This window comes from Suncus etruscus, chromosome X (genome assembly GCF_024139225.1).
Source record: "Suncus etruscus isolate mSunEtr1 chromosome X, mSunEtr1.pri.cur, whole genome shotgun sequence".
NCBI classification, from domain to species: Eukaryota; Metazoa; Chordata; class Mammalia; order Eulipotyphla; family Soricidae; genus Suncus; species Suncus etruscus.
Genome location: NC_064868.1, coordinates 64191093 through 64263181, shown reverse-complemented (window position 1 = coordinate 64263181; position 72089 = coordinate 64191093). Strand labels below are relative to the sequence as shown.

Sequence of the window (72089 nt, the reverse complement as noted above, 5' to 3'; positions counted from 1 at the left end):
GAGATCCTTAATCATCCTTAAAACAATGCCTGATAATCTAGACTGCTTCCTTATGTCTGCGAATTCCCCTTCCCCTACAAGTACTTCATAACTCAATTAGAACCCTGCAACCAACTTTCTAGAGTGATCTAGTTTTTTAAGTCTATCTCTAGCAAGCTTATGATACCACGTTTTCCATTGTAAATATTGAGATGGTTCCAAACATATTTTGGCTACACATTTATAGACCTAATGAGTCTAATTTGCCCCATCACTCCAGGTGCTACCAATGTACTGAATACAATACAGAGCAAAAGGACAATATCGGGTGTGTTCCTTCTTAAACTGATCAAGATAGTGGATACTTATAACTTCATAGGTTGGGGCCATTTCATCATTTTGGTTGAGAAAATTTTGTTCCTAAGTCTGTCTCATTACCAAATCCTTTAAGAACTGGGTCCAATAATTGGATATTTTTCTGATGGGTTTCTTTTGTTCCTGAATTTGTATTAATTCCAACCTCTCTAAGAACTAGTCGCTTTGGTGAATTGTTTCCCTATAAGAAAAACTTATTTCAGATTTTGTAGTTATGCCAATCTCTCTTATGACTAACTGTTGTGGGAGAAAGAGTGGGTCTGCACCACTCCCCCTGGAAATTTGTGAAGAAGGCATAGGATCTGTACCACAATCTCGATAGATGCATGCGGTGGGGGTGGGGAATAGGCTCTTTACCACACCAGCTATAAGTTTATAGTGGAGAATGGAGAAATAGAGTCTGTACCCCTTAGCAGTTTGCGGTAGAGGAATTTTGGGTAATATGCTTACAGATCCGCTTTCTGCCTCAGCTGATTGGGCTACATTAGTTTCTTGTATAAGATCAAAATCTTTGAGCAAAATATTTGGAAGTTTCTCTACATTTTCCATAGATCTTGCCTGAACCATGTTGGCTGTTGCAAGTAAGGGGTCTTGTGGCCCATCACCAGTAGGTGGCGGTGTAGAACCAACCTCAAGTTTCTGACTGAGCACGTGTGGTAACTGGAAAAATTCGTAAATTATGCCTTTTCTGACTTTCAGAAAAAAAAAACTGAAACCATCTCAGACATCCTCTGAGATAATTTAGTGTATTTTAAAAGTATATCAGACATTTTTTGTGGTAAGTCAGTTTTCCACTTGCTATTTCTTTGTCTCATAATTCTTTCTTTTTTTTTTTTTTTTTTTTTTTTGGTTTTTGGGCCACACCCGGTGATGTTCAGGGGTTACTCCCGGCTGTATGCTCGGAAATAGCTCCTGGCAGGCACGGGGGACGATATGGGACACCGGGATTTGAACCAACCACCTTTGGTCCTGGATTGGCTGCTTGCAAGGCAAATGCCGCTGTGCTATCTCTCCGGGCCCTGCCTCATAATTCTTATAATTTAATATAACAAAGAAAACCAATATAAAAATTCCCATCAAATAAATTATTATATCTTTATTTTCCATATTCCTAGTCCTATCTCCAAACCAACTAGAGACAAGCTCACAAACCCAAAATGATAAAACCATCCAAAAATCCACAGAATCAATTCACTATATTTCAGAAGAGTCAGTGTTACGGGCTCTATTATATTGAGTTAAGTTCAAATACCAGAACACTAGGAAGATGCAGTCTGGAAGTAAATGTTGATGCAAGAAATAATCCACACAGTGAAAAACTACAAGAAGAGGTTTAGGAAATCCAGCACTCAAGCAATAAATCCAGTACACAAGCTTTCTTCTCCTAAGAATGTAGCTTAGTGGAAGAAGACTGAAGAATAAGCACCTGCCTTCCTCAGACCCTTGCTTTTATTGACAAGAACCAGGCTGAGAATGGGAGAGGAATACCAAGTAGGGAATAATCTAATAATAATAATAATCCAATAATCCCAACACTAGATCACACCCTGTGGTGGAGTATTAATATTGATTAGGGTAGGACACGTAATCCAACAGTGTTCAAGAATTATTTCTGGCTCTGTGTTCAGAAATCATTTCTATCTGGCTCAGGGAAACATATGGGAAGCTAGGAATAAAACTTGATGCAAAACAAATGCCCTACCTGTTGTACTCTGAGCCCATAAAATTGTTTATAATTGAGTTTCAGATATATAGTATTTCAACACAAATCCCTTCACTTTGACTACCATTGCCCTAGCCCCCAATCCCCAATGCCATCCATTTACCTTCCATCTACCAGTCTGTCTCTCTCTCTCTCTTTCTCTCTCTCTCTTTCTCTCTCTCTCTCACTCTCTCTTTTTATTTCTTTTTTGTTTTTTGGGTCACACCTTGCAGCGCTCAGGGGTTACTTCTGGCTCTATGCTCAGAAATCGCCCCTGGTGGGTACAGGGGACCATATGGGATGCCGGGATTTGAACCACCGACCTTCTTCACGAAAGGCAAACACCTTACCTCCATGCTATCTCTCCGGCCCCTTACCAATCTCTTTTGAGAAACACACCTGAAACTGTTGCCAGTTTCTTCTCCTTAAAGGAGAAAACCTGGAATGCAAAACTATGAAGGAAAACAGCTCTTTTACTTACTTTCTGCTTTTGTGGGCCACATACATTGGTGCTCAGGGATTTCTTTTGACTTTGTGCTAAAGAATCACTCAGATTTGAGTGGGGGAGGGGCGCTCTGCCACTGGGGCTAGACCTGGGAGCTGAACCAGGTAGTGAGGGAGGGGCGATTGACCCAGGCCACAACCTCCGCCACACCTTCTGGCAGATAAAGAAAGAGAGAGGAGAAACCTTATTGCTATTGGACAAGGAGGAGGGGACCTATGCTTTCTGGAAGGTAGTAAGGGAGGAGTCTTATGGACAGAACCAATCAAGGGACCAATGAGGAAGTTCCCAGCCTAGGCTTCAGCCTGGGATTTGTACAAAAACCAAGATCTCTAATTTCAGGGGTCTAACTTTGACAACCTTGACTGAATAGAACTTCTGGAACTACACTGAAAGACTATACCCTAGACTCTGTCCTAGGTTCTGAACAAAACCCAAGACTACTAATTACAGAAGACTGAATACAATAACAATGATGGAACAGAACCCCTAGAACCACAAAGAAAAACTCTCTCCTAGTATTCACCCTGTGACATATGCAAATAACAAGATCTCTAGGTTCAGAGGTGGTACATCATCACCTACATCTTAGTGGAAAGTTTCCTGGCACCATAAAAAAAACCTTGGGGTGTGCAAATGAGTGACATGGAGCCTGTAGTTGTTCCCATGGCAGTATGCTTCAAGGGTGAAGAAGCCCTGTATCTCTTAGGCCAAGAGAATTCCTACAGTAATTTTCCTGATATTTACCGTGCCTACACAAGAGGAAGAAGAAGAAGAAGAAGAAGAAGAAGAAGAAGAAGAAGAAGAAGAAGAAGAAGAAGAAGAAGAAGAAGAAGAAGAAGAAGAAGAAGAAGAAGAAGAAGAAGAAGAAGAAGAAGAAGAAGAAGAAGAAGAAGAAGAAGAAGAAGAAGAAGAAGAAGAAGAAGAAGAAGAAGAAGAAGAAGAAGAAGAAGAAGAAGAAGAAGAAGAAGAAGAAGAAGAAGAAGAAAAGGAAGAAGAGGAGGAGGAGGAAGAAACACGCCCCTTTTTTAAGAAGTTGCTGGTCTGTTTTTCTTTTTCTCTCTTTTTTCCGTAGCTGATGGTTTTAGGTTTTGGTTTATTCTTTGTTTATTCTTTTTGTAATTTTGTTGTTACCCCCTTATTGTTTTTTGTTTTTGTTTTGTTTTGCTACTTTTTCTTTTTACCTTCCCTTCTTCTAAATGGATATTTATAACACCTACACGAACTACTCCTAGTTTCTCTCTCTTTTTTTGCCTTCCCCCACCCCCATGGTACCAAGTCGAATGTTCATTTAGTGGAAATAAAAACTGTTCATACATGAATACTAAATCCAAAGTCAATGACAACAGAGTCGATACCCAATCTTCAACAAGCTATACAAGGGGGGAACAGTTGCACTAGCATTATGGGAGCAAAGGAGGGCGATGTGGGATGCATGCTGGGAACGGGGTGGAGGGAGGACAACACTGGTGGTGGGAATGCTCCTCATTCATTGTCACTATGTGCCTCAAATATTACTGTGAAAGAATTGTAATTCACTTTGACCACAATAAAAAAAGTTCTCTCTCATCCTGTCACAGTGTCTCTCATTTGATTTACCCTTGAGTGAAATATAAATTCAGTCATAAGCTACAAATTATACATCCTTCATGCCTTTGGCAGAGGTCAGAGAAGTACTTTATATAGGTGTAGTGTATCATTTGTGTTATGTGTTATACTGTGATTTGAAATTCATCTACGAAATCCAAAGGTCTGTATAGGTTTTCTTTGCAGTTGATTGCATTGTACCATGTAGACATGTTGTTATCTGAAGTCTTAAAAACCAAAAGCAGCAGAAATATTAGTAGATAGTTGTCACTAGAAACTCTTGAATTTCAAAAACCATGCTAAATTTTAAGTGTTTTTATTTAAATAAATGTAATGAGAATCACAGAGGGAGGAAAAAAGTACAGATTGCTGATTGTAATGCAGGCAGCAGAGATTGTGCCAAAAAACAATCTAAATTTAAAACCACAGATTTAAAGGGCAAAAAATGTAACAAACTAATTGAATTTAGGAATTAGAGTAAAATAAGCACTCTTTGTATACCATGTCAACCTTTGCCTGAGAGTTGTCTTTTGTGCCCTTCACAAAGGGAATTATGATATTGGAACAAGTATTTTCCCCTGTGACTGAAAAAATAACTAGGCTTAATATCTTTATCTTAAAAGTGACTGAACAGCTGTAGGTTTTATTTTAAAATGTCAACACATCTTACAAAGGAAGGTGTCATTTGACAAACATTAGAAATTTCTTGAAGAGTTGAACTATTTGGGGGTTTTGATTTTTCTTTCTTTTTTTATTTTTAAATACTTTTTTTAAGCACCATGGTTACAAACATGTCCATAATTGGGTTTCAGTATTACAATGCACAAAATCCCCTTCACCGGTGCAACATTCCAGCTACCAATGTACCCTTTTCCCTCCTCCCCACTTTGTCTGCCTGTTGACTTCTTTCATTTTCTTTCTCTCTTTCTTCTTTCTTATTCTTTCTTCCTTTCTTTCATTGTTTCTTTCTTTCCTTTCTTTCTTCTTTCTTTTTCTTTCTTTCTTCTCTCTTTCTCTCTCTCTCTTTCTTTCTTCCTCTTCCCCTTTCTCTTTCTCTCTTCCTTTATTTATTTATATATTTATTTACTTTAGTGTGTTTTCTGGCTATATTCAACTGTGCACAGAGCATACTCCTGACTTTGCGCTCAAAGATTAATCCTGGCAGTTTTAAGGAACCACATAAGGTGCCAGGGATTCAGGTTTGCTGCATGGAAAGCAGGTCCTTTACCTTCTGCACTATTTTTCTGTCCCCAAGAACTATATTGATATTAAATCAAAGTAAGTTATTTGAGGTAGATTATAATATTATTATTAATTATTATTATTTATTATTATTATTATTCTGGTTTGGTTTAGTTTGATTTGAGGATCACATCAACAGTGTTCAGGGACTACTCCTATCCCTGTGCTCAAGGATTGCTTCCAGCAGTGATTGGATAGACCACGGTGGTGTTAAGAATCAAAGACAAGGGGCCGGGCGGTGGCACTAGAGGTAAGGTGCCTGCCTTGCCTGCGCTATCCTTGGACGGACTGCGGTTCGATCCCGCGGCATCCCATATGGTCCTCCAAGCCAGGAGCGACTTCTGAGCGCATAGCCAAAAGTAACCCCTGAGCGTCACCGGGTGTGGCCCAAAAACCAAAAAGAAAAAAAAAGAATCAAAGACAGACTTTTCACATATAAAACATCTTCACAGCTGATTGAGCGATCTGTGGTCTTTGAAACTTTTTGTGTTTTTACAAATATTAGCTGTTCAAATATTTTCTTTTAAATTAGTACAAGTATTTAAAATGTTAATGAAAACTATGAGATTACATTTTGTGTCTAAATGTCTCTTTGCATGTCTTGCCCACCTTCATTTTGCTTCGAGATAGAGTTGGTATCAAAATTATTATAATTATTATAATTATTATAATTTTCCAAAATAGAAACTGGTTTGAAATGTAAAGGTCATTTGAAATCATACAAATCTATAAAGTACTAAAAGTGTTTATAAAATTTTTATCTTCTCGATGTTTATTAACAAAATTAGCTTATGTTATCTTTTTTTTTTTTTTTTTTTTTTGGTTTTTGCGTCATGCCTTTCAGCGCTCAGGGGTTACTCCTGGCTCTATGCTAAGAAATCGCTCCTGGCAGGTTCGGGGGACATTATGGGATGCCAGGGTTCGAACCACTGTCCTTCTGCATGCAAAACAAACACCCTGCCTCCATGCTATCTCTCCAGCCCCAGCTTATATTATCTTAATGTGAAAAGTAACTGACTTTAATGTTTAAATTAGAAAGTAAATGGAATTGAAACAAAATGTAGTCACTTGTCAGGTAAAATTACCTTTAGAGGTAAAAAATAAATTAAACCAAATGAGAAAAAAATAGTAGTGAGTATTCTGTGGGATTTTTGATGTCATAAAATACTAGGTTACTTAAAACTAGAGAAGTAGTATTTAAAGCAAGCTAGTAATTATAAGTTGACTAAAAACTACACCTTTGGTAAAACTGAGGCCAAACTTCTATTTTTTAATAAAGTTTAAATGATTATGTAGATGGTGTGTCTTAATTTTTTAATTTTAGAAAAATCAGTTTACTAAGATTAATAATGAAATTTATTGACTATATAGACCATTTCACTAAAATATTCATTATTAAATGAATTTTTTTATTAAAAGATGTTTTGTTTGTTTTAAGCAACACCCAGCTATGGTCAGGTATTATTCTTGATTCTGTATTTAGGAATCACCCCTGGCAGTGCTCATACATGAGACCATAAGAGGCTTCCAGTGATCAAACCAGGTTGGCAAAACAAGGGCCTACCCACTATATTATTGCTCTAGCCACTGGTCTTCATTTATTTTTAAAATTAAGAGTGTAAACTTATAAAGAGTGCATGTATGTGTATTTTAAGTAAGAAAGATAATGAATATTTTCTGTTGAAGGAAAAGAAGTGGGTTTTTTGCTGTTGTTTTTTCAGGTGAGAGTGACTGCGTACCCAGCTGTGCTCAAAGCTAACTCCTTAAGTTAGACTTAAAGATCACTCCTGGCACACAGCCCGAATCATGTTCAGGTTTAAAGGAAGGATACATAGCTTCACGGATAAGCAACAGCCTTAAAGGAAAAACTGAAATGTCTACTTTAAGACAAGGCAGACCAACAGACACACCAAACTTATACACAAAGATGACATAAAATCCCATGACAATCAACTCCCTCAATGTCAATGGACTAAATGCACCAGTTAAGAGACACAGAGTGGATAAATGGATCAAAAAAGATGAATCCAACCTTCTGCTACCTACAAGAAACACACCTGAATAGTCAGAACAAACATAGACTCAAAATCAAAGGCTGGAGGAAAATCATTCAAGCAAACAACACCCTTTAAAATGATGGTGTGGCTTTACTAATATCAGACGACACAAACTTTAGACTCAGAAAAGTTGTAAGGGACAAAGATGGACACTTCGTTCTAATCAAGGGATATGTGCAACAGGAAGAAATCAAACTACTAAACATATATGCACCCTATAAGAGACTAGCAAATTATCTAATACAATTACTGACAAATTTGAAAGAGGACATCAGTAATAACACAATAATTGTGGGAGACCTCAACGCGGCCCTGTCAACACTTGGTAGGTCAACCAAACTGAAATCCAACAAAAATATACTATCTCTGAAAAAAGAAATGGAAGAAAGAGGCCTAGTATATATATACTATATATAGTATACATATAGTGTATATATACATATATATATATACACTAGTATATCCCATAAACTCCATATCCCATAAACCTGGATAAACATTCTTCTCCAATGTACATGGGTCATTCTCCGGGATAGACCACATGCTGGCACATAAAACATATCTTCATAAAATTAAGAGAATAGAATTTTTTTTAACCATTGCAATTCATTTTTTTTAAATAATTTCTATTGAAACCAATGTGAATTAAAGTCTCTTACAGTTATATTTCAGGTACATAGTGATAGTAAATTAGAGCCATTCCCACCACCAGTGTTGACCTCCCTCTGCCATAGTTCCCAGCATACCTCCCATATCTCTACCCTTAGCTCTCTAAACTGCTAGTATAACAGGTTCCTTTTGTGTATAACTTGTAGTAGTTTGGGTCTCTTGATTCTATTGTCTTCGACTTTGGTTTGGGCATTTATGCCTGACCATTTTTTATTTCCACTCAATGCTCCTGAGATTGCTTGGCCCCTGAGTTCCATCCACATTTTTTTCTCAGTTTGTAGGAAGACATAGAAATATGAAGCAGAACAAGATGATTCATGTTCTATGATTCTGTAAAAAAAAAAGTGGTGAGGAGCCCCTGTCTAGAACCTATAAATATAAATAAAATTAAAAGAAGAAAGAAAATAAAAGAAGAAAAATAAAATAAAAAATAAATAAAAAATTTAAGAAATGTGAGGGGCAGATGTGGCAATCTTTCTGTTTTGTTTTGTTTTTTTTACATAGGCACAGTAAATATTGGGGAAATTAGAAGGACAATTCCATTGGCCTAAGATATACAGGCTGTGTCCACCCTTGAAACATACTGTCCTGACACTGATTACAAGGCTTCAGACATGTTCGTTGTCAAACCCCAAGGTCTTTCTTTATGGTGTAAGGAAACCTTCTGCTCAGTCTCAGTTGTCAAAGTCAGTCAGATCTTGATTTCAGCACAGATCCTAAGATGAAGCCTAGAATAATTTTTCTTTATTTTTATTGTAAGAATATATTCAAGAGGCAAAATTGATTAACATATTGAGGTGAACTAGCATAACATAATATAGTAACATAACATAACATAATATAATTAATATAATATAATAATACATGTAAGTCAAAGAACATTTCTGATTAAAACACAGTATTTTTTTGTTGTTTTTGGGCCACACCCGTTTGACGCTCAGGGGTTACTCCTGGCTATGCGCTCAGAAATTGCCCCTGGCTTGGGGGGACCATATGGGACACCGGGGGATCGAACCGCGGTCCTTCCTTGGCTAGCGCTTGCAAGGCAGACACCTTATCTCTAGCGCCACCTTCCCGGCCCCAAAACACAGTATTTTTATCATAATGGCTTACATATCTTTCACAGTAGTAGATTAGGTACATATTAACATTGAATCAGGGGAATACCTATCACCAAATATGTCCTCCCCCCATCCCAGTTCCCTTTCTGCAACCCATATCCCCCACCATCACCCCCCCGGGCTGCTAGAGTAGGTGGTCCCCTCTTTGTCTAGCTTACTATTATTGATCATATATCTGTTTGGTCCTGTTACCCTCCCTTGTTTCCCCCTCTATTTAAGAGGCGGAGCTAGATAAATCGAGTTATGTGGTTTTGTTTGAAGAAAAGAAAAGCAATAGATTAGGGTACAAAATAAGAAAAAAAGAAGTCAAATACGCTGAAAATGGGCAGTGTCCTTCTAGAGGCTTTCAACCTCAGTTTGAGAGAGGATGTAAAAAAGATAATTGAAACACCACAACAATACAGAAAGAAATATCAAATTAAATATCCAGTGAGCACTACAGCAATAAAGACAAGCACCACTCAGTAGTCTCGGTTCTGAAATCAAATCATGCTGGAGTGCAAAAAGAAAGAGAAAGATAAGATAAAATAAAATAAAATAATATTTGAGACATCAACTTCAATCTCTACACCAAAATAAAGAGGTCAAAAAATAGATCAATCGATAAATATGTGGAAAATTATTGTTTTGTGCTTTTTTTTCCCTTTTCTTTTTCCCCCTGCATAGGCACAGTAACTATTGGGGATATTGTAGAGGGAATTCCCTTGGCCTAGGAGATACAGGGTTTCTCCACCCCTGAAGTAAACTGTCATGGGATTAACTATAGACTCCTTGCATGATCATTTACTCTCCCCTTGGTGTTTTCGTGGTGTATGGAAGCCTTCTACTTCGTCTTGGATGGTAACATCACACCTCTATATCTAGAGATCTTGGTGACTGTACAGTTCAAGTAATGGAGCTTATGATGAAGTCTTTCTTTGTGGTTCTAGCAGTTATGCTTCTTCAGTGTTGTTTTAATCCATCTTCTGTAGTTGGTGGTGAGAATAGAAATTTTGCAGACTACCTTTGCTGGCCACAAGGCTCTGAAATTAGATGTGAACTAAAAAAGGACTCAGAAGAAGAACTTAACAACTGGAAATTAAACAGCCTGCTACTGAACAACCAGTGGGTCCGAGATGAAATCAAAGAGGAAATCAAAACTTTCCTGGAAACAAATGACAATGAAGACACAAACTATCAGATTCTATGGGACATGGCAAAAGCAGTACTGAGAGGACAATTTATAGCTTTGCAAGAATTTTCCTATACATGAATGTGCATGGAATTTATTCTGCTGAGTGAAATAAGTCAGAGGGAGAGAGATAGACACAGAATAGTCTCACTCATCTATGACTTTTAAGAAAAATAAATGACATTTTTGCAATAATCCTCAAAGACAAAGAGAGGAGGGCTGGAAGGTCCAGCTCATGACATGAAGCTCACCACAAAGAGTGGTGAGTGCAGTTAGAGAAATAACTACACTGATAACTATCATAACAATGTGAATGAATGAGGGAAGTGGAAAGCTTGTCTAGAGTACAGGTGAGGGTGGAATGGGGAGGAGGGAGATTTGGGACATTGGTGGTAGGAATGTTGCATCGATGAAGGGGGGCTGCTCTTTACATGACTGAAACCCAAGTATAATCATATTTGTAATCAAGGTGTTTAAATAAAGATATTAATAAAAATAGTTCACTCCTGGTAGGGTTCAGGGGAATTTAATATTTTAATATGATGCCAGTATTGGAACCAGTGTTAGTCATATATAAGGCAAGCTGTGAGTACTCACTATCCTACCTATCTGGTTCCAGAAATAAACTTTTTTATGATATATTTAATGCTTCTCTAGAAGCATGTCTTATCAAGAGAAAACTGGAATTTCGGGCCCGGAGAGATAGCACAGCGGTGTTTGCTTTGCAAACAGCCGATCCAGGACCAAAGGTGGTTGGTTCGAATCCCGGTGTCCCATATGGTCCCCCGTGCCTGCCAGGAGCTATTTCTGAGCAGACAGCCAGGAGTAACTCCTGCGCAATGCCGGGTGTGACCCCCCCCCCCCAAAAAAAAAAGAAAACTGGAATTTCTTAGTAAGGACAGCATTTAATGGAAGCTGTCCTGCTGATTTAGTTACTGTTTGGAATGTGGGGCAAATTGCATTCTTGGATCTGAGATAAAGGAATTAAGATAACCAAATAAACAACTGATAGCTGCAGTTCTTACAATCCACACTTTTTTAATTTAAATTTCAATGCTTTATTTAAAAGGTTCCATTTCACTAGATCCTTGTAAGGATCAGAGACCACAGGATACTTTGGGAATTCATGGATTGAGTAATTAAACCCAGAATATGTCTTGCAGGAGGAAAATGATTGTGATAACATTTTCTTATAAATCCTTCTAGCTTCAGCTTAATTTATACCTCAGTCGACATAAGATTAACCTTAATTCCTAACACCAAAAATATGAATTCAGAGCCAGAGCTCAATGGAGTGAGAGCCTAATTTGCAAGCTGGAAGCAAGGGTTTGATCTCTGATATTCCATGGTCTCTTGAGCAATGTTCAGAACTGGAAGTAGCCCTTAACCACTGCTGGCTGTAGCAAAAAAAAAAAAAAAAAAGGAAAAATGAGCAAAGCAAAATATGGGTCCGTTTGAGATCCTTGATAGACCTGGAGTAAATTATCAAGTCACTGCAGCTTTGACACAGGAAAATCTAGAATCCACAAGTAATCAAGAAGTTATGAGCCAAACGGAGATATATCCAAGCTTTTTGCAACCTGTCTCTTCTCCTTTAGCCAGAAAACTTAGAAGGGTTGGAAAAAACATAAACATGTCTACCTAAAAATCATACTTTGGAAACTATAACAACTGCCCCCTTGTGGAAGCCAACATTGTGCTATTTTGATTCCTTGGTCTCAAACTAAAGTTCCAGGCATATACGTGAAAGGGTCAATATATTGATATCTGGTCTTTACTTATGCAAAATAACCGGCCATGTTTATGAAAACAAAACTGTTACTATAATTGGTAGTTTGGAGTTAATGTAGAGAAATAAATGTTTTAGTAAAAATCCTATTGCAGAGATTAATTTCAAATCTTCTTAATATTTTTTTCTGCTTGTTTGGGGGCCACAAGTGGCTCTACTAAGGATCTATTCCTGGCTTATGTGCTCAGAGATCACTCCTGGTAGTGCTTAGGATACCATATGTGGTATGAAGATAGACCCTAGATTAGTTACATGCAAGGGAAACACATTACTCACTGTCCTATCTCTCTGCTCTCTAACTTTTCTTTCCTTGGAAAGAGCATTCCCAGGCTTGCTGTTCAAATCAGTGTCTTCCTTGAACACTTATTTTGCATGTTAGTCTCAATTTCTTTGTTTGCTTATTTCCACTCTGGAAAGCTTGTGTGTGTTTTTTAAAATACATACTTCTCTTTTTCTCTCCCCTTACATCTATCTAAATTAGTTTCATTAAAAAATTACCTTGATTAAATGAAAGAGCAATCTCTCACCCTTGCCTAAAAATAGTGGGGACTACTTCCCATAATGTATCAAGTGCAGTTTCCTGACTGCCTTGTGGTTCTACTATCCATGCTCTGTAGGTGTTCACAGCATACCTATCCTCAATCTCCCATCCCAGTACTTTCCTAAGAGATCAAGGTAGGGGAAAATTGGAGGGCAATTGGACTCTATCAAATTATCAAGTTCACTACTTTCCATAATCCCTCAAATCTCCAATGATTTCACTTGCAGTGGTCACCAAAGAGATTGATCTGTTTTGAGAGATTCAGGAAAACTAGGGAAGTCTCTCATATAATGTGCTTTGACTGAGATGTAGAATTGACCAAAAAAAAAAAAGAACATGTAAGGACTCTGTAGTTATTCCCATGACAGCATACTTCAAGGGTGGAGAAATTCTGTAACTCTTAGGCCAAGGGAATTCTTTATAATCTCCCCAATATTTACTGTGCCTGTGCAGAAAAAAAAAAGCAGCACAAAATATTTTTTGGTTTTGTTATCGTTCTTTTTTTTCTTCTTTTTTTTGTGCTTTGTTTTGTTTTTATTTCAGGACCGTGTTTATTGTGTGGTGATTGTCTTTATTGCTGTGGTGCTTTTTTGGATTTTTTGTTTGATTTTTCTTTTTGTATTGTTGTTGTGTTTCTCTTCCTTTTTCCCTTCTCTCAAATTGATAGTTATAGCCTCTAGAAGGACTCCGCCCATTTTTGTTTGTTTGATTTTTGCCCCGTTTTATTTTTTCTTTGCTTCAAACAGAACCAGATAACTTGAACCATCTTGTTCCACCTCACAAATTGAGGGGAAAATAATGGAGGGTACCAAGACCAAACAGTTGTATGATCACTAAGTAGTAATAAAAAATGATCGGACTTAAACACCAAATCCAAAGCCAATGACAACAGAATTGATACCCAATCTACAACAAACAAGCTAGACACAGAGGGGACCACTTATACTAGCATCCCAGGGGGTTAGGGAGGTGGATATGGGATGCATGCTGGGAATGAGGGTGGAGGGAGGACAACTTTGGTGGTGAGAATTCCCCTGATTCAATGTCAATATGTACCTAAAATATTACTGTTTGTAAACCATTTTGGTTAAAACAGAAATTATTATTATAAAAAAAAGAATTAAATTATTTCTTTTTCCTTCTTTCTTCTGCATATTCTCCTCCTCCTTTACCTCCTTCTCCTTCTTTTTCTTCTTCACTTTTTCTTCCTAACTTGTTTTCTTTAGGCTTACTCCTTTTTTGTGCTCAGGGACTCTTGAAGGTTCTAGGGATGTCAGGGATAGAAGCCAGATCTGCCTCTTTCAAGGCAAGATCCATAACTACTGTACTATTTTTCTTATAAGTCTTTTGGAGAGGCTTGGGGGTTGAGCCAGACCTAGTGATGCTCTGGAATTACTCCTGGTGATACTCATGGTTGCCATATGACATGTCAAGGATCAAACCTAGGTCAGTTGTGTGTGTGTTTTTTTGTTTGTTTTTGTTTGTTTGCTTGTGTTTGGTTTTTGGGTCACAATCGGCGGTGCTCAGGGGTTACTCCTGGCTCTTGGCTCAGAAATTGATCCTGACAGGCACGAGGGACCATATGGGATGCTGGGATTCGAATCACCATTGGTCCTTGGTTGGCTGCTTGCAAGGCAAATGCCCTACTGCTGTGCTATCTCTCCAGCACCCCAGGTCAATTTTGTTCTGAGAAAATCAACTCCAGTTTCTGCAACACTTAACTGAATTTCCAGCTTACTTTGTTTCGTTAGATGCAACTTATTCTAAATTTTTTATTTTGTTTTCCATTTTGTTAGATGCAACTTACTTTTTTAGTTATTTATTGGTTTGGGGGACACACTAAGCAGTCCTCAGAGCTTAGTCCTGATCTTGCATTCAGCTGTAAAAAGTGGAGAGAGCGGGCCCGGAGAGATAGCACAGCGGCTTTTGCCTCGCAAGCAGCCGATCCAGGACCAAAGGAGGTTGGTTCGAATCCCGGTGTCCCATATGGTCCCCCGTGCCTGCCAGGAGCTATTTCTGAGCAGACAGCCAGGAGTAACCCCTGAGCACTGCCGGGTGTGGCCCAAAACAAAACAAAACAAAAAAAAAAGTGGAGAGGGCAGTTAGAGTAGAGAAGGGTTTACTATAAAAGGGACATGCATGGCATTACTTCATTAACAGTAGTGCAAACTATAATGACAAAAAGGCAAAAAGAGAGAGTGAAGTGGCAGGTGGGGGGAGAGTAGGGGGAGGGAAGAGGACATCAGGGAGGGTGAGAGGGTTGACATTGGTGACAGAAAAGGCATACTGGTGAAGGATTTTATACATTGTGTGACTGTATTTCAATCATGAGAAACATTATCTGTTGGGGGAAAAACTGTAGTATGAACAATCTTATAACCATGGTGTCTAAGAAAAACCATTAAAAATATAAAAAACAAAAACATCAAATATTAGCATATCTGATGGTAAGCTGCAAAGATCTAGGGCTTTATTAAAGCTGTTAATGTGAACTTTTCCCTTTAAAATTTACTGTCTTATGGTAAATAAACTATAGATTTGTTCAATATTTATGATAAATTGGATAATGACTAAGTTGGAGCATTTCTGACTACTTGACATATGAAAAAATAGAGGTTTTGGGGGCCGGGCGGTGGCGCTAGAGGTAAGGTGCCTGCCTTGACTGCGCTAGCCTAGGACGGACCGCGGTTCGATCCCCCGGTGTCCCATATGGTCCCCCAAGCCAGGAGCGACTTCTGAGCGCATAGCCAGGAGTAACCCCTGAGCGTCACCGGGTGTGGCCCCAAAAAACAAAAAAAAAAAAAGAAAAAATAGAGGTTTTAATCTACATTGTTTTGTTTTGAGGCCACACCCAGAGACACTCAGGCATTACTTCTGGCTCTGCAGACTTCTGACTCCTGACAGAGTAGGGGGACCATATGGGATACCACGGATTGAACCCAGGTTGGCCGTGTGCACAGCAAACACCCTACTCACTGTGCTCTGGCTCCTTAATCTAAATTTCTTATCGGGAAAGAGTAAACAGATTTAAAATTTTAAAAAATATGGTAACTAGAAAATAATTTTTAGTGTCTAAGTCATGTTAATTTTTGTTTTTGTGGCTGTAAAGAATTCTCTTGCATTTCAAAAACTGTGCTAAGTTTAAAATAGCAAACTAAAGGGGAAAAGGGAGAAAAGATAGTTATGATCTGTTGCACCTCCCCCAATTTTCTGCTTATCCCACCTGAATGATCAGACCCACACACACACTTGGGATGGGAGGGGGTATCTTGAAGAGAATAAAATAGGGCAGGCAGGAGTTAGGAGAGAGAACAGATTCAAGAAGGGTGCTTAGAGGGCAGCGAATAGAGACTGCATAAAAATCTTAGCTGAGAAGCCATATGGAGAAATGCATGTGATGGTTAGGGCCTTGAAATAAAGCTGGATATCTCCTGAAACTTCAACTGACTGCTTATGGATCATTTCTCCACCATTACCCTGCAACTTATAGGCCCATTAGCCAAAGGGGCTAAAGGCACCAGTCCAAGTCAAGGGAGGCCTCACTCCCAAACCGAGGACCTTATATTTTAACAATGATCTAGAAAGAAACTACAGAAAGTAAAGCAAGAGATATGTCCATCTTTTAATTTTGAAATATGTCTTTTGTGACTTTCATAAAAGGAAAATCATTAAATTGAATTTGACCAGAACTGGGTTTGATGTAAGACTTATATTACAAACCAGACCCAGGTTCAGTTGAGTGTTCTTTGTCTTACAAATCAGGAAAAACATTTCAGAAACTCTTAGGAGAAAACTTAAAGCAAAGGCACAGGACCATTGAACTTAAATCGAAGTTTTTGTGGTTATATAAACATATATATATACAGAAACATTGTCAGTTCCAATATTTTATTTTACGGATACCTGAATTTTTATTTATGTGCTTCTGTATGTGTTTATTTACTGGATGGGGAGTGGGATTTGAGGCCTCACTCTGGACTGACCAAGCACCAAACTGATGTGAACTGCATACACTGCAAACATTTAAACCCTACACTATTTTTTCCACCTAAAGATATGAGAGATTTTGTTTAATTAATTGTTTGTTTTCTGAGCCACTGTCGGTGATGATCAGGACTTCCTTCTGGCTCTGAGCTCAGAAACCACTCCTGGAAGGGCTCAGAAAAACCACATTGGATATTGGAGATTAAACCTGGTCAGCTGGACATATACAATGTAAGTGCCCTGCCTGCTATGCAACTGTCTCTTCAACCCAGTATGTGAAATTTTAATGAAAATTGTGAAAATTCTTTTTCTGTCTGAATGTATGTTTCACTCTCCTACTTTTATTTTGCATCTGGATGAAATTGTTAGAATATCTGGCCCCAAATGCCAGACAATTTTGTGACTAAAACCTGGTTAAAATATGATGGTTTAGTTTTAAACATACTGGCCCCGAGAGAAAGAAAATTGATTGCAAAATTTTTTTTTATTTTTTTTTATTGCAAAATTTTTATCCTACTTGTATTTATTAATTGGAATAACCTGCTGTTATCAAAATAGGAAAAGTAATTGACTTGGTCATGCAAGCTATTTTTTGGTACCAGTCTAATACCAAAGGAATTTGGTATTAGCACAATTGATAGGGAGTTTGTCTTGTACATGGCTGACCCAGGTTCAATCCTCAGTATCTGAATTACTCCTGCTAGGAATAACACCCTAACATGCCAAAACCAAATTATAAGCTCTGGAGCTGGAGCTACGGATAAGGCCTGTGAGCATCTGACCCAGGTTCCATCTCCAGCTTTGCATATGGTCCCTCTAGTCCCACCAAGAGTAACTCCTGATTGCAGAGTAAGGATTAACTCTGACCATTGCCAGATGTGGCCAAAACCTTTTTTTAATAAAAAAGGAAGCTTTCTTACCTGTGCCCTCTTTTACATTTTAATTTATCTGCGACCTTAGCTACTTCCTATATTTGACTGGCTATTTCTCATAAAGACAAAATTTCAAATATCTAATTAAATTATCTAATTTAAAATATATAATTAACATAATGCAAGGCATTGCTTTTTGGCTTCCCCCCTAGAAATATATGTTTTTAAATGAAAGGCCAAACACAATCCACTTAGAAGGATGAGTTACATAAAAGAATGGTAATATATATGGCCTGGAGCAGTGGAGCAAGTGGTAGGGTGTTTGGAACCACAGTTCGATCCCTCTGGTGGCACTCCATATGGTCCCCTAAGCCAGGAACAATTTCTGAGCTCAGGGCCAGGAAAAGCAAAAATAAAATAAAATTAAATAAAAAATAAAAAATTAAATAAAAAATAATGGTAATACACAACGCAAGTAAAAAAGAGGGTTAACAGTCAAATTCACAGTTTTACCTAAGGTGCAAGCATTGTAAACTTTTCTCTCCCACCCCCCAAAAGATATCTTTTTCAGCAACACACAAGTATGCAGAAAAAAAAACTCATTTCTTATTTGGTCAACTCTTTAAAAAAAAATAACTCAGGGACAAAAATTGAGATTTCAGGTCTCTGCATCCAAACCAACTGCACCAGCTCTGGTTTGTGTTGTTATTTGGTACAAAAATTACCTGTAGCACTTCACAAAAATGCCACGTTCCTTCTGTGCTTTCTCCTGTCGCTTTCTCAAGGGTTGAGCTGCTAACTGGTTGGAGTCTGCACGTCTGTCCTGCAACACCTTTGTGCTCCCAAAGAGGGAAATCAAGATTTTTTTGCCATTTGGTCCAAAGTGTGCATTCCTGAGAAAATTGTCATCATAGTTTCTCTTTTGCAAAATGCTGCTCAAGGGTCATCGACAGGACACTGGTCTTTTTCCTTCCAATTGGGGATCAGCTGCAAAAGTTCCCCAAAGGTCTACACGGAGGGGTACAGCAGCCTGGAGGCCCCGTAGGCCTTCTGGGTGCTCAGCAAGCTGGAGGTCTCGTCCTCTCTGGGACTCAAGAACTGAGCTTTGGGAGACCCAGGGGCCCCCAATCTTGGGGGAAGGAGGTTTGTGGCAATGTTGATGAGTGGAAGCTGGAGCCTGGCATCCAGGCAACTTGCAGAAATTTCTCTACAGTGTCAACCAGGCATGGGGTCTCCCTGTATCCCCGTATCTAGTAAAGGACTGTTTCAAGATTTTTTTTGAAAGTCCATCGTCGGGGCTGCCGTCCTGGCAGGGCTACTTCTTGGCCTTGGCCTAGGGGTACACGGCCACCACGCCTTTGGTGACCAGCTGCCAGGCCTGGTAGGTGGTGACAGGGTCCAGCTGCGGGATCCCCTTGGCGACAGGCTGCTGGGTGGCAGCCTCTTACTTCACAAAGCCCTTGCAGGGGTCTCAAACTCAATTTACCTGGGGGCCGTAGGAGGCAAAGTCGGGGTGATCCTTGAGTGCAAAGTCAGTAGTAAGCCTTGAACATTGGGGGATGTGACCCAAACAACTAAAACAAAACAAAACAAAAAAAGATTTATTTAGGGCAGGGCCACAAAATGTTGTATGGAGGGCCGCAAACGGCCTGCGGGCCGTGAGTTTGAGACCCCTGACTCCCCCCAAGGGAGAAGAGGTAGCATGTACTTGAGGACAGCCCTTTAGGTCTAGGGACGAGCTGGGGGGGGGGGTGTCTCAGTCTTCTTGTGGCATTTGTGCTGTGTATGTGTGTGTGCATGCAGAGAATCATTTTCTCTGTAGCCACCACCCCCTTAAAACCCCCAGACATATAGGCACCGCATCAGAATGTTCAGAGTTCCTTAAATTTGCTTTACCCCAAGCAATCTTTGAGACTTTTGTTTTTGTGTTGTTGTTGTTGTTGTTGGGTTTGGGGGGGAAGGGCTGGAAAACGTTTTCAGTGTTTCAGGCATTTGAAACCTGGGTGACTCTTCTAGAAATGTAAAATACTAAATGACACAGATACCTGACATAAACTGAAAGCAGTTTCAAAGGGTGGGTTGAATTTCGGGTTATTTTTGATGTCTGTGCCCTGAGCATGACGATCACCAGCTACTCTTTTACCGTATATTTTGAGGGGGATGTTTGCAGAGGTGATTTGGGAAAACTAGGGAGGGGAAGGAGTGTATATCTCCCTTTGAGATGTGCACTTTACAACCATTTACACTTTTGAGGGAACTGCCCCGCTTCCCTGAATCTCATGTATATTTTTCTTTATGACATATATGCTCCATCTTGGATATTTGCAACAGATCAACTGGGAATGTATATTCTGTGTTTTCCACACTGGAAAAGTCCATGTTCTCTCTGAGTACCTGACTTTCTCGTTCATTCCCTTCTCCCATTTTCCAAATAAACTTATATGTTTTACTATTAAAAAATTAAAATAATAAAGCACATGACTGCCTCTGAAAGAATCTAATTAAATTAAATTAACCTCTCCCTATTTACTTCACTGTCATCATAATATTAGTATTACCTCAAGTCACTCTCATGTACAATGTTTTTTCCTAAGCACGGTAGCCTGTTTCTGTTGTATGTTTCTGTTTCTGAAAGAAACAGAAAAGATTTTTGCTCCAAATGTATTGTGTTATTCTGTGACTATCTGGGGTATTCCAAAAGACTTGTGCATTTAACTTACCTTTCTTTCTTTTTTTTACAGTTGCTTATTAGATGTGAGCATACATAAGTATATCACATGTTTTATACATACAGATACAGTCAAAAAACTGGAAATTGAGCTCCCACTGGTAGGAATGCGGTCTAGTCCAGCTCTTATGGGAAACAATATGGAGATTGTCAAAAACTGATAATTGAGCTCCCATATGATCCAGCTATACCACTCCTAGGGATATACCCTAGAACATAAAAAATACAGTTCAAAAATCCCTTCCTCAAATCTATTTCATTTCAGCACTATTTATAACAGCCAGACTTTGGAAACAACCAAGATACCCTTCAACATATGAATGGCTAAAGAAACTGTGATATATATGTATATATATATACACACAATGGAATATTATGCAGCTGTCAGCAGAGATGAATTCATGAAATTTTTCTATATGTGGATGTACATGGAATCTATTATGCTGAGTGAAATAAGTCAAAGGGAGAGAGATAGACACAGAATAGTCTCACTGATCAATGGGTTTTAAGAAAAATTAAGGACATTATTGTTATAATGCTCAGAGACAAGAGAGATGAGTGCCAGAAGGACTTGCTCACAATATGAAGCACATCACAATGAGTAGTGAGTATGGTTAGGGAAATAACTACACTAACATCTATCATGACTATCTTAATGAGTGAGAGAAGTAAAATGCCTGTCTCAAATACAGGCAGGGGTTGGGGGGGGCATTGGTGGTGGGGATATTGCCCTGGTGAAGTGGGGTGTTCTGTTTATGACTGAAATCCAACTACAAGCATGTTTGTTTGTAATCATGGTGCTTAAATAAATTGTTTATAATAAAAATGAAATAGCAAGGGCAGAATGAAAAATAAAAACAATTAGCAACTAATAGATCAGTGGACCACCCTCAAATATACTAACAGAAATGAAACAGTAATATATATTATTTAAAATAATATAATATAATATAATAATATAACATAATATAATATAACATAACATAATATAATATAATATAATATAATATAATATAATATAATATAATATATAAAATATAATATAATATAAAATGTAATATAATATAATATAATAATATATATAATATAATATCCAATCAACAATTATGGCTGCCAAATCTTCCCAGGTAGTCTAGGTCAGGATGAAAACTTGGGAACTGTCTCAGAATGGGGATGGGAAGATTCCCCTTTCTGCCTGAAAGCACTGCAGCCCACAGTCAATCTTGACACTCTCCAACAGAAAAGGCTCACAAAAATTTAACCTTATCAAAATACCAAGTCATCAAATTTATTCAAGATCTGCAAATCTGATGGGAAAGTTGCATGGAAGACCACCAAGCTCAGTAACAGAAGGCTCAACCAACACGAACCAGTCCATCAATTCCTTAGACAATGACTTTAGTCACACAGTTGAGAGACAACAATCATTATAAATTGACCCTTTATTCATATTTTTTGTTACAACACAAAGGCAAATGGCATCCCATTTGCCTTTGTGTTGTAACAAAAAATATGAAGCAAATGTTTATGGCCCAAGTGGAAGGTGGGAAATTAGGACTTTTGTGGAGTAAATGTCACACTGGTGGTGGAACTGGTGTTTGATCATTTAATTCCTGTAACAACTGTTTATAAACAACTTGGTAAATCATGGTGTTACAATTAAAAATTTTTGATAATAATAATTATAAGGCCAGAGAGGTAGTACATTTAAAGTTAAATGTGGGACATTATAAGTTATAGTGTGGGACATGAAGACATCAAAGAAAAATAAACAATTTCAGCTAGAGGACAGGTAGTCCAAGAGAAGGTGCAGATAATGATCAGAGGATTCTTAATGCAAATTACTTGAACGCTGGAGCCCCAGGAATGCCCCATGGAAGACAGTCCTATTTACAGTTCATCTGCCACCCTTCCCTGGAGGAAGACAACCTTCAGAGATTATATACTGTAGCTCCCTCATTTCTCACATTCCTTTATGAAATTGTAAAGAGCCCTTTAGGCTTAGTTAACATAATTTAAGAATTTGCTAGATCTATATAAATGATATGGGTTGGAGTGATACATTGTATGGCACAGAGAGTGTTTTTCTTGCATGAAACTCACCCAGGTTTGATGGACCCAGGTTGATCTGGGAACCCCACAGAGTTCCCCCAAGCCCCATCAGGAGTGACTCCTGACTTCAGAACCAGAAAGAAACCCTTAGCAAATCCAGGAATGGACTAAAAACATCCAAACTTAAATTAAAAAAATATATATACATACTAATGACCAAAAAACATGTAAAGATACTAAACGTCAATAATCGTGATGGAAATAAAAAGCATAACCATAATAGCATGCCACAGCAATAAGAATATATATTCTGCCCTCTTCCCATGCCACTGCCCCTGTGTTATGTGTGACTTCTTTAGGTTCCCTGGTGCAAGAAACCCCAGCATTGCCACGTGCCTCTCGAACCCAAAACTACATGGGTACCCCTTCAAACTACATCTTTGTTTTTTGATACCTTGCTTCAAATAATTCCATGATTGCCAGCTATGCATACAGATTTATTAGATATTCACCTACATTATCACCTAAATAGCATATTTTTATGTTTTAATAATATATTTACACACCATAATTACATACATGATTGTAGTTGGGCTTCAGTCATAAAAAGAACACTTTCCTTCACCAGTGTAACATTCCTTCCACCAATCCCCCCCATCTTCCTCCTTTCCCACCTCTTGCCTGTATTCAAGACAGGCATTCTACTTCTCTCACTCATTAACATTGTCATGATAGTTGTTAGTGTAGTCTTCTCCCTAACTACACTCACCACTCTTTGTGGTAAGCTTCACATTTTGAGCCAGCCCTTCCAGCCCTCATCTCTATTGTCTCTGAGCATTATTACAATAATTTTGACACCATAAATATATTTCATTTTTCTTAAAACCCTTAGATGAGTAAGACTATTCTGTGTGTATGTCTTTCTCTCTGACTTATTTCACTCAGCATAATAGGTTCCATATTCATTCATGTATAGAAAAATTTCATTACTTCATCTCTCCTGGTGGCTGCATAATATTCCATTGTGTATATGTACCACTGTTTCTTTAGCTATTCATTTGCTGAAGGGCATCTTGGTTGTTTTCATAGTCTGGGTATTGTAAATAGTGCTGCAATGAATATAGGTGTGAGGAAGGCATTTTTGTATTGTGTTTTTGTGTGCATAGGTTATATCCCTAAGAGTGGTATGGCTGGATCATATGGGAGCTCAATTTCCAGTTTTTTGAGGAATCTCCATATTGTTTTCCATAACTTATGGATTAGATTGCATTCTCACCAGCAGTAAATGAGAGTTCCTTTCTTTCTACATCCCCACTAGCACTGATTGTTCTTGTTTTTTTGTGATGTGTTCTTAATATAGTCCCATTTGTTTATCTCCTCTTCCACTTGTTTCGGCAATGTTGTTTCCTCCTTGAAGTTGCCTTTAGTCTCACTGTCATGGATTGTTTTTCCTATATGTTCTTCTATATACTGGGTCTAAGATCAAGGTCTTTAATCCGTTTGGATTTGACCTTTGTGCATGGTGTAGATGGAGGTCTGTGTTCGCTTTTTTGCATGCGGCAGACCAGTTGTCCTAGCACCACTTGTTTAAGTGGCTTTATTATTTTTTATGATTTTGTTTTTGGGAGCAGACCCAGGAATGCTCAGGGTCTTCTTACTCTTACTTCAGGAATTACTCTTGGCAGGGCTTGGAGGATGATATGGGATTCGAGGGATTGAATGCAGATAGGTCCAATGATAGTGAGGGACACAGGCAGGAGTTGAGGTGGGGGATTAAATGGGAGAACATTGGTAGTGGGACGATCACACTGGTGAAAGGTGGTGTACAATCTATGACTGAAATGCCAGTAAAAATGTTTGTAAACATGGTAATTAAATAAAAATAAACTAAACCTACCCCTAAATCGAATCCTAAACCTAAATTAATTGTAATGATAATCTGAAATCCTAACCCTAAATTTAACCCTAACCTAAAACACTACATTAAACTTAACCTTAAAACTAAACCTAACCCTAACCCTAACTCAACCCTAACTCTAAACCCTAAACCCTAAACCTAACCCTTACATGTCCACTAACTCTAACATTTACACTAAACCCAACCTTAAACCTAACCCTAATCTCTGACCCTAACTTTAAGCCTTACAGAAATTCTAACCCAACACCTAACAGTAACACTAACCCTAAACCTAACTATAACTCTAACCTTACCCTAAACAAAAAAGAAAGTTGGTCATGAGCAAGACAAATACTCTACCCACTGCCTATCTTTCCAACCACAGAAAATTATTGTATTTTATTTATATATATTCTTTAAATTTTATTAAAGAACTATAATTTACAAAGCTAATGGTAGTTGGGTTTTAGACATATGAAGTTCTAGCACGAATTGCACCACCAGTGTCAGCCTGCTTCCCATCAATGGCAATTTAAATTGGATTAAAGACCTTGATAGAGTTTATAAATGAATGCTAAATTGGGGTGGGGAAGAGGATTTGGGTCGTACCCATTAGTTCTAAGGGCTTACTCCTGGCTCAATGTTCAGGTATCTCTCCTGAAACTCCTAAAGAGACAGTATGGTGTATCAGGGATCACAACCTTGTCATTTGTATGCAAGGTAAGAAATAGTCCTGCTTGCTATATTATCTCCACAGCCCATTCTTTTTTGTATATTCTTATGAGGAAAATGACCCTTTACAATAATATGTGCCATATTCAATAGTGTGAGATGATATTTGGGTACACAGTGTTGGACAAAGTTGCCTTTTCAACAAATGTAGACAGAAAAATTGGATAACTGCATATAAGAAGCTGGGGCCAGAGCAGTGGCACAAGTGGTAAGGCATCTGCCTTGCACTTGCTAACCTAGCACGGACCATGGTTCAATCCCTGGCATCCCATATGGTCCCCCAAGCCAGGAATGACCCTGAGCGTCCCTGGGTGTGGTCCAAAAACGAAGAAGAAGAAGAAGAAGAAGAAGAAGAAGAAGAAGAAGAAGAAGAAGAAGAAGAAGAAGAAGAAGAAGAAGAAGAAGAAGAAGAAGAAGAAGAAGAAGAAGAAGAAGGAGGAGGAGGAGGAGGAGGAGGAGGAGGAGGAGGAGGAGGAGGAGGAGGAGGAGAGGAGGAGGAAAAAGAAATAGGAAGAAGAAAGTAAAGAGAGGAAAGAGAAAAGAAAAGAAAAGAAAAGAAAAGAAAAGAAAAGAAAAGAAAAAAGGAGTAAAAATGAGATGGTAATTTGCCAAAACTTATTTGATGAGTGGAACCTGTAATGTAAATCTGTGGTATGCCATTGACTGTTTCATTGGTCTGAATGATTATATTGTTTAAGTCCTAATAGAAGACATAAACAAAAGGACATGAGTAAATTGGATATTTTATCGAGACATTGTCATAATGAGCACTTTATATGGTATCTAGTATGATTGAGCACTGAGGCATAGAAATAGGGTTTCCACCCTATGTTTCCAGGAACCACTGTGGATAAAGAAGCAGCAAGGTTATTTTATACTTGAAAAAATATTAAAGCATTATAACATGTTAGTAATCACTGCAATGGGATTTCCTAGCTTCCAGTCATATTCCGCATCTGATTCTGTAGCTAACTACCTTATGGTATTATTATTATTATAGGCCTTTGTAATTAGAGTTTGATTGCATACCTGTTCACTCTAAACCACTGTTTCAGTTTTTGCTGATTTCTTTATAGTATAATGGCTAGTCGAGGCTTTGTGTTACCCCTCTTCCACTTTATTTGAACACTTCTCGCTATAGGCTGACACCTATGGTACTTGGAGTTTCTGCCCTATTAGACCATTGTATTTGTTCATGGAGTATTATAAGTATATTGGTATATTCCAAATAAATCAGATAAGTGCTATCATTCTGTATTTATCCTTATTCTTCTGGCTTACTTCATTTAACATACTATTTTCTAGATCCATCCATGTTGCTGCAAAATCCATTATTGTATCATTTTTAACTGCTATGTAGTATGCCATTATGTATAAGTAACACATCTTCTTGATCCACTCATCTGTTGTTTGGGCATCGAGGTTGGTTTCAGTTCTTGGCTATCGTGCTGAGTGCTGTGATAAATAGTGGAGTACATACATACTTTGGGATGAATGCCCTTCGGTCTTGGCGATAGATACCCACGATTGCTGGGTCATGTGGCAGCTCAACTGAGTTTACTGAGCATCCATACTGTATTCCATAGAGGTTGGACAAAGCAGCATTCCTACCATCAGTGGATGAAAGTTCCTTTTTTACCACATATAGCCAACAGAGATTGGTCCCCTTAATTTTGATGTGTGCTATCCTCACTGATGTAAGGTGGGATCTCATTGTTGTCTTGATTTGAATTTCCCTAATGATGAGTGATGGTAAGCATATTTTTATGTGTCTATTGGCCATCTTTGAGTCTTCCTCAGAGAAGTGTCTATTCATTTCTTCTTCCCATTTTCTATGGCTTTGTTAGTTTTTTTTGGGGGGGGGCTTCCCTTTCTGCGTGCTTTGTATAACCTAGGTTAATATCCTACTGACCCTTTCTATGATGTGTTGAGTTCAAAAAATTTTCCCATTCCGTTAGCTGTCTTCTAGGGTTATTTTTGTTTTGTTTTTGTTTTTGTTTTTGTTTTTTTGGCCACACCCAGCGTTGCTCAGGGGTTACTCCTGGCTGTCTGCTCAGAAATAGCTCCTGGCAGGCACGGGGAACCATCAGGGACACCAGGATTCGAACCAACCACCTTTGATCCTGGTTTGGCTGCTTGCAGGGCAAACACTGCTGTGCTATCTTTCCGGGCCCTGTCTTCTAGTTTTAACCAGGGTTTCTTTCACCATACAGAAACTTTTTAGTTTCATGTAGTCCCATTTATAAAAGTTTGATGCTAAAGTTCTTGTCATGTGCATTCTATCATCAAAAACTTTTTTGATATATAGGTCTTAAAGTATTCTGCCTATTTTTCCTCAATGAACTTTATAGATTAGGGTCTGATTTCAAGGTCTTTAATACATTTTGAGTTTACTTTTTTATAAGGTGTGAAGTATGGACCAATCTTTAATTTCTTACAGGTGGTTATCCAGTTGTTCCAACACCATTTGTTAAAGAGACTGTCTTTGTTCATTTCAGATTCTTGGCTCCTTTGTCAAATATTAGATGACCATATATTTCAGGGTATGTCATTGAATATTCTACTCTGACTCCTTGGTCTGAGACTCTATCTTTATTCCAGTACCATGCTGTTTTGATCACTATGGCTTTATAGTAGAGCTTCAGGTTAGGTAAAGAAATCCCCCCAGTTACTTGTTTTTCAGTATGGATTTGGCTAACCTAGGTCTTTTGTGGTTCCATACAAACTTTATAATCGATTTTTCCAAGTCCTTAAAAAATGATGTCTGAATTTGGATAGGGATTGTATTGAATCTATAAAGTAATTTAGATAAGATATTAATTTTGATTATGTTGATTCTTCCTATCCATGAGCAGGGAATGTTCTTCCATTTCCTTAGGTCCTCTCCAATTTCTTTCTGAAGTGTTTTGAAGTTTACATGGTATAGGTCTTTCTATTCTCTTGTCAGGTTGATTCCTAGCTATTTGATATTTTAGGTACTATTTTAAATAGGATAGACTCCTTAATGTCTTTCTCCTCTGCTTCATTATTTGTATAGAGGAATGCTACTGTCTTTTGTTTATTGACTTTGTAGCTGGCCACTTTGCTGTATTGGCTTATTGTTTCTAGGAGTTTTGCTGTGGACTCTTTAGGGTTTTCGATGTATATCATCTGCAAAAAGAGATAGTTTGACTTTCTTTCCATATTTGGATTTCTTTGATTGCCTTTTCTTGTCTGATTGCTATTGCTAGGACATCTAAAAATATGTTGAATAAGAGTGGAGAGAGTGGACAGCCTTGGCTAGTTTCTGACATTAGTGGGAATGCTTTCAATTTTTTGCCATCAAGGATAATACTAGCTGTGGGCTTTTTATAAATAGCTGTAACTATCTTGCTGAATGTTTTTATCATGAATGAGTGTTGGATTTTGTTGAATGCCTTCTCTGTATCGATTGATATGATCATGTGGTTTTTGTCTTTCTTGTTGATGTGGTGTATGATGTTGATTGACTTTCGTATGTTGAACCATCTTTGCATACCTGGGATGAAACCCACTTGGTCATGGTGTATAATCTTTTTGATATATTGTTGGATTCGGTTTGCTAAGATTTTGTTGACAATTTTTGCATCCATGTTTATTAGTGAGATTTGTTTGTGGTTTTCTTTTTTTGGCAGTGTCTTTGCCAGCTTTGGGAATGAGTGTGATATGAGTTTCATAAAAGAAATTTGGGAGAATTCCTGTCTTTTTGATGTTTTGGAAGAGCCTATGGATCAATGCTAGTAATTCTTCTCTGAATGTTTGGTAGAATTCACCTGTACAAACTATCTGGTCCTGGAATTTTGTTCTTGGGGAGTTTTTTTTATTATCTTTATTTAAACACTGTGATTACAAATATAATTGTAGTTGTATGATTACAGTCATGTAAAGAACAACCCCCTTCACCAGTGCAGGATTCCCACCACCAATTTCCCAGATCTACCTACTCCCCACCCCACCCACACCTGTACTCGAGACAGGCTTTCTTTTTCCCTCATTTATTCACATTGTTATGATAGTTTTCAGTGTAGTTATTTCTCTAACTGCACTTATCATTCTATGTGGTGAGCTTCATGTCATTAGCTGCACCTACATGGGAGGATGGGGGGAAGTAAGGGTTGGGACTGAGGCAGTAAAATATTAGAAATGAGCTTTGTAGGGCAGTATCAAGGTTCCAATACAAGATGGATATTATGAATATATAGAATATATGCACACAATACTATCAGTATGAAAACAAAGAGAAAAAATTTCCACTGACTGTCCCAATATAAACCAGTGCTAGAACAGCCTGTTCTCCTCGTTGGGGAGTTTCTTTTTTTTTTTTTATCTTTTTCTGGGGGGAGGAGGGAGAGAGGGGAGGGAAAGAGGGGAGGGAGAGAGAAGGGAGGGAGAAGGGGTGAGAGGGGAGGGAGAGAGGGGAGGGAGAGAGGGGAGGGAGAGAGAGGGGAGAGAGAAGGGGAGAGAGTGGGGGGAGAGGGGGGGAGAGAGGGGGGAGACTGGGGAGTTTCTTGATTGCTGTTTCAATTTCCTTGGCTGTGATTGGCCTATTTAGGCATTCTACATATTCCTTATTATGTCTTGTAAGATGATATTTTTCCAGAAACCTGTTGATTACTTCTGGGTTCTCTAACTTAACTGAGTAGAGTTGTACATAATAAGCCCTAAAGATGTCTTGGATTTCTTGAGGTTCTCTCGTAATTTCTTTCTCCCCTTTCATTTATTTGGGTGGGGTTTTTTTGTTTGTTGTTGTTGTTGTTGTGGTTGTTTTGTGTGTGTGTGTGTTGCTAGTGGTTTGTATATCTTTTTTTTTCTCAAGAAAAACAAACCAGCTCCTGGTCTCATTGATTTTTTTTTTTGTATTTTTTTCTTTGATTCTATGTTGTTTATTTCTGCTTTGGTTTTTATTATTTCTTGCCTTCTGCCTGAGTTTGGGTTTCTCTGCTGCTGTTTTTTCAGATCCTTGAGGTGTTCCTTTAGGCTCTTAATTTTGTTGTTCTCCTCTTTCCTAAGGAAGGCCTGTATTGCTATAAATTTTTCTGTAATTACTGCTTTTGCTGTGTCCCACAAATTTTGACAATTTGTTTCTTCATTATCATTCGTCTCAAGGAATTTTTTTACTTCTTCTTTGATTTGCTCCTTGATTCAGCTGTTGTTGAGCAGCATGTTGTTTAGTCTGCAGGTGTTGGATTTTCTCCAGACCTTCTTTTTTTTTTTTTTTTTTTTTTTTTTTTTGGTTTTTGGTTTTTGGGCCACACCCGGCGGTGCTCCTGGCTGTCTGCTCAGAAATAGCTCCTGGCAGGCATGGGGGACCATATGGGACACCAAGATTCGAACCAACCACCTTAGGTCCTGGATTGGCTGCTGGCAAGGCAAACGCCGCTGTGCTATCTCTCCGGGCCCCAGACCTTCTTTTTACAGTCAATCTTGATCTCTGTTGCATAGTGATCTGATAGGGTGCTTCTTATAATCCTTATATTTGAGACTTTGTGTAAGTTAGATTTATATCCTAAGGCATGGTCTATTCTAGAGAAGGTTCTATGTGTACTTGAAGAGAATGTGTATTCTGTTTTCTGGGGGTGGAGGGCACTATATAAGTCCATTAATCCTAGTTTTTCTAGCTTCTCATTTGGCGCTCTTATGTCATTGCTAGTTTTGTGCCTAGTGGATCTGTCTAGTGGTGATAAAGGAGTATTGAAATCTCCTACTACTATCACATTTTCTTCCATAAGTTTCCCTAGGTTTGTAAGCAAATGCCTTACATATTTTGCTGGCTCTACATTTGGTGCATAAATGTTGAGGATCACAATTTGTAATACATTTAAAAAGTCAATCACCATGAATTACCCATTACAAAGATATTTATGATTGAGAATTACCCATTACAAAGATATTTATGATTGAGAATTACCCATTACAAAGATATTTATGATTGAGTTTCAGGTGTACAATGCTCCACTACCCATCCTTTCACCAGTGTCCTCCACCAATGTTCCCAAATTACCTTCCATCCCCTAGCCTGCCTCTGTAGTAGGCATTTTCCCCTCCACCAAAGTTCTAATGTTCCCATCTCTAACTTATCTTCAACTCCCCACACCAACAACAACAAACTTCCAAATGAAGACTAGTTCTAGATCACAAATATTTCTTAAATCAGCTTTATTTGCTCTGTGAATAGCTGAGGAAATATACTCTCCCCAGGGTACACTTACATATGTAAGACACAGCTTCATGACTCTCCCATTCCTTTCCTATGACAATTTATCTTCATCTGACACAACCAATTTTTCTTGTTAGTGGATTCTGGACTTTTTTTTTCAAATGTAGTCTGGCTTACTGATCTGTGCACTGATACATCCCTACTTCAGTGGTAGCTGAAGTTCTTAATTAGATGATAAATAATCCAAAGAATCTAGAAGTTGCAGGGTAGTTCATATCAGAAGTTCACCAGTGATACAAACATTAATTTTAAGACATCAAGAATGAAATTACTTTTTTTCTTTAGCTTTTTCCAGGTTGTTTTCTCCTTCGATGTGACAATTAATGATCTCTCGGTTATTAGTAGCCTCAGTCTCTAAACCTTTGGTCAATGAAGAAGTTTCAAATAAAGTAAACTAATCAGTAAATGGGGGAGAGCACAAAAAAAATCAATCTGTGATCTCAGCGGGGCATTCATGAGCTAGATGTCCTGGTTCGCCACAGCGGTAGCAGTTGATTTCGCTGGTCTTACTGCATTTGATGGCCAAGTGACCCATCTCACCACATCGATAGCACTTAATTTGTGTGCAGTTTTTTTTAATATGTCCATATTCACCACAAGAGTAGCACCTTTGCTCTTCATGACGGTCACAATCACGAGCAAAATGACCTGGTCGACCACAAGCATAGCAGCACTGATCTCTGTCACGTTTCGGCTCAGTACAGTCCTTCGAAATATGACCATTTTTCCCACAGTTGTAACAGATGTCTTCAAAAAGATCACAGTTTCTGGCATGATGACCGGATTCACCACAGCGGTAACAGACATCAAGTAGGGTGTTGGAAGTGCTTGGAGCTCCTCTAGTACGGCTTCTAATTACACGCCCTCGAATTTCTCCTTTAGGACAGTCACGAGCCGAATGATCAGAGCGTCCACACTTGAAACATTCCTTACTGGCCATGGTGGTGCGAGATCTTAAACTGGCACACGGCTGCCCAGGAGGCCCCGGTATAGCTCCTTTATATTGTTAGTTAGCTGTGGCTGTTTATCTCTGGGGCCTTGATGATGCCACACAAGGTTTGCACATGGGTCTGAGCCTATGTCATAATCACCTCAGGCGCCCCTCCCTACCCTTACATTTTTCCTACTATAAAAGCAAATAAATAAGTAACAGAGAGGTAGTGATGGTTTCCTTTAAAAAAATAAAACAGCTGGGTCATTAAATTTGAGTTTTATTCCCTCTTTGTTCTAAAAATGTGCCCTATGGGGTTTTTTGGTTGGAGGTTTGGTTTTGGTTTTTCAGTTTGGGGACCAAACCCAGAGAAGCTTAAAGTTTACTCCTGGCTCTGTGGTCAGGAATGACTCCTGGCAGTGGTCAGAGGTTACATATGGGATGCTGAAGATCAATCCCTAATCAGCTACTTGCAAGGCAAAGTACCTTATCTGCTGTACCATTTCTCTAGATCCTACAGGGGTTATTTTAATTAAAACGTAAACTCTATGAGTAGCTCTGCAGTCAGCTCTGGTCTTTATGATCCCTGGTGGCAAATGTTTTATTTTGTTTGTTTATTTATTTGTTTTTGTTTTGTTTGTGAGCAATATCAGGCAGCACCCAGGAGTTACTGCTGGCTCTGTGTTCAGAAATCACTCCTGGTAGGCTCAGGGGACCATGTGGTTTGCAGGAAATAGAACCCGGGTCTGCCACATGCAAGGCAAATGCCCTACTTGCTATGCAATTGCTCTATCCCCAGTGCCAAATGTTTGAATATAATAGATAGTACAGTGAGAAGTATGTTTGACTCAAATGTGGTTGACCTGAGTTTGATTCCAAGCATTCCATATGGTCCTGTAGCACCACCAGAAGTGATTCCCAAGTGCATGACCAGGAATAACCTTGGAGCACTGTGGAGTGTGGCCCGAAAACAAAACAAAAAATCAGCAACTCTAATGAAGCTTTCAGTTATGAGTACCTCCATCTACTGTGTGACTTCCACTAAGACTCATAACTAGCATGTGTGAACACCCTTGCCAAGCCTGTGTGAGAGTCCCAGTCATTACAACAACAGCAAGGAAGGGAAGGAAATGGGGAAGAAAAAAACACAAATACATACTAATAGTAATTATTGATTAATGGTATTACAAGTGAGCGTTACCTCAGAACTGTTATAACAAAAAGAGGGAAAAAAAGAATTGAAACCATTTATTGTAATAACTTGACTTTCTGGGCAAAATTTCTGTTTCTTATAGCTTTTGTGTAATAATAATAAAATGTTATTTTAATTTAGGATAGAAGATCTTTGCGGGGAGTCACTTAGTTCAAAACAGACATAAAGATCTCTAGACCTAGAGATTCTTTTGTGCAGTCATATTTTCATGCATTTCCAGCTAACTCTTTTTCTTCTGCATATTGAGCAGTGATAGGAGCATTTTTTGGTACATATCCTATGAACACCAACTTCCACTATTTCTCTAAATAATGTTAATATGACATTCTTCTAAATTTTAGGCCACATCCCAAAGTGTGAAGGGGTTACTCCTGGCTCTACTATCAGGCATTACTCCTGTTGTGCTTAGGGATGCTTATGGGATGCCAAGATTTAACCCAGGCCAGATGCATGCAAGGCATATATCCTACCTTCTGTACAATTGTTTCAACCCCAATATGACAGTCTTAAAAAAGTTGCAGAATGGTTCAAATATATGTAATTGTGACTATTTCTGGTTTTGATTTCTAGGCCACACCTGGTGATGCTTGGGGTTATTCCTGGCTTTGCTTTCATAACTTACTCAGAGGTGCTCACAGAACGATATGGGATGATGGGGATCAAACCTGGGTCAACTGTGTGCAAGGAAAACACTCTACTATTGCTCTAGTTCTTGACTTTATTTTTTTTATATTGGGGGGTTGGTGTCCATATTGTGTTATACTTCCCAGCTCTGTGCTTGAGATATCATGGATAGAACTAGCTTACACCATGTAAGCAAGGCAGTTTCTTACCCTCTGTTTTTTCATTTTGTTTTGTTTTGTTTTGGGGCCACACCCGGTGACACTAAGAGGTCACCGTGGCTATGCACTCAGAAATTGCCCCTGACTTGGGGGACCATATGGGATACTGGGGGATCAAACCATGGTCTGTCCTGGGTTAGCGCATGCAAGGCAAATGCCATACTGCCTGCACCACTGCTCCAGCCCAGTTCCTTACCCTCTGTACTGACTTTCCAACTGCTGTTTTGGGCTGCTTGTTTTGCTTGTGTGTGTGTTTTGCAGCTGGGAGAGGCTCAGATCTTACTCCAGTGTCTGTGCTCAGTATTACCTAAGGGCAATATTTGGGGGACCATAAGGGGTGCTTGGATCCTAATGCAAGACAAGTATCTTGCCCCCTGTACTATTTCTCCAACCTCCAGCTTCAGTTTTTAATAGTTATTAACTAGTTTTTATTATTTGGTTTTTGGGTCACACTCAGCAGCACTCAGAGGTTCCTCCTGGCTCTACACTCAGAAATCGCTCCTGGCAGGCTCAGGGGACCATATGGGATGCCAGGATTTAACCCACCATCCTTCTGCATGCAAGGCAAATGCCTTACCTCAATGCTATCTCTCCGGCCCCATTAACTGTTTTTTAAGGTAGCAAAAACAACCAGTCATCAAAATAAATATTGATAGATACAGATTATTATTTGTGTTCTATTTTCCTTACAACCAGAAAGGAATATATTTCATGATCTCTTAAATTTAACATTTAGATTTTTCTCAAAAGACAGAAACAAGCCTTATATATAGAATCAAAGGGCAGTGAGCATTATTTTTCCTTATTTTTGTTTCCGGGTCAAAATTGGTGGTGCTCAGAGCTTATTCCTGGTTCTGTTCTTAGTGATCACACACTTCTGGTAGTTCTGGGGTGGTAGGACCATATGACAACAGGGAATTGAATCAGAGTGAGCCATATGCAAGCATGGCCTTTAACTTCTGTACTATTCAGCCCATGATTCTTTTGTATATTGCAAGAGTACTCCATATTGGGCAATATTCAGGGGTTACTCCTGGCTCTGCACTCAGGAATTGTTCCTGGCAGTGTTCAGGGGACCATATAGGCTACCTAGGATTGAACCTGGAGAACCACGCAAGCAAGGTCCCCTACTCACAGTACCTCGAACCCTGAATGTCACTTTTAAGGTCCAGATAATACCAGAGCTGTGAAAAAATAATAAAATTAAGTGTTTCATGCTTCCCCCCACCAAAAAAAAAAAAAAACTGATTGATCTCGGTTTTACTTTGCAAGGGATTTTCCTTATGTCTGTGTCTTCTCAATAGGTTGACAATGAACCTATTTTGTTCAACACCGGGTATTTGGGCTCAGCTTAAAAGCTACTTTGGAAAAGATTAAGTGGCTACAATAACTTTAAATAACAACTTTTAAGTTTTTTATATGATACTTTTTATATATTTAGTTATTTTAAACAATCTAATATCAGGCATGCAAGGAAAGGAGTTGAAAGGCTCAGTCTGGCAAGCCGGCTGAAAATGCGAGGGTAGACCATTAAGAATAACTGCAGCCAATAGCGAGATTTGGCAGTGATATGTGGGCGATAAGTGGGAAAAGGATTGAGGATGAAAGGATAGGCTGAAGGAGATAATGTGGATGCCACTGTGACCAAGAGGAAAAGGCAGAGTGGGCTAGGGACCTGGGTAGCGAGGAAGATATAAACTTAGCTGCAGGGTCGGTCCTTGCTAAATCGTGGTGGATGGGTGGGGGGAGGGGATGCGATGGCTCAGCGCATGCGCCTTAAGCGCACTGTACTGCTCTGGGAGAGGCCTTTTTGGGCATCCGAGCTGAGGTTGGGGATTTGTCTGGCCATCCTCCTGCAGTCCACTGCTCTCTTGACCACTCTGGCTCCACGAACTCTTAAGTTGCCGGTCCCACCACCCACTCTTGGCTCGCCGGTGCCAGGGATTCATGCTAGGACTCCCGATTCAGCTAGGAGGTAAAGGAACGATATTGGGGAATAGAACATGGAGGGCGGCGGAAGGAATTCGAGCCCGGGGTACTTAATTTATGCGTTCTCCAGATTCGCTAGTGGGGAAAAAAAATGCAGGACGGAACTTCAACAAAATGAGGTTAACTACTTCCTGATTGTGAAAAGGTTGCAGTTTTTTTCCTCTCTAGGATTGATGGAGGCACCCGAACGCCGGTCGTTTCCGTAACGTTCCCTCATAACATTTACTAGTTTCTCGTTTGCTGCAGGTGTATTTTTTTTTCAAAGATAGGATTTTGGGGCGGAGATGCATCTGATTATAGAGTTTTCTTTGCCTTTGTTCTGCGTGGTGGGTCTAATTACGGGGTCCCAAGGTATCTGTAATCCATTCCAAGGGGCTGGATACTGATGATCGGTATCCGTTGCCATCATCTTCTAAGTCTTCTGCAGTATCCCACTAACTTAGTTTATGATGCCTACATCCCATGAAAGGCTGGGCATAGGAATGGGGAGAAACACATCATATCAGACGGTCTATGTGAGACTAAAACAAAACCAAAAAACCGGGAAGGGACTGATTGATAGATGCTGTGTGTGTCTGAAGAATTTCGGAGACTGGGGTGATGTGCCGCGGCGGGGTGATGCACAGGTACGTTTGAGGAGGACTGAGTTGAGAGAGGGGACTCGAGTGGGGGAGGGCTGGCGGGACGCATGCGCGAGCACGAAGAAGGATTTGGTGGGGGTCGAATACTTGTTTGATAAAGCAAAATCAAATTACAGGCAGTCCCTTTAAGCGGTGAGGGAAGAGTGAAGTCGCGCGTGCGTATTTTAGACGACCGGGAAGAGAGCTTGGAGCGGTGGGAGGCGGGGGGGGGGGTTCGATGCGCAAGTGTATTTCGTTTGGGGAGGCGTGCAGGGTGCGCATAATTAAGGCTGCAAAATGGCGAGGGGGGAGGTAAGTTGTGTCGGATTAGGAGGGTTTTCCGAGAAGATCTGTATTTCCAGTTGCGTGGCTGCCCCGACCTGTGTTCAGATCGTCGAGAAATTAACCCAAATCTTAAGCCTCTTCCTAGCCTATACGGGTTAAAAATGCGGAGGCAATGGTTATTATAAATAAAAGATTGCGGCAACTGAAAATGTAGGAACTGCAGCAAAATAAACTTTCTTGATGACAGCTTGCAGTTAAAGAACTGTCGGAATTGCAAATCTTGGGTCCCTGCACTCAGCTCTGAACAAGTTCGTTCTTGCTTTTCTTTTCTTTCTTTCTCTTCTCTCTTCTCTTCTCTTCTCTTCTCTTCTCTTCTCTTCTCTTCTCTTCTCTTCTCTTCTCTTCTCTTCTCTTCTCTTCTCTTCTCTTCTTCTCTTCTCCTCTTCTCTTCTCCTCTTCTCTTCTCTTTCTCCTCTCCTCCTCTTCTCTTCTCTTGTGGTCTTTGGGCCACATCCGGCGACACTCAAGGTCCTAGCTAGCTCTGCGCCCAAAAATCACTCCTGGCAGGCTCAGAGAACCATAAGCGATGCTGGAGATTGAAACCGGTTCAGCCGCGTGCAAGGCAAACGCCATTCTCAAGAGTGGTTTATCAGTGGTTGCAACACCGTGAAAAAAATCTATTAATGTTTGTAAGAAGCTCTCGATTCTCTTCCCTTTGGATTAGAAGGATGAAGATATGACTGTGTTGCCAAGCTACTGTTTTGTATTTCTCATTAAAAATTTGGTCAGGGACCGGAGCGATACCACAGCTTAGGGTGTTTGCCTTGTATGCGGCTGACCCAGGACGGACCTGGGTTTAATCCCCAGCGTCCCATCTGGTCCCCTGTGCCAGGAGCGATTTCTGAGCGCAGAGCATCACCCCTGAGCATCATTGGGTGTGGCCCAACCCCCCCAATAAAAATTTGGTCAAATTATAAAAAAATTATGATAGTGGTATAAATGTGACTATATATATACATACATATATATGTTGTAATATTGCTTAGTTAAAGGGCACAGAGGTTAGTTCTTTTTCAGTAAACCTAGTTGTGATCTCATACTCATACTTTTATTTCTCTTTGCCAATTTTCCTATCTCTCCAGCACTTAATATGCCAGGTGCTTTTTTACATATGCCTTAATTCCATTAGTACTCTCACAGTCATAGGAAATGAAATGTCATACATTTATTCATCTTTCACAAATGAGAAATTCGAGGGACATAGATAAATATGTTCTAGTCGTCCAGTTGAATGAGTCTAAATTTTTCTCCTATGGTTCCAAAATTCTGTGCTGTTAAATATGACATGTTATCCCCTAAAATGGGTGGGCAGATTTCAAGGACCCTTTATTCTTGTTGTGAACTTTTGTTTGTAACAACCATTCTGTATAAGAAACGGAGCCTTTTACTGCTGTTTACTTAATGCTTAGTACAAGAATACATATGTAGACAGAGTAAAGAATTGTTGATTAATTTGGAGTTTAGTTAGGGTCTACCCTTGACTTCAGTGCTTTTTGTTCTGCAGAGGATTGATTTAAAATGGCCGACAGCAGCTCACTGGACACACCCTTTTTGTTTTGCCTGATTTGAGATCTGTTCTAATACTTCTAAACAACCGATCAATGCTGCAATGTCTGTATTAGTATTATTTTGGACTATTAAAAGACGTTTTCAGTAGTAACAGGAATGTTTGCGTGTTTTGAATGAGAACACATGTATTTTATTATTTGGTGAAGACAGATAAATTAAAGTGAAATTAGTAAGTCAAAGAGAATGAACATTTTTAACAATAATGTATTGCTAAATTTCTTCCCACAGTTGTTTGTATGAATTTTTATTCATTCTTTATTTACTGTTTTATCAATTTTTTTTACTTTGGGATCAAATTTTAATTTTATTTCTTTAGTTATTAATTAGTTTGGATTCCTTTTCTTCCAAGTTCCTTACCAGTTTTATTGTCTTTTCATGTGATATTGCTTTATGTCTTATAATGATAGCTCCTTTGGAGTTTCTTTAAGCATTGTCTTGTTATGATACTCAGAATATGAAAAGAAAATAAAATGAAATAAATGATCCTGATATTTGAAATATAAATATATAGACTAAGTTATTATTGCCTTTTAATATTTTTACATATTTGGTCACTGGAGACTTGAAATTGTGGCCAAATCTATACTGCTTCATGATTTTTCCATTTAAATTTGATTAGTTCTGGAAATTTACTAAATGATTCTAATTTTGAGGATAACCATGGGTAGAAAGAATCCATAATTTTACCACCCAAAGATGACCAGTGCTAATAAATATGTTTACATCTTCTCAGTTTCACTAACTTTTCTACAATATTTTTACTATCCTATATTGTGTTTTGTATTTAGCATTATAGCATGCATTTTTATGTTAAATATTTTATTGATTATAATAAAAATATTCTTATATTTAAAGGTTTTGATATTTTGTTGTGACAGTACTTAAAATATTGGTATTTTCAATTATGTAATGAATGCCTCATTTTTATTGCTTGAGTTACTTCCTTATAGATAATGGTTACAAAATTAGTCATAAAAGAACTTGAAAATCGGGGCCCGGAGAGATAGCACAGCGGCGTTTGCCTTGCAAGCAGCCGATCCAGGACCAAAGGTGGTTGGTTCGAGTCCCGGTGTCCCATATGGTCCCCCGTGCCTGCCAGGAGCTATTTCTGAGCAGACAGCCAGGAGTAACCCCTGAGCAACGCCGGGTGTGGCCCAAAAACCAAAAAAAAAAAAAAAAAAAAAAAAGAACTTGAAAATCATGAAGACTTCCTACAGGGCCAAAGAGATAGGACAACAGGAATGGCATTTGTCTTGCATACAGCCAACCCAGGTTCTATCCCAGCATCCCATATGGTCCCAGAGCTTGACTGAGTAATTTCTGAGTTTAGAGCCAGGAGTAACCTCTGAGTGCTGCCTGGTGTGGCCCCCAAAACTAAACAAACAAACAAACAAAAAAGACTTGCTATAGTAGCTTACCAGAATTCAGGGCTAAAATGTCCATTTTTATACCTAGTCATTTAGATATAACGTACACTTACATTTTTCCTATCTTTATATGTAAAAAAGATACTATTGAGATTAAAGTCTCAAATGTTAATTAACTTCTATTTGCTTTTGTGAACTATTCTATTTGAATAATTATTCTTAATGTTATCTGCCTGATGTATTAACTGCTCCACTTAAAGATTAATTACCCTGGGGCCGGCGAGGTGGCACTAGAGGTAAGGTGCCTGCCTTGCAAGTGCTAGCCAAGGAAGGACCACAGTTCGATATCCCACCCCCCTGCATCCCATATGATCCCCCAAGCCAGGGGCAATTCCTGAGCGCTTAGCCAGGAGTAACCCCTGAGCATCAAACGGGTATGGCCCGAAAAAGCAAATAATAATAATAATAATAATAATAATAATAATAATAAGATTAATTACCCTGTTATTTGTTGCACAAATGCTTTTTATATTAGATCTTGGCATGTAATTACAAAGGCAACTGCTGTCTGGGTTACATATGAAAGTCAGATTCTTGCTGCCTATTTTGAGATAACATTTGTCTATCCTTTAAATAGATTGCTATTTTCTTTATAGAATAGAGGAGGCACACTGGTATGATGCTTAACAGTGGTGCTCCTGGACTATGAGAGTGGGAAAAGACATGGTAACATTTCCTACAAACAGTAGTCCCCTCTCCCCTCCATTTAGGGACTGATCATATTTTGAATGTTTGAGTGATCTGAAAAATATAGACCTAGTATAATGTCCACATTTATTAATCTATTTGTTAATTATCAGTAAACTCTTTGGGATGCAAAATGGTAATAGGAATAAATCACAACATCTGAGTAGTCATCTTAAGTGTGGACTGACAATTGGCAGAAAGGAACAATTTTATAAGCAAGAGTAATATATGACCTTAGAGGAAAATAGTATATTCAGCTTATAAAATGATGGTTTCACTGGTTCAGAGTGATCTGAGTGTGACAATTTATTGATTCCATTAACCCAGTTTGCTGATGTAGAAACCAAAAAAATAAAAAAACAACATTAAAAATAAGCCATATCGGGGGCCAGATAGATAGTAAAGTAGGCAAGGCACATGGCTTGCATGCTGCTGACCCAGGTTCAATCCCCAGCACCACATAGGTACCCTAAATACCTCCAGGAGTAATTTCTGAGCACCAATTGGGTGTGCCCCCAAAACAAACAAATAAAAAAAAACAGTCATCTTGGGACTGAGGTTGTACTTCAGTATTAAGACAACTATCTGCCTCATCTATGTGCATGAGATCTGGTTTTGATATCTGGTACCACACACACTCACACACAGAGAAAGAAAAATTGATTTATAACAGTGATATAGAACACAGAAATAGTGTATCATATGTACTAAGTTGGGAGATAAAAAAAATGCCATAACAGCTCTTGTCTTGCATGCAGCTGACCTGGATTGGTCATGATCCTTGAGCAAGCTTATCCTTGGATACGCTCTGAGCACTGCGGGTGTGGCTACATGTCCATCCCCAGAAAAATATCTGAACCAAATGACTAACGGTAGTAAACTTTCCTTAAATAGTCTTTTGCTGTGAATAACCCAATTTTTGGTGTAAGACCTGTTTCATTTTTCTTACAATTTGTCTGTAGTTTTTGTTTTGATTTGTTTTGGGTGCATATCTTGAGGTGTTCAGGGGTTACTCTTGGGTCTGCACTCATAAATTACTCCTTGACAGTGTTGGGGGACCATATGGGATGCCAGGGATCATACCTAGGTTTACCTTGTGCAAGGCAAGCACTGTAGCCTCTCTGTACTATCACTCTGGCTCCTGTAGTTATTTTCTTACAATTTGTAGGTATTGAAATATTCTCAAAGTGATTAAAAGAAGGGGATATCTTATGATTCACTGAAATTGGGTCTGTTGTTTGTGGTTCAGAGTTTTTTAAATAAAATTTTAATTTAAATGTTATTGGGGGTTTGGATCACACCAGCAGTACTTCAGATCCTTTGCTAGAGGTCATTCCCAGTGGTGCTTAAGGAACAATGTGGAACAAGGATTAAACTGGGGTCAATAGCATGCATTCAAGAAAATACTTTAACCTTCCCTAGGATCCAGGTATTAAAGAGACCCTGAATGTTTGAAAAATTCTAAAAGCACTTAGCCTCTAATTTCTATTTTTGGGGGTCTATACCCAGTGATACTCAGGACTCATACTGGTTCTGTGGTCAGGGACCACTCCTGGTAAAGGAAATCTAGATTGACCACATAAAAGGCAAGTTATCTACCATTCTATCATTCTGGCCTGCTTTTTAAATTTTTAAATATCTTTCTATTTCCTCTGGCAGCAGCCTGGAGCAGCACCCTCTGTATGGAAGAAACCAGTGATATCGGATCCCAGACAAGTTCGTGACCAGGCAGTTTAGCATGGGGCTGGACAGCAGAAGACGACCACATACTGATCCAAACAATCCATAAGCCACTTTGGGGAAGATTACTCTGCTTATTTGAGGTGAAAGTGGTATACTTATAATGTGCCTCAGCTAATCAGGTTAGTGAGAAATCAGGATGTGAGCTCTGTGTGTGTAGGGGATTAGGAAAAGCAGGTCTGTGCTCTTTGTGTTTATATACACTCTGGAAAATTTACATTGGCCATTATAATATAACCCATTAAGTGTTATAACACTTACTTTGTTTAGTGTAATTGTGCATATACCTTTACCCTAAGATTTCAGTTAAAATATGAGCTCCTTGAAGGCCAAAATAGTATCTTCATTCTCAGAGCTTACCACTGGCACATAAGTAGACCTCGGTAAATATTTATTGCATAAGTAAATGACTCATAAATACTTATTGTGTGTTTGCTACAGTTATTGCCACAGACTTTGGACTTTCAAATGTTTCTTCAAAATGCATGTAATCAGAAGCTTGATTCATCTTACTTTGATAACCTCTCAAGAATTTTACCTGAACTAGACCACGGTAGGAAGCTTGCCACGAGAGTGGTGCATGCAGGATAGAGAGGGTCCACCATGAAAATGATAGTTGGAACTGATCGCTCTGGACAAGAACTTGGTGCTGAAAGGTGATAAAGTGTTATGCATGGTACCCCTTGTAACCACCGTGTCAAAAAGGGAGACAGACAGACAGGCAGGCAGGCAGGTAGGCAGGCAGAAGTAAAATGCCTGCCCCAGACACAGACAGGGGAAGGTGGGTGGGAGGAAAACTGGGTACATTGGAGGCGTAAAATGAGCACTGAGAAAGAGTGGTATACATTCTTTTATTTTTTGGTTTTTGGACACACCTGGCGAAGCTCTGGGGTTACTCCTGGCTAGGGGGACCATATGGGATGCCTAAGATTAAACCCATATCCATCCTAGGTCAGCCCCGTGCAAGGCAAACGCTCTACCGCTGTGCTATCGCTCTGGCCCCAAGAGTGGTATACATTCTGTATACTCAATCATGAACAATTTTGTATCCACAGTGCTTAAATAAATAAAAAAAAAAACAGAAGAATAGAATTATCAAGTTTTAGGTGAAAAAAGTCAATTTGTGATAATTGTTACCGTATTTTCCAGCGTATAAGACGACCCTAATTTTGCAGTTAAAACATAGCTTTAGGCCTATATTCGCTGTGCTGAAACTGTATGTACCACAGTGAGCCAATCACAACAAGCAAAGGTTCAAAGGTTATACTGTAATAGACTTCCTCTCTGACTCTGGCCAATCTAAGCAGGCTTTTTACAGTGTAGATTCGGGTCCAAAACATTGTCTAATTTGCATGCATAAAAAGCCTGCTTGGATTGGCTGAGTTAGAGAGGCGGTCCGAGCAGCCTTGCAGTGATTGGTCCTTTATTAAGGCACCTTTTCTGGCAATTCCCTGGTGGCGTCAGTTAATCTACCCCACTATTTGAACCAAACAACACCCCATCCTCGGACCCTAGCACTGAACCACCACCACGGTTAGCTGGGTTTTGCCAGAAGTGGCCCCCATATCTCCTGAGTACTATTTGGGAGCCACCAAGAAAGAGATTTGGAAACTCTGCGGCCTGGTTTTTTGTTGTTGTTGTTGTTTTGTTTCATTTAGTGGCATATTGAAACATTTCAGGATATACTCGGCATATAAGACGACCCCCGATTTTCGGTTGACTTTTTTTGTTTCAAAAGTCATCTTATACGCCGGAAAATACGGTATATCTCAAGAAAAAGAATTTCACCTGTAGTAATGGCATTTTTGTGTTTGTGCTTTAATCCTAGGTATTTACAGAAGTTGATATTATTGCTACTGCTGACATCTTTTCCTTGTTGCCACCTAGAATGGAAGCCAGATGAGGAGATTCATTATTATATCCCAGTGTTTGCTAAAGGTTCTTATTTGTAGAGTCTTTGCATTTTCATTCCTTAGGTCTTCCTCTAAATCTAGTTAGGTCTCCACATTAAGAGTGGATTAAGAATGGACAAGTAGTTTATAGGTTACCTGATTTTGCAAATGAACTTCTGTTGGAAGTTAGCCATGTTCCACATGTGTTGATGTTTTTTTGTGTTTTTTTTTTAGGGGCCTTCCGGTGGAGACCAGAAGGCCTGCTGGACAAATTCTAAAACAGCTGTAACACTATGTGTTGATGTTTTCTTATGAGCTGCCATACTATCTTACAACAGCAAAATTGTGCAATTGTGCCAGATACATTATATCTCACCGAATTCTGGTCCTATATAGATTGCCCAACTTGAATCATCACACAATACTGGTGGTTTCATTCTCTGTATTTATTACAGATATTTTTAGCATTTCAGAAACTATTAATACATACATTATTGCTTATGAGCAATCTTTTTCATGCTTGACAAGGTGGGGCAACTAGGACATAGTTCAGTCTAGGAGATCACTTGTAAATTTCTCCCTCAGTCCTGCATTCAGTTATACTGTATCCTATAATTCCAAGTTCCATCCCTACAATTTTTATAATAATTTTTATTTTGACCAAAGTGGATTACATATCTTTCAGAGTAATATTTTAGGTACATATTGACATTGAATCAGGGGACTCCCCACTACCAAAGTTGTCCTCCCTCCACCCTCATTCCCAGCATGCAATCTATATCCCCCTCCCTTACTCCCCAGGCTGCTAGTATAAGTGGTCCCCTCTGTGTCTAGCTTGTTGTAGTTTGGGTATTGATTCTGTTGTCATTAGCTTTGGATTTGGTGTTTAAGTCTGATCACTTGTATTACTACTTAGTGATCATACAACTCTTTGGTCTTGGCACCCTCCATTATTTCCCCCTCTATTTGAGAGGCCGAACAAGATGGTTCAAGTTATTTAGTTCTGTTCAAAGAAAAAAATATAAAATGGGATAAAAAGACAAACAAGCAAAAAATGGGCGGAGAGTCCTTCTAGAGGCTATAAATATCAATTTCAGAGAAGAGAGGGAAGCAGGGAAAGAAATACAATACAAAAAGAAAAATCAAACCAAAAAATCCAAAAAAGCACTACAGCAATAAATACAACCGCCACACAATTACCACTGTCCTGAAATAAAAACAAAACAAAGCACAAAAAAATTGAAAACAATAACAAAACCAGAAAAAAGTATTTTGTGCTGCTTCTTTTTTTTCTGCATAGGCACAGTAAATATTGGGGAAATTAGAAAGGGAATTCCCTTGGCCTAAGAGATACAGGGTTTCTCCACCCTTGAAGTATACTATCATGGGAATAACTACAGACTCCATACATTTTCATTTACTCTCCCCTAGGTTCTTTTGTGGTGTATGAGAAACTTCTGCTCTGTCATAGATGGCGAAATCAGATCTCTGTATCTAGAGATCTTGGTATCTGCACAGGTCAAAGAATGGAGCCTCTGATGAAGTCTTTCTTTACAGTTCTAGAAGTTCTGTTCCATCATTGTTGCTTTAATCAGTCTTCTTTAGTTGGTGGTCTTAGTTTTTGCATTGATCCTAGGATGAAGCCTAGGTTAGAGTCTTTCATTATGTTTCCAGAAGACCTGTTCAGTTGCAGTTGTCTCAGTCAGACCTCTGGAATTAGAGATCATAGGCCAAATCCTATACTAGGCCAGCCCTCCAATTTTTTTTTATCTAATTTGAAGTCCATACTTATCTCTCATTCATGAAGCACTATTGCAGTGGAAATAGAAAACAAGGTTAAAGATAGTCTAGACAAAAGATTCGAGGGTCTGAATGTTAGTTTTCAGAGGAAGAATAAAGGTTTTTGAAATTTTACTTTTTGTTTTGGGGCCACATCTGACAGTGCTCAGGGCTTGTCTCTGGCTATTCACTCAGGGTTCCCTCCTGGCTGTGCTTCAGGTACCATATAGGGTGCTGAATATCAAGCCTGGATTGACTTTGCCCACTGTAGTACATCTCTGATCCCTGAAATTTTATTTATTCATATTTATATAGTACCCCTAGATTTACAAGAGCTCCTTGCTAACTTTTCAACACATTTTCTTGGTAACCCACCTGTAACTATAATGTGGTTTTTTTTCACATCAGTAAAAATGTTGGAGAAGGGTGAGGAAGATAGCTCAAAGGATAACTTGAGCATATGTTTTACATGCACAGGGTTTGAGTCCCAGTACCACCACTTGTCCTCCTGAGCATCCCAGAATCAGAGAGTGGGCCCCCTATTTTTAAAACTGTCATAAAACAAAAAAGTAAATGGGCCAACATCATCCAAGTTCTACAGGTAGATTTTAAACCTAGAATTCACCAAATTGGCATTCAACTTTGAAGACAAAATACTTTTTTTTGGTTATTGGGTCACATCCGGTGGCACACTGGGGTTACTCCTGGCTTTGCACTCAGAAATTGCCCTGGAAGGCTTGGGGGACATATGGGATATGTGAAATCCAACTGTCTGTCCTGGGTTGGCCACATACAAGGCAATTGTGCTACCACCGAGCTATCTCTCTGGCCTTCTAAAACACATTTTTGATATTAAAGAGTTCAAGGAAAATTTCTTTCATTTTTTTTCTTTAAAAGGATTACTGGATAATATACCTTAACAATTCAGGTTGACTCTAAACTCAACACTTAAGTTTCTGTTTTCTTTCCTGGGTATGCCCAAATAATGCAAGGGAAGCTAAAAATTAAAATGCTATACCTCTGCTGGGTGATAGACAATTTAAAAGCATACTTGAAGACAAGGGAAGAGTAATAGATTAAGCAGATGTTAGTCAGTTTAAAGAGTATATTTTAAAAATTGGTAGTAGCCATGTAGCTTGTGTCAATGTAAGTTTTCTAAACCACTGTAGGGCCTGTTCATAAACTAGAAAATGTTGGGGGGCATGGATGAATTGACATGGAAATACTCAGGTAATAGCAAGATAACATAAATAGGAAAATGCAAGGGGGGAAAGATGAACTTTTAAGATTTTGATCATTTGTCACATAAATCTTAAACTTCTGTTAAATCCTTTGAATTAAAAAAAACATATGCTGGTGAACTCTTTTTATAGTTGTTGGCATTTGGTTTTGGGGCCACATCTGGTGATGAGTAGGGCTTACACCTGGCTCTACACTCACGGATCACTCCTGGCAGTGCTCAGAGGACTATGTGGGGTGCTGTGGATTGGACCTGTGTCAGCCCCTCAAGACAAAAATGCCTACCCAATGTACTATCTTTCTGGCTCTGAAAACATTGGAAAACTCTTAAGATGAATATGGCAAAGTGAGGTCTAAATAGAATAGTCTATTGTATAGTCTTAATCTAGAAATTAAATAGAAGGAAAGTACATAGAGCCTTGTTTTTCAAGCTGTTCGCCCTATTTTCCCTAGCATTTTATTAAGAAATATTTCAAGAGGCTGGAGATAATAATTTTGTACAGGAATTAAGGGGAAGTTCTTGCATTTGGTACTCTGGTTCTTTCCTCAGTCCCAAATTGACCTCCAAGCATTGCAGAGTATCACCCTTAGTACTTGCAGTGAACCACTAAGTTTGGTTGGCTGAGAATCATAGGAATAGGCTCAGACAGGTCCTGAGCATTGCCTAAGAAGCCCTTTCCACTCCACTCCCAGGAAAGAAACATTTCAAAATACAGAAAAATTGAATCAATTGTTCAGTAAAAACTCATACCTGACATGTAGATGGTATCATTAACATTTTGTTGTATTTGCTTTATGGCATATTCATCATTGTTGAAAAGAAGTTTTGTTTGTTTTATGCATACACTGCTTTTTTAATGACACCTTAGGGACTCCTGGCTTGGGAGTGGGGGAAACCATGTGATACCTAAAGCAGGTTTCCTTTATGCAGAGCATGCCTATGGAACTATATCTTCAGCCCTGTTAGGTAGCGTTTTAGGATACAGTATATCTATTTTCATTTAATCTGTATCTAACCTATCATGGTGCTGAAAAACAATTTCTTTTGTTGGGCTGGAGAGATGGCATGGAGGTAGGGCATTGCCATGCATGCAGAAGGATGGTGGTTCGAATTCCGACATCCCATATCCCATATGATTCCCCAAGCCTGCCAGGAGCAATTTCCTTTTTTTTTTTTTTTTTTGGTTTTTGGTTTTTGGGTCACACCCAGCAGCGCTCAGGGGTTACTCCTGGCTCTATACTCAGAAATTGCTCCTGGCAGGCTCAGGGGACCATATGGGATGCCGGGATTCGAACCATGGTCCTGCATGCAAGGCAAATGCCCTACCTCCATACTATCTCTCCAGTCCCCAGGAGCAATTTCTGAGCATAGAGCCAGGAGTAACCCCTGAGTGCTGCCAGGTGTGACCCAGAAACAAAAACAAATAATAATTTATTTTGTTTACCTTTGGTGATATCTGAGATTGAACACAGGTCTCATGCATTGCACAGCATGCAGCTTCATTGTTGAGCCATGTCCCTGGTGCCCTCGATTTTTTAAAATTGCATGTATTTTGAAGTTGGAATAAGTACTAATGCAGCCTAACTATATGTATATCTGAATGAGAATACCTAAGAGAGAAGTGTTTCTGAAAGGAAATGGCCACTGCTCACTGTTTACTAGAAATACTTGAGGGAAGAAAAGATGCAAGTTCATATCTGCTGTTATGAATTTTTTTGACTTTTGGTTTTTGAGTCACACCTGGTGGCACTTGGGTTATTCCTGGCTCTGCACTCAGAAATTATTCCTGCCAGGCTCAGTGGACCATATGGGATGTCGGGGATCAAACCCAGGTTCATCCCGGGTCGGCAGTATGCAAGGCAAATGCCCTACCACAATGCTATTACTCCAACCCTTATTAATGAATTCTGTCAATAATGTAGTGTCTTTTGCCTCATTTACATCACTGGTTTGGAAGGCAGATTATTTTTTGAGTCACTTAAACTTGGGTCTTTCCTATGAGACTAAGGTAATTTTTAGCCCTAGACAGTTTCTTGGAATTTTAGTAAATGTGAGTTTTAATTTAGACAGTTTAATTGAATTCTTTCTCTATTAACATAGCAGTAGTGTCATTGTGAATTGAAATCTTTATCATGACCTTGATAGTGGTAGGGACCATTCATAACTATCTTATGCAATGTTCATAATTCAGTTATTAAGTGTTCGTTTACATAGTAATACATCATTAGATTAAACACCTATAACTTTGACAAAGGTTTGCAATGTATTAGTTTTGGGCTGGAGAGATAATACAGTGAACATGGTGTTTGTAGTACATGTGTCAAACACAATTTTGACCTCTGGCACCACATATGGTCCCACAAACACATCCAGAAGTGATTCGGCAACACAGACCAGGAATGAACAAACCCTCAAGCACAACAGGTGTGGTCCAGAAACCAAACATTCAATCAAATAATTAATTAAATAAAATGTATTAGTCTTAGGTGGAATTACCAATTTTAGCCTAAGCCTTTGTGGGGGAGTTTACAATATAATTGTAAATTTTACAATTTATAGGCTTGGATTTTGCTTCCTGAATTTTTGCTTTTTGTCCTTGGTGCTCAGGGTGCAGAACCGGGTGGATAATGGACTTTGTAAGTGAAAGGGATTTGAACCTGGGACCCTTATCTGCAAAAGATGCTCTCCAGTCTTTTGAGTCATTTTTGTGTCTCTAGAACCCAGGTAAAACCCAGGTAAAGAATTCTTGGATTTTTTTTTCCAGAGGATCACATACTCTGATACTCAGGGCTTACTCCTGGCTCTGCACTCAGAGATCATAACTGGTGGGCTTGTGGGACCATATAGAGTGCTGGGGATCAAACCTGAAATTAACCATACACAATATACTATTGCTTTGACACCTACTTTGGGATTTTTTTTTTTTTTTTTGGTTTTTGGGCCACACCCGGCAGTGCACAGGGGTTACTCCTGGCTGTCTGCTCAGAAATAGCTCCTGGCAGGCATGGGGGACCATATGGGACACCGGGATTCGAACCAACCACCTTTGGTCCTGGATCGGCTGCTTGCAAGGCAAACGCCGCTGTGCTATCTCTCTGGGCCCTTTTTGGGATTTTTTTAAAGTTACCTTGAGATATAGATTTTAAAAGTTGTTCATCATTGGGTTTCAGTCATATAATGTTCTAACACCTATCCCTTCACAGTGTACTTTTCTGCAACCAATGACAAGAGTTTTTCTTTTGACTCCACCTCAACTAACTTTATGGCAGCCATGTTTCTCTCTCTTTTGTTTCCTTTTTTCCTTTAGTCACTGTGGTTTGGAATATTATTATTGAAAGGGTGTAATGCATATTACTTTCCCTCCTTTTAGCACCTAGTTCTTGTGCAGAGTGATCATTTCCAACTACCATTATCAAAATGGTTCTTTCTGTACCCTAATTGCACTCCTTCACTCTTTGTGGCAAGCATCCTACTATGGACCAGTCCTCCTGCCCCTCCTTTTTATTATTTTTGGTATTATTCTCATACTATATTTATATTTCACATATAAGTGTGATCATTCTATGTCTATCATTCATCAGGTTCATTTCACAGAGCATGATTTCTCTCCATGTTTATCCATGTATAAGCAAATTTTATAACTTCATTTTTCCTAAGAACTATATAGTATTTCATTAAGTAAATATTTTTCCATAGTTCCTTTTTCCACTCATCTGTTCTTGGGCTGGTTCCAGATTTCTGGCTATTGTGAATAATGCTGTAATGAACATAGGAGTACAGATGCCTTTCTGCATTGTGCTTTTTGGGCACCTAAGATATAGTTCCCAGAGCAATATTACTGGATCATATGGGATCTCAATTTGCTAGTTTTTTGAGGAATGTCCATATTGTTTTTCTAAAAGGCTACACTAGTCTACATTCCCACCATCAGTGAATAGAGTCCCTTTCTCCCTGTATTTACACCAACACTGGTTCTTCTTGTTCTTGTTGTGTGCAAGTCTCTGTGGTGTGAGATGGTATCTCAATGTTGTTTTGATTTATATCTCCCGTATAATTAATGATGTGGAATATTTTTTCATTTGCCTTTTGACTGTGTCATTGAGGAAGTATCTGTTCATCTCTTTCCATTTTGGGATGGGGTTAGATTTTTTTTGTTAAGCTCTATGAATGCATTATATATCTCATCTAATAACCCTTTACATATAGGTATTGGATGAATATTCTCCCAAATCTGGGGGTAGTCTTTATATCCTGGTCACCATTTCCTTTAAGGTGCAAAAGCTTCTCAGTTTAATGTAGTCTCATTTGTTTATTTTTATTTCCAATTGCTTGGCAAACGTGGTTTCATCCTTGAGGATACTTTTACTTTCAATGTAATGGAGTGTTCTGCCTACATTTTCCTCTGTATACTTTATGATTTCAAGTGTGACAACAAGGTTCTTAATCCATTTTCATTTAACTTTTGGTTTTTGTTTGTTTGGTTTTTGTTTTTGTTTTTGGGTCACACCTGGCAGCGCTCAGGGGTTACTCCTGGCTCTATGCTCAGAAATCGCCCCTGGCAGGCTCAGGGGACCATATGGGATGCCGGGATTCGAACCATCGTCCTGCATAAAAGGCAAATACCTTACCTCCATGCTATCACTCCAGCCCCTTCTAGTATTATATTGAGTAGAAGTGAATAGAGTGGGTAACCTTGTCTTACTCTTTATGTTAGAGGAAATGCTTTTAGTTTTTTCCCATTGAGTATAATGTTTGCCACAGGCTTGTGATAAAAAGCCTTGACTATATTGGAAAAGTTCCTTCCATTCCCATCTGGTTGAGAGTTTTTATTAAGAACAGATGCTGGAGCTTGTCCAATCTTTTCTCTGCATCTATTGCTATGATCGTATGATTTGTATTTTCCTTTTATTAATATATGTATTATATTGATTGAATTATGTATGGTAAAGCATCCATGCATCCCTGGGATGAATCCCACTTGGTCATGGTATATGAACTTTTTGATGAATTTTGGATTCTATTTGCTAATACTTTATTGAGGATTTTGTATTTGTTCATCAAGAATATCAGCCTCTAATTTTCTGTTTTCGTGGTGTTTCTGTCTGCTTTTGGTATTAGGGTGATGTCAGCTTCATAAAAACTATTTGGGAGTGTTTTGTTTCTTCAACTTCCTGGAAAGCCTGAAAAGAATTATCAGTAGGCCCTGTTTGAAAGAATTCACTAGAGAATCCACCTGGGCTTGGCTTTTGTTTTGGGGAAGCCTTTTGATTACTGTTTTACTTTTCTCAATAATGATAGGTCTGTTCAGATACTCCACATTTGTTGCCATTTACCTGTAAAATTACTGTTTTTTTCACCTTTTCTGAGTTAATTAGCATAGATAGTCTTAATTATATTAATCCTGACCCTCAGGTTATTTATGTAAAACTCTGGCTAATAAAATGGCAGGGAAAGCATCAGAGAGTGAGGGAAAAGCTTGGCTGGCTCAGTAAGATCCAAGAGGCTGCTTCAACATAGCTGTGAATTTCTGGGAAACCAGCCAAACAGTGAGCCCCAAAAGTACCCCCACACGCATCATCTTTGTTCAAACTTAGCCTATATGGGTCCCAGAATTTATCCATTTCTTCAAGCTTCTCTCATTGTGTAGCATAGGCATATTCAAAGTAATATTTGCTCACCTTTTGCATTTCTTTAGTATCTGTTTAGATATCCCCCATTTTATTTCTGATTCGGTTTATGAAGGTTCTCTCTTTTTTGTTTGTCAATCTTGCTAATAATTGTTTATTGATCTTGTTTATTTTTCAGAGAATAAAATCTGCTTTTAATGACTTTTTGATTTGTTTTTGAATGTCCAGTTCATTAATTTCTGCTCAAAATTTTATTATATCCTTCCCTCTGCCTGCTTTTGGCTCATTTTGTTGATCATTATTTAATTTCTTTTTTTTTTTTTTTTTGGTTTTTGGGCCACACCCAGTGACGTTCAGAAATCATCCCTGACTTAGGGGACCATATGGGATGCCAGGGGATTGAACAGTGGTCCATCCTGGGTCAGTAGCATGCAAGGCAAATGCCCTATCACTGCACCATCGCTCCGGCCCCATTCTTTAATTTCTTAAGCTGTGCCAATTAAGTTATGTAGGCCCTTTCTTCCTTCCTGTCGAATGCTTGCAAGTAATAAAATTTCCTCTTAATACAAATTTTGTTGTTCCACAAATTTTGATAATGTGTCTTCATTCTCATTTGTTTTCAGGAATCTTTTGATTTCCTCTCTGCCCCACTGAGCTGTTTAATTTTCAGGTGTTAAAGTTATTTTTCCATTTTTCTTTGTAATTCACATCTATTTTCAATGCATCATGGTCTGAAAAGACATTTGATATAATATCTAGCCTCTTGATTTGGGGGATGTATGTTTTGTAGCCCATCATGTTGTTTGTATTGGAGAATGTCCCATGTGCATTGGAGAAAAATATGCATTCAGCTTTGTGTGGATGAAAAGTCCTATATATTCTACAAAGCCTCTCTCTTCCATTTCGTCCTGTAAAGCTAGTATGTCTTTGTTAAATTTTAGCCTGGTTGACATATCAAGAGGTGACAGAGTGTTGAAGTCTACAGCTACTACTGCATTGTTAATGATTTTTTTCTTTAAGTCTGGTACTTGTCTTAAGTATTTTGCTGTCTCTTTGGGTGTATAAGTGTTTAGGAGTGTCATGTCTTCCTGATATATCCCTTAATTATTAATAAATTACCTTGTTCACAGTTTTCCTTCCATTATCAAATAATCTATTAATTCCAAGTATGGTTACAATAGTGAGAGTTTGTATATTATTAAAATAAATCCATTCTAACAAACCTGATAGTTAAACAATGGCAGTTGTTGGTGATTGAGGTATTGCAAAAAGTAATAACTATACTTTTCTCCATGGGTAAACCAAGTAAGATAGAACTTCTGGAGGTGTTCATAAAAACCTCCAATTCTTTCTGAGGCTCTGGAGTTTGTTGTATTGGGCTATTCAGGGAGTGTCCTACTAGAGTGAGAAGCAAATTGCTTAGTTCTGAGTTAGGAATACCAAGAGAGCGGGCAGACACAACTAACATCTCCCAGCAGTTTCTGAAAATCATTGAGTGTTTTGAGGTCTATCCAGCAAATAGACATTTTTTGAGGGCATACGGTAGTGTGCTCAAGAACATAACCCAAATATTTATAGAGGGGGCATCATCTGAATTTATTTCTGTTGCAACTCTAATCCAGCTGCTGGCAAATTTGTCATGACATCCTCATATAAACTTTGAAGACCCGTCTTATTGGATATTATCATTCATGTAGTGAATAATGAAGAAATTTTGTACAAGAATGTTGAGCTGTATCAACAAAATACTGACACATAGTAGGTGAGTTAATCATTGCCTGGGTAAAAGAGTCCACTGAAACCTTCACATAGGTGCCTTATGATTTAAAGGAGGAATAGAGAAATCAAAGTGTTTTAGTCTGAATCTATATGAACATTAATGCCCTTCATTGTTAAATTGCTTCTTCCTGGTGAAGGGGTTTTTTTTATAACTGAAACCCAACTACAAACATGTTTGTAATCATGGTGCTTAAATAAAGATATTATTTAAAAATTAAAAAACCCTGCTTCTTCCTAATAGCAGACCTACTGTGCTTGGCGGTTTCAGTCTCTTTATATCTGAGCATAATTTAAAAGGGCATTGCACTGGTGTTACAGTGATGTGACTAGGCATGGTATGCCCAGGGCAGCACTTCCTTTGGTGGCAGGTTGCAATGATCTTAATGGGTGGTAAGACTGCATGATTTGGGTTCCCAGATTTTGTGGGGCCTAGGATTGGCCCTCTTCCCAGTTTCCCAACATTTGCTGATTGTTGGGTGAGTCTCTTTCCCAAAGATCCCCTCTGTTGCATCATATGCATGGTCCAGGTGGCAGTCTCCAGAGAGTAACACCAGGGAGAGTCCTACATTCCCATCTATAATGGCCAAAATTCCCACAGTTTTAATATCTACCCTGGGTTTGTGAGGTCTGGGGCTGTCCTCTTTATGTGTTCCTCCATACACCTATAGAGCAACAATATCTTGCCCAGTGATTACCTCTACAATGTTTTGGGCAAGTTCCAGGTGGTGGTCTTGAAAATGCACGGTTGGGCAGGGCTCTACTATCTTTATGTGATAACCTGGTTCTCTAGCTTCCATCTGAACTGAATGGGTTTCAAAACATTATACATGCCTGGTGGGAAATGGAACCTATGTTCTGTCATGCTTTCATGTAACCCACCATCCTCTTTCTCTCAGTGATTGGCCATGGGATTAACTGGCAGTCCTCATTTATGTTTTCGAAGGTCAGCTGCCTTATTAAGTGTTCCTGGATTTTTTTTTTATTTTACCTTCCTCTGGACTGCATCAGATAGTTTACCAGTATATTGGGTAAAAGACTCTTTTTTTTTTTTTTTTTGGTTTTTGGGCCACACCCTGTGACGCTCAGGGGTTACTCCTGGCTATGCACTCAGAAGTTGCTCCTGGCTTCTTGGGGGACCATATGGGACGCCGGGGGATCGAACCGCGGTCCGTCCTAGGCTAGCGCAGGCAAGGCAGGCACCTTACCTCCAGCGCCACCGCCCGGCCCCCGGTAAAAGACTCTTAACTACTAGAAAATGTTTGTAAATCTGCCTTTACACTCTGCATTTGCATATATTTTTTCTCATGTGCCGAACGCCAGTTCTTGCACATGGTTTAAGACAGCACAAGATAAGGTAGCCTGCTTCCTAGCTTTTTTGAATTCACCTTCTCCTAGCAACACATTCAGCAAAATTCAAATCCCAGTCTCCTACCAGATCAGCCTAGGTTGTGCAGTTTGGCCTTGGCCACCTAACTGTACCACGTTCTTCATTATATATATTGTGGGAGGCTCAGGCATACTTTGGTCACAGTCTGGAAAACTTGTGGTGTCCAAAGTGCAAAAAAAATAAGTGCATTCTTACTCTAACCTAATAGTCAGTACAGTATGGAGAAGTGGGTCCATAGGCAGCATAAGCTTTCTTAAAGTTGCCCAAAGAATTAATCTTTGGCCCTTGGTACTAAGGCAGTTCATGAGGCCTAGATCTATAGGTTCCAGTCTTACTCTATTTGGGAGAGTATTTTCAGATTCTGAATCTGAAGAGATGTCAACTGGCACATCATCTGAGGTGCTGGAGTTTGAATCATGCCTGGGAGCTGCAGTTCTCTCTAGGCTGTCATCAGTAGTATTTGGAATATTATTAACCCTAGGTTGGCTTTGAGACTGAGCCTGAGTTTCTATTGAAGACACCTCTCCCCTCTGACGGTATTTGTTCAATGGAATTCTTCTGTATTGGGGATGTGGGAGTAATACTCTCCATTGGATTTGATCTATGTCCTGCAGGAGGAGCTCTCTTTTTTCCAGACACAGACATAAGAGTGGCTGAGAGGAAAACATTCATAGTTAAATTCGGTCTGATCTGTCCTACTGAGGAGGTGGGCCAAGAGGATCTGAAGGGGTAATATTTTTAAGTAATTAGGTAAGTACTATATCGTTTCTTTTTATCATTATTTGGAAATATTCCAGCATGTCATCACCCCTAATAATATGAACAGCAGTCTCTGAACACTTAAGTCTATTCCATTGATCTGACAGTATAGATTTATTCTACTACCATATTGTTTTAATGACTATTGCTTTATAATACAACTTAAAGTTGGGGAAGTGATGTCTGCCATCTTTTTTGTAAGGATTGGTTTAGTTATTTGGGTGTTTATTGTCCCAAATTAATTTCAGGAGCATTTGATCCACTTCTTTGAAAAATGTCATGAATATACTTAATGGCATTGCATTAAGTTTGTACTATGCTTTGGGTGTATTGAATACATGGCTCCAGTATGCAAAGTATGCCTCAAGCTATCAAGTTATTTTCTTAATGCTTAGTCTATTTAATTCAGATTAACAGGCCCTAATTTCAGTTGTACACAGAATTTTCTGTGCTTTTTGTTTTCTTTTGTGCTGATACATAAATTAAATTTTAAACAGTCTGAGAAGTTAATTGTTATGTATGTGTGCAGTTACTGGTATTCTTGATTTTTAGGTATATATGAGTTTTTCTATAGTGTCCTTTCATATTTGCTTTATTACTTTATTTGCATTCCTATATGGCTTGTCTACTAGCAATAAATTTTTTAAATTTTTATTACCTGAAAATGTCCTAATTTTTCTTTATTTATGAACTATGCTTTCGCTAGAAAAATAATTCTTTATTTTTTATCTTTGTACTATGATTTATAATACAGGTAATGATGATTTCAGTGTACATAATTCCAACACTACACCCATCTCCAAAGTACCCACCTCCTTCCTCCAAGGTTCCAAAGGCCCTCTCCCTTTCGCACATGTATACACATTAAGCTCAGTTCAGTTGTCCTTGACCCTTTTAATAGTGTTTCTTGAACTTTAATTTATGGGAAGCTTGTAAGCTAATGAGATCCATTGTATATAGTTTGTGTTTCTCTTGCTGTACTCAAGATTCTGAATTAAGTTTGACAATTTGATTATCATGTATAGACTCAATGCCTTTGGATTTATCCTCTTCAGCATATATTAACCTTAATGCATGTATAATTTATTTTCATCAGATTGGCTAGTTGCTTACCATTTATTTGCAAATTTCTGTTCCCTCCTTTGATTCCCATGTTATCTTTAATGACATTCTTTTCCTTATTTTATAGGAGGACTTAAGGTATCAGAAACTTAAGGTATGTTGTAAATAGAATTCTTATTTTAATGCTAGTTAAATGCTTTATTCTAATTTACATATTTTCTCTCTCTTTTTTTGGTTTTGGACACATTCTTATTTTGTTGCTAGCTAAATGCTTTAATTTTAATTTATATATTTTCTCTCTTTTTTTTAATCTTTGGGCCACATCAGGTGCCACTCAAGTTACTCCTGGCTCTGAACTAAGGGGTGATATTGGATGCTAGGGATTGGGACCAAGTTAGCCATGTGCAAATGCTCTACCTACTATGCTATTACTCTGGCCTCATCTAATTTATGTCCTTTTTTCACTCTGTAATTATTTACTGTGATACTTCATGTTGAGTATTTATGGTTTGAACTGTTTTAATAAGTCAAATAATATAAGACTATTGTCCTTTCTTACATGCCTAATCTTTAATAATATCTAATAAATCTCATTCTTTTTAACTATTTTCTGTTTTCATGTACTTTACTCTTCTAGGAATCATTGTAATGGCTTGTTAAGTTTTCACAAATTTTGTTAAAATTGCAATTGGCATGACATTGAATTTATATTACTAATTTTTTGGAGAGCTATCATCTTTATAACATACAAAAATGTGGTATATTTCTTATATTCAGGACTTCAGTAGTATGTATATTTGCATTCTTTTGATATTTCCTTCAGTATTTGCCAGTTTTGTAATCTAACAAGCAGTGTCTTAAGAACTGACAAGTTCCTCAAGTAAAGAGTAGAAAAGATGTCAAGTGCATAGACTGAATAGTCTGTGCATAGACTGAATAGTCTGTGCATAGACTTAATACAATCATGGAAGGCCATACAGACTGCATTTTGGAATATGATGTCTTTTTTTCACATTGCTGTAGGATCCTATAATATTTATTATGTTCCATATCTTTGCCATTTGTACATTGGGTGATTGCTAAATGTGAAGGAGGAAATTATATTATTTCTTATACTTGCCTCCCCTTATTCTCTCACATTTTTTGTTTTGGTTTGTTTTAGGATCACACCTAGAGGAGCTTAGAACTTACTCCTCGTTCTTGGTTCAGGGGAACATATGTGGTACTGGGATAGAACTTGAGTTGGCCACATACTAGATAAGTACCCTACCCTCAGTACTACCTATTCACCCTCCCTTCCCATTTAGAAGTGCTTTTATCTTATAAACTTTCAGGGATCCAGTGCTCCTTGTTACAGGATATGTACCAAAAGTCCTTCAATCCCTCTAATATATTTTTTCAATTTCAAGAGCACCTCTCTGGAAAGGACTTGGAAGAAAATATACAGGATATAGTGTTTTGAACTTAGATCCTTTGAGTAGTATCATCATAGAAATTTAAACTAATTAGGTTGTGAGCAATAACTCCAAGATGAAGGTTGCAATGGTATGTTTTCAACTTTCTTGTGGATTTGAGGATAATTGGGCTTTGCTTCTTTTGAAGGAACTTTAGTTTACACAGAATCACTTAAGGGTATAGAGAGATAGTACAGTAGATAGTAGGGTACTTGCTTTGCAAACGGACAACCAGGTCCATTCCCTAGCATCTCATATGGTCCCCTGAGCATTATTGATTGTGCTCCTCTCTTTTTTTCCCCCACAAAAAAATTCAATATTTTTGGAGTTTTGGACTTGTTGGACTGCTTGGAATGGAATATGAAGATCATCTGTTTGAAGGCTTAACTACATGTACTTAAAGTTGACATTTATTTCTGAGATTCTAGCTGTCTCAAACAGGGTAAATGAAACTTATTTTTTATCGTGTGCTCCAGATGTTCCCTTTTAATCATAACCATAGTGCTCTGAGGTATCCTAGAGAGATAAAATAAGTTTGTTGATTTATGGCAGATATTTGATCAACAGTATTACAGTATTATCTGCAGCATTTTTGGCTTTAGTTTTGGGCCACAAGTTTGCAGTCAGTCTCATAGGGTTGAAAATGAGAACTCAACTCTTACTGAAAAACTGGGATTCTGTTCACTCCTGGGACTGTAATATAATGGCCTGAGTATAGTGTAGATTGTAGATTTAGTACCTTACAGATAGTAGGACCTTAAAAATCTTATATTTGAAACAACGTATGTGGGGCCAGAGCAATAGCACAGCAAGTAGGGCATTTGCCTTGTAATAAGTGGCCAGGGTTCAATCTTCAGAAACCCATATGGACCCGAGCCTGCCAGGAGAGATTTCTAAGCTCAGAGCCAAAAGTAATCTCTGAGTGCCACTGAGTATGGCCCATAAAAATCAACGTATTTTAGGGGCCGGAGAGATAGCATGGAGGTAAGGCGTTTGCCTTTCATGCAGAAGGTCATCAGTTCGAATCCCGGTGTCCCATATGGTCCCCCGTGCCTGCCAGGAGCAATTTCTGAGCATGGAGCCAGGAGTAACCCCTGAGCACTGCCGGGTGTGACCCAAAAAGCCACAAAAAAAATCAACGTATTTTAATTTCATACTTGCTCAGTTTTTTTATTATGTGAAATTGTCTTTTAGCATCTAAGTAACAGCACTTAGTTATGGAAACATCTTGTCTCTTGAAACCTCTGATTATTGAGCTTCAAAGTATATTTTTCTGCTACTTCAACTCATTCAGCATTATTTGTCTGGTCCCCCACTCAATGTTGCTTTATTGATCTGCATTTTCAGCTTTTATTTTAATGCTGCCAGGCACTGTGATGGGTTGATAGGGATAAATATGGATACGAAATAACACAGTCCCTGACCAAAAGGAGTTCTCAGTCTACTAAGAGTTCAACAGGTAATTACAGGTAATTTCAACAATATGGTATGTTCTGCAGTGGAGGGTTTGTACATGGTATTCTGGGGTTCAAAATAGGAATCATGTGACTTGAATCTGGAGATGCCAGAATTTGAGGAAACTGATGATTGAGTTCATTCCAGAGTGATAGCGCAGCAAAGGCGTTTGCCTTGCACGCGGCTGATCCAGGACGGACCTTGGTTCCATCCGTGGCGTCCCATATGGTCCCCCAAGCCAGGAGCGATTTCTGAGCACATAACCAGGAGTAACTCCTGAGTGTCACCGAGTGTGACCAAAAAAAAATGCACTATTGTTTGTGGGGCCGGAGAGATAGCACGGCTGTAGGACATTTGCCTTGCACGAAGCAAACACATGACTGACCACAGTTCGATTTCCAGTATCCCATATAGTCCCCCGAGCCTGCCGGAGAGATTTCTGAGCACAAAGCCAGGAGTAACTCTTGTGCGCCGCTTGGTGTGACCAAAAAAAAGAAAAAGAAAGAAGGTTTGATCAGTCAGAAAATAGGAAATGAGCTTCTAAGCATGGGCATGGACATTGAAAGAATAATTAATTAGGGAATTAACAAGTATTTTTATCTTTTTTATAAATAAATTAAATCACCCTGAGATAAATAATTACAAAGTTGTTCATGATTGACTTTCAGCCATCCAGTGCATATCACCTTCAAAAAAATCTTTGTAGGGCCTGGAGAGATAGCACAGTGGCGTTTGCCTTGCAAGCAGCCAATCCAGGACCAAAGGTGGTTGGTTCGAATCTCGGTGTCCCATTTGGTCCCCCGTGCCTGCCAGGAGCTATTTCTGAGCAGACAGCCAGGAGTAACCCCTGAGCACCGCCGGGTGTGGCCCAAAAACCAAAAAAAAAAAATCTTTGTAATGGGCCGGAGGGATAGCACAGCGGTAGGGCATTTACCTTGCATGCAGCCGATCCAGGACAGACGGTGGTTCAATTCCCAGCATCCCATATGGTCCCCCGAACCTTCCAGGGGCGATTCCTGAGCACAGAGCCAAGAGTAACCTTGAGCACAGCTGGGTGTGACTCAAACCAAAAAAAAATTTTTTTTGTAAGGATGAATATTTCTGTTACCTCAATTGATTTATTTTGCTTTGGGATATAAAGATATTTATGGTTATACCTCTAATGTGATAAAATAATATCCAATAAATAAAAATTCAGCCTAGTAATCAAAGCAGTATAAACAATGTTCTTAGGGGAAGCCTCCACTTAAGATTCAGATTAGTGCCTTGGGGATTCAAAGTGTCTTTTTATTGATTAATAGAATATTATACTTAAGTAGAACAGGGTTTTTCAGTGGGTATGATATCATTTTGGAACACAGTAAGAAAAGTTGAAAAAGAAAGCCTTCAGGTGGATATGAAAGCAGTATAGAAAGGACATAAGCCTTGGAACCAGACAGCCTGGGCTTAAGTCTGCTCAAACTAGTGTAGAATTAAATGTGTTTCCTTCTAAGACTTTTTTGTGTAATTTATGGATGATGTCTGCAGTGATTTTGCAGTGGGGAGTTAAAAGACATAATGGGAGTATTTGGAAAAATTGTTTAGAATAAATTCATAATATACAAAGTATCCATTGTAGTTGTTCCTGATACAATGTTGGCCATGACAAAAGTTATGAGCAGAGTTATATAAAGGTCTTCTTATTATATATGGACTGATGAGGATGTTGGGATTTGAGAAAAAATAAAACCTAGATAATCTCAGGGTTTTCAGTGGTTTACTAGTGTGAAGTCATGTTTGCCTTTTGTACCAAATAGATTGGAAAATCAGATAAAACATTTGTTCATGTGCTGATCACTAATGTAATTACTTTCCTCTTCTTTCCAAATAGAAAGCTGTTGAAAAGTTGATTGTATACCTGAATAAAAGTTATTCTAAAAACATAAAAAATTGGGAATTGTTCAAAACTGGATTTGAAGCTTCATTCAACTGCTAAATAGCTATGGCATGTTATATAACTCCAGTTATTCCATCTTACAATTAATTTGCAGGTGTTCCATGAGACTGCTTGTAAAGTATGTCATAAACACTCTAAAGTACAGCAATAATTGTTAGTTTTTTGTAAAACTCACCATGTGACAGAAAAGGCAGCAGGCACTGGTGGCTAGGAGGACATCATGATTCAACAGCAGCTGGAGTGGTGCTCTTCTGAAGAAATCCTGCTCGGATGGATATAATACAACCTGCTAAGTGTACTAGCACTTACCAGGTTGTATTATCATTGTCCGTGTTTATGGCTCTCCATCTACCAGACTCTAAATTCCTTAAAGTCAAGGACAGTGCTTTATTCATCTTTATTTACAGTGCCTAATCCGGTGCACATTGTAGGCCTCATTAAATGTTTGTTGAATGAAAAAATGAATCATCAACAGACATTAATTGGGTGCTTGCTCTGTGATCTCCATGGGCTCAGCTCAACGTTGACACTATCTTCAATATGCTTTCTGCTGAAGCTTACTCCTATCTTCTAGTTCTTTTGCTGAAGACTTTGAATAATACACGGATAGCAAATAAACTTCATCTTCGATGCCATTTCCAGTTGATTAACACTGATTGCTTTATATTTTATATAATAGATTCTGAAACCAGGTTTCAGCTCTGTGTAAGATTTTAATTAGTCATGTTTGAGAGTGGGAGAAGGGGAAGTAAAAACTTAAGTGTCACATATATGTTGTATGTGATAGTCTGCTTTCCATGAAATACTCTTTCTAAGCCTGAATTTTACTCTTGAGTACTTACAGATGTTGAGTGACTGTTGCTACTATAGTTACTTTCTCAATAGGACCAAAATAATCTTAAACTTTACCCTCATAGTCTGGGATTTGCACTTTTTCCCCATGCAATTTTACCTCTGATGTTTCCTTACCCAATTGACAGGTAGGACTCCAGTTTTATATTTAGTACTTTTCAGTCTTATTTCCATTTTTTATATTCTGAATTAAAAACTGCTCCATGGGAAACCTTTTTGTTTAAAGATGTTACTATTGGAATACAAATTAAACCATCCTTTCTGGGCCACACAGTGAGTCATAAGCTAAGCTCCCATTATTTGAGGAGGGGCTTGGGGCTACACACAGTGATACTCAGGAGTTACTCCTGGCTCTGGCTTCAGAAATTATTTCTGGCAGTGCTCAGAGGACCATATGGAAGATGAAGATCAAACCTGGGTTAGCAGCATACAAGGCAAAGTCCCTATCTGTGGCATGTCACTCTGGTCCTGCTCAGCTCCCTTTAAATTTGGAGAAAATGAGTTGTGCATTGAGATTGTCAGGACAGGAGAAGCTGATAAAGTAGTAAATGTAGATGTGAAAAGGATATTTGATAAAATAAAATTCTGAAAGTCAGAGGGTAAAAAATGGCACTGGAATATGAAGGATTTTGCTTTTCACTGGAACACAGAAATAGGGACAGTAAATCTTCCTGACAAAGATTTTTTTTTTGATTTTTGGGCCACACCCGGTAATGCTCAGGGGTTACTCCTGGCTATGTGCTCAGAAGTTGCTCCTGGCTTGGGGGACCATATGGGACACCGGGGGATCAAACTGCGGTCCGACCAAGGCTAGCGCAGGCAAGGCAGGCACCTTACCTTTAGCGCCACCGCCTGGCCCCCCTGACATAGATTTTACAGCTTTGTATTTACAGGAATCAATGACAGAAAAGAAGCGTATCAGCAACAAGATTCTAGAGACAAACCAGAAATTAAAAAATAGTCAGGACAGGGCCGGGGAGGTGGCGCTAGAGGTAAGGTGTCTGCCTTACAAGCGCTAGCCAAGGAAAGGACCACGGTTCGATCCCCCGGTGTCCCATATGGTCCCCCCAAGCCAGGGGCAATTTCTGAGCGCGTAGCCAGGAGTAACCCCTGAGCATCTAACGGGTGTGGCCCAAAAAAAAAAAAAACAAAAAAAAAGTCAGGACAAGATGCTATAGTGGTTCCTGAAAAGGAGACTTGGTATCTCACATTGTAAAATTTGATTCAAGAGGGGCTGGTGAGGTGGCGCTAGAGGTAAGGTGTTTGCCTTGCAAGCGCTAGCCAAGGAAGGACCGCGGTTTGATCCCCCGGCGTCCCATATGGTCCCCCCAAGCCAGGGACGATTTCTGAGCGCTTAGCCAGGAGTAAACCCTGAGCATCAAACGGGTGTGGCCCGAAAAACCAAAACAATTTTTTTGATTCAAGAAAACAAAGTGGTCTTGGGCCATTGTCATTGGGGAAGAAAACTGTCAAGAAAGAATGTACAGGAGCAGAAGCCATAGCACAGCTGTAGGGCTTTTGTATGCAGACAACCCAGAATGGACTTCTGTTCGATTCCTGGCATCTCATATGGAACCCTGACCCTTTCAGGAGTGATTTTTGAGTGCAGAGCCAAAAGTAACCCCTGAGAGCCACCAGGTGTGACCCAAAAACCAAAAAAGAGAGGATGTACAAAGAAATAGATTTGAGAATCAAATTGTCTATGAAAAAAATCAGAAGTGTCAGATTCAAACAAAGTGACCTTTATATGATTAAGGTGGCTGTTGAAAATTGGGACGATAGTATCCATGAAAATAGAGTGGAGTTTAAAATGTTAAAATCACAAAACTGGAGTCGTCAAGATACTTGTGAAACTAGAATATGAGATGTTATCTACATGGATATTGAAATTACCTATGATTATAGCAAAATCTGGGCTGGCAATGAACACTGGTTATATATGATAGACTTCAGTCACAGAAATAACTGCAGTTGCAAGAAAGAGTTGATAAGTGGTCTAAGCTTCAGAAAGTAATTATTAGAATATACAAAAACAATGGTTGACACATTAAATAAGGTGTTGGCTGGCAGAATTTTATATTCTATTAAGTAATTTTGTGTGACTTGCACCTTTCTAATGTACCATCTGTTTATCCCCCCTTGGAGTCTGTTAATTTTCAGGTGTCAGAAAATGAACAGCAGTCCTAGGAGAGAATAGATAGGGGTGTTGCTTACTCTTAAGCATTGATGGAATCTTGTAGCCATTTCCTGTCTATTCTACAAAAGGTCAGCAGACTACTCAACTTGATGTCACATACTACTACACATTTACAATCTTAAATTTTTCCTTGACTGTGACCTACCTTTTTTACATAGTGTAAGTTTTCATTGGCAGTGTTCCATAATGGTCCATGGCTTCTCAGCCTCTGAGTTGATGAGTAAGCTACAAGCCTTTGAAAAAACAAGCACATTACTCTAAAACACATTTATTGATTAAAACAAGAGACATGATCAACTTTTAGAATAGAGATCACAATATAAAACTTTCCCTCATAGTTCTCCAGTCATTTAAAAGATGGAACCAGAGATGGGTTTAAGCAACAAAGGACTTCAGCTACATGGAAGGAAGGCAGTCATAATATTTATAAATAACACTTTTCACTGTATATTACACCTCATAACAAAGATACCACAGATAAACAAAACCCGTAGTTCTTCCACTGCCATTTCTAGTCCATGCATATGCATTGGGAGTCATTCTTCAGCACTTTCTTCTATCTCATAGGGTCAAGAAAAGGCATGAGTACTACGACTAAGAGTTCTGTTTGTAATGCTTACCTCTGCAATTGCTAAATATCAAAATTAACGAACCAAATGGCAAACCCTATTTGATCATCTTGGAAGATACTGCAGGCACAGTAACCTAAACCAGCAAGCCAGTGGACCCCAACCTCAGGATTTTCTCCTAATTTTGAACTCTAGGAGGAGGGTTTGACCCAACCCAGTCTTCTCTATATACTTGCTCATCAGAGATTAAGATTTGTTTTAGGTCATGGTATATAAGAACAGAAATCTTAGGTGTTAATGTAAGTATTGTCTTTTTTTTGGGGTCTTCGTGTGGGCTATATAGAGCATGGGAGAAGCAGGAAAGGCTTATGCCTTTCTGATAACATTCATATTGAGCACTGAAGACACCCTTAGCATATCTTCTTGTGGTTCTTTTAGAGTCCTAGTTTGCCTTGCTTCCACTAACCACCTTTCATTCCCTCTTCCACCCTAATGGGATTCAACAGACCCCCCAGTACTGTACCATACCCCCCCAGGCTGTAATATACTTACAGAAGACTATGGTGAATGGGGTCTCAATGAATATTGGGAGTAATTGCCATATTTCTTTCTAGATGTAAGAGTGGAGGATAGGCCAGGCGGTGGCGCTAACGGTAAGGTGCCTGCCTTGCCTGCGCTAGCCTTGGACGGACCGCGGTTCGATCCCCCGGTGTCCCATATGGTCCCCCAAGCCAGGAGCAACTTCTGAGCACATAGCCAGGAGTAACCCCTGAGCGTTACCGGGTGTGGCCCAAAAACCAAAAAAAAAAAAAAAAAGTGGAGGATAAAGAAGGAGGAGGAAACTACAATTTTTTTTAATTTTTATTGTGACTGAAGTTCATTACACAGAATTATTTACGGTACATAGTGACAATGAATGAAGGGCATTCCTACCACCAATGTTGTCCTCCCTCCACTCCTGTTCCCTACTACAATTTTATAATAAAGAAACAAATGCTTGGTTTTTAGTGAATATTAGGTCTAGAAACCCCATATCAAATGAATTCAGGTAGAAGATACTTGATATTTGAAGCTAGTTAAGCATATCTCTGTGAGGAATGGAGGGAGGGGAAAGTAAAGTCAATTTTTTTCAATTTATTTAGCTGAAAGAAGTGTCTTTTATCCCCATTGAGATTACTCAGAACACTATTTACAACGTAAATCAGTTAATTCCAAATAGATGTTTTTAGTAGAATGAATGGCACCAAAGGCAGTGAGGAGAGTGGTTTTAGTCATCTCTAAACATTGCATGGCATAGGGAAACAGTACAATAAAAGTTTAGTCCTTGCAGCTAATATCCCACAGAGCACGATGGAATATCTCGAATAAATGATTTAGAGAAAGGCTATAAAATGATTTTATGGGCCCGGAGAGATAGCACAGTGGCGTTTGCCTTGCAAGCAGCCGATCCAGGACCAAAGGTGGTTGGTTCGAATCCCGGTGTCCCATATGGTCCCCCGTGCCTGCCAGGAGCTATTTCTGAGCAGACAGCCAGGAGTAACCCCTGAGCACCGCCGGTGTGGCCAAAAACCAAAAAAAAAAAAAAAGATTTTTATAAGACTTTAGAAGAGAAACTTCTAATTAAATAAGGTGGACATCAGAAAAAAATTAATTTCTTTAAAATGATAGACATGAGAACTTTTAAAGATCTTGGAGATCTGGGTCTTGAAGATATTACCATCCTGTGATTAAGCCAAATTAGCTTCAGGGTTTCATACTCTTGGACAGATACTGTCATTCTATCACTTTGGCAAGAGAAGCCAGTACCTACAAGAGAAAAAAACTATCCAGAGGACAATGGTGTGGCTTTCTTTATTTGTGGGTGGCAACACCTGGCAGTGCTCAGTGATTACTCTTGGCATTGCTTGGGGACCACATGGGTACTGGAGATTGAACCTGGTCAGGCAAATGCAAGGCTAAAGCCCCACCTACTGTGCTATTGCTCAGGCTCCTGGTGCGGCTTTCTAAGTAAAGAAAGCAACTGTGAAGATCATGGATTTGGTTGGATTGGACTGGTTTGCTTATTTTTTTGCAAAGTAAAAAAAATCAGTGATAATATTTTAACACATGAACAGATCATTAAGAAATGAAAGTAAAGAACACCTATAATCTCCCTAATAATTCAAAATATTTTATACTTTTACTCTTTTTTAAAAACTAATGTGTATAGCACATTTTATTTTGTTTTATTTATTTTTTGGAATTTTTTTTTTGGTTTCTGGGACACACCTGTTGAAGCTCAGGGGTTACTCCTGGGTATGCGCTCAGAAATCACTCCTGGCTTGGGGGACCATATGGGATGCCAGGGATCAAACGCAGGTTCATCCTGAGTCAGCCACGTGCAAGGCAAATGCCGTACCACTGCACTATTGCTCTGGCCCCATATAACACATTTTAAAAACAATTGCAATTGTGTGTTTTAACTTTTTCATTTGAAAATAAGTAAGCATGTTTCCATATCATTAATATTTGAAAACAGTATTAAGTAACCATTTTATCATGGGCCCGGAGAGATAGCACAGTGGCGTTTGCCTTGCAAGCAGCCGATCCAGGACCAAAGGTGGTTGGTTCGAATCCCGGTGTCCCATATGGTCCCCCGTGCCTGCCAGGAGCTATTTCTGAGCAGACAGCCAGGAGTAACCCCTGAGCACCGCCGGGTGTGGCCCAAAAACCAAAAAAAAAAAAAAAACCATTTCATCAATTTAGTTAACTCTGAACATTTTCAATATTAGTAATCTGCCTACAAAATAAAAGTACACTAAACATGCATTGTTCTTTGTATCTCTATTACTTATATTTTTAGTATTGAAATTACTGAGTTTGAGTAATAAGAGCACCCAAAAGGCACTGTTAAATTCTTTGCTATAGTTGTACAAATTGCATTCCCATTAGTGGTATATAAATGTGAGTGTTTTTTTCATATATTCATCAAAATATGACCTTTCTGGGGTTAGAGAGATAGTATAGTATACTTGCAATTTGCTGACCTGGATTTTATCCCTAGTACTCCGAGCCTCAGCAGTAGTAATCTGTGAGCTCAGAGCCAGGAGTAAGCCCTTAACACTAGTGCATGGTAAACACAAAATTCTTTTCTAGGCCAGAGAAATATTATAGGAAGTAGGTCATTTGCCTTGCATGCACACAACCCTGGTTCAAATCTCTGGCACCACATACATATGTTACTCAAAGTACCACCAAAGGCCACTCCTGAGTACAGAACCAGGATTGGTACCAGAGCACCACTGTATTTGGTGCAACCCCCCTCGTAAAAATAAAAATATGACCATCTTTATAAATTATTTATTTTATAATCAAGCTATTTTGATCTCTAATTCACATATAGTAAAATGTACACTTGTATGGGTTTTTATATGTTTAAAATATCAGGTATTCTCCACTCCAGTACCATACAGAACAGGTATTTTTTTGAATTGTGCTTTCATTTTTGAGTTTTTTTGGTTTTGGTTTTGGTTTTTGGGTCTTACCCAGCAGTGCTCAGGGGACCATATGGGACGCCAGGATTCGAACCAATAACCTGCATGAAAGGCAAACGCCTTACCTCCATGCTATCTCTTCGGCCCCTCATTTTTGAGATTTATTTTAAAACTGCTGTTTTTGAATTTGAAGAGCAAGGTCATCCAGAATCTTTATTTTCACTATGTATCTAGCAAAGTGCCCTTCATTAGAAGTGCCTCATATCAATATATATTATTTTCATTTTTTCTTTGTAATTTTTATTTTGACCAAAGTGGATTACAAATTTTTCACAGTAAATTTTAGGTACATAGTGACATTGAATCAGGGGCATTTCCACCACCAATGTTGTCCTCCCTCCACCCCTGTTCCCAGCATGCATCCCATATCCCCCTCTTTTACCCTTGGGGTTGCTAGTATAAGTGGTCCCCTCTGTGTGTAGCATGGTGTAGCATGTTGTCAATTCTGTTGTCATTGGATTTGGATTTGGTGTTTAAGTCTGATCATTTTTTCATTTCTACTTAATGTTCATACGACTGTCTGGTGTTGGTACCCTCCACTATTTCCCCCTCAATTTGTGAGGCTGAGCAATTACAAGGAAAGAAAAAAAATAAAATGGGGCAAAAATCAAACAAGTAAAAAATGGGAGGAGTACTTCTAGAGGTTATAGATATCAATTTAAGAGAAGAAAGGGGAAAAGGAAGAAACATAACAATACTAAAAAAATTTTAAATCAAACAAAAGACAAAAAAAAACTCAGCAATAAAGACACCAACCACACAAAAACCATGGTCCTGAAATAAAAAAACGCACAAGTAAAAACCCTAAAACCCACGGAAAAAAACAAGCAACAAACAACAACAATAACAAAACCAAAAAAAAAGTTAATCTGTGCTTCTCTCATTTTTTTTGTTTTTTCTTGCATAGGCACAGTAAATATTAGGGACATTAGAAAGGAAAATCCCTTGGCCTAAGAGATACAGGGTTTCTCTGCCCTTGAAGTATACTGTCATGGGAATAACTACAGGCTCCATACATGTTCTTTTACTCTCCCCTTGGTCCTTTGGTGGTGTCTGGAAACTCATACCGAACAGTTTTATCACTAATAATTTTGCTTCATTACAAAATCAGAGTAGACTTGGGGGGCGTGGCTCTAGAATTGCTTGAGAGCCACCAGTGTTAAATATCTGGCATGAGGGGCATTAGCTGTCAGGAACCAAATTCCATGCATCCCCCATAATACAGGCTTTTTGCCAAATCAGTACAGACCTTTTAATTTTGCATGTGTTTATTACTGTTTTATTTTGTTTAGCATTCAGAATTTTCAGTCTACCCCATCGCCCATTGTGCCTTTGTTTTTTTTTTTTTTTTTTTTTTTGGTTTTTGGGCCACACCCGGTGACGCTCAGGGGTTACTCCTGGCTATGTGCTCAGAAGTTGCTCCTGGCTTGGGGGACCATATGGGACACCGGGGGATCGAACCGCGGTCCATCCTAGGCTAGCGCTGGCAAGGCAGGCACCTTACCTCAAGCGCCACCGCCCGGCCCCACCATTGTGCCTTTGTATACCAGGGGAGTTATTCTCACATATTTCCTGTATAACTCAACTTACTAAGGTAACATTGGTGCAGGGTTACACCTGGCAGGGGTAAACCTGGCAGTGCTCAGGGCGTTTGGCTCTGCACTCGGAAATCATTCCTAGAAATATGTGGGGGACTTTACGGGTTGCCAAGGATCAAGTCTGGGTAGGTTGTGTGCAAGTCAAGAGCCTTATCCACTGCACCAACCCCTGAAAATATTTTTAAGTTCCAGTTGTTTCCAAAGAGCTAATATTCCCCCCTAGTCCTGGCCTCTGTATACCTATTTTATAGGTCTATATCTTCAAGGTTACATAAAAATTTCTTGGGCCAAAAGAGGTTTGGTTTTTTGTTTTTCTTTTTGGGGTCCTCACCCAGTGACGCTCAGGGGTTACTCATTTCTATGCGTTCAGAA

The 72089-nt window shown here is 38.9% G+C and overlaps 1 protein-coding gene, 1 long non-coding RNA gene and 1 other non-coding gene across 3 annotated transcripts; 1 reads left to right on the top strand and 2 right to left on the bottom strand.

The window, feature by feature from the left end:
• Positions 1-31662: 31662 nt before the first annotated feature.
• Positions 31663-32175, bottom strand: ZCCHC13 (zinc finger CCHC-type containing 13). The gene has a single exon (XM_049766916.1). The coding sequence runs from the start codon at positions 32173-32175 to the stop codon at positions 31663-31665; it is 513 nt and encodes a 170-aa protein (XP_049622873.1).
• Positions 32176-36038: 3863 nt separating this feature from the next.
• LOC125999337 (uncharacterized) lies at positions 36039-57539 on the top strand. Its single transcript, XR_007492097.1, has 4 exons — positions 36039-36196; positions 42518-42720; positions 44427-44536; positions 56917-57539. It is a non-coding gene; the product is annotated as an uncharacterized LOC125999337 (long non-coding RNA).
• LOC125999625 (U7 small nuclear RNA) lies at positions 44723-44784 on the bottom strand. The gene has a single exon (XR_007492138.1). It is a non-coding gene; the product is annotated as a U7 small nuclear RNA (small nuclear RNA).
• Positions 57540-72089: the final 14550 nt, after the last annotated feature.

Coding starts and splice junctions, on each gene's coding strand:
- ZCCHC13 (XM_049766916.1), bottom strand. CDS start 32,175: ATGGCCAGTAAGGAATGTTTCAAGTGTGGACGCTCTGATCATTCGGCT.